This window comes from Atheta coriaria, unplaced genomic scaffold (assembly GCF_025399875.1).
Source record: "Atheta coriaria isolate IRGN ID8LTWV9N9 unplaced genomic scaffold, Caltech_Dcor_3.1 hic_scaffold_9_pilon, whole genome shotgun sequence".
Taxonomy (NCBI): Eukaryota; Metazoa; Arthropoda; class Insecta; order Coleoptera; family Staphylinidae; genus Dalotia; species Dalotia coriaria.
Window position 1 is genome coordinate 4,628,246 of NW_027045451.1, and position 67,878 is coordinate 4,696,123.

The 67,878-nt window shown below is 40.5% G+C and overlaps 1 protein-coding gene across 10 annotated transcripts; it reads right to left on the reverse strand.

Annotated features, from left to right (window-relative positions):
* Positions 1-11,751: 11,751 nt before the first annotated feature.
* LOC135798926 (homeobox protein prospero-like) lies at positions 11,752-50,771 on the reverse strand. 10 transcript variants are annotated; one of them, XM_065311919.1, is made up of 8 exons: positions 48,796-48,904; positions 41,825-41,874; positions 19,000-20,904; positions 18,487-18,888; positions 18,174-18,416; positions 17,221-17,375; positions 12,610-12,769; positions 11,752-12,306 (listed from the first exon to the last, which is right to left on the reverse strand). In XM_065311919.1, exons 3-8 carry the CDS (start codon positions 20,797-20,799, stop codon positions 12,127-12,129), a joined length of 2,940 nt encoding a protein of 979 aa, XP_065167991.1. In that variant the 5' UTR covers positions 20,800-20,904; positions 41,825-41,874; positions 48,796-48,904; the 3' UTR covers positions 11,752-12,126. The 10 variants fall into 10 exon arrangements, with proteins under 10 accessions (XP_065167991.1, XP_065167983.1, XP_065167990.1 ...); XM_065311911.1 differs by lacking the exon at positions 48,796-48,904 and adding an exon at positions 50,712-50,771 and having other exon boundaries at positions 18,487-20,904; XM_065311918.1 differs by having other exon boundaries at positions 12,625-12,769; positions 18,174-18,395; positions 18,487-20,904.
* Positions 50,772-67,878: the final 17,107 nt, after the last annotated feature.

Consider the following 67,878-nt stretch of genomic DNA (forward strand, 5'->3'; position numbering starts at 1 on the left):
TGAAATGATAAAGAATTTTAAATACTTACAATCTGATGCAAGAACGGTTCTTGCTACGATGTCGACTCTGCAGGAACACCTAAAACAAGCGAAAAGTAGTCCTTTGTAACACAAAAATGCAAATTATCGTGCTCTCAATTCTATAAGCCAATCACAAAAGCATGTTTTAAAAAAATAGTAAAGAAATTAAATACTCTACAATCTGATGCAAGAATGGTTCTCTTTATGATGTCGACTGCAAAGAAACACCTAAAATAAGCAAAAAGTAGTCCTTTTTGCAAATTGGCTAGAAATGTAATTTTGTCACTAATTCAAGAACTTTAAATCGCCAAGTTATGCTTAAAAAAATGATATAGAAATTAAATAATTTACAATCTGGAAGCAAGAACGGTTTTTCGGAAGGCGACGTCGACTTCTGCAAAAACCTAAAAATGTGCTTTAAAAAGTAACCCCTTTGCCAAACAGAAATTAAATTTTGCCAATTAATTCATGAGCTAATCACAAAAGTTTAAAAAATGAGATAAAAGAAACAAATACTTAAAAGGATAATATAGGATAATCGGATAAAATAATGCCAAGTATATCAAAACCACAACGATGTCGGCACTGGCGCCATCCAGAGGCGAAATTAATACCTACTCAAAGTTACTTCTAACAAATACAATTCAGCTCCATCTAGCCGTTGAGAATCCAAACGTCTCATTACTTACGCATTTCAGGAAAACTGTAACAGGAAGCTAAACGTAAACGCTTTCCAACCTGTACAAGTAGTTTCCAGTAGTATAGCGGCGAATTGTCCGCGATGCCGCTGGTGGAAATGTCAAAATTCCCGGTCTGTAATATGTCTCCTCTATTGATATTTGGAAATAACTCCAAAATTATGGTCAACCCATTGAGCAATACAAGATTTTGCTAAAAACAGCTTCCAAACCGTTCTTCAACTTTGTTATTCTTAGTACCTAAAAATAATAATATATGTCACTAAAATAAGTTGAAAATTCATTTAGATTTAATAACCTAATTGGTGCTAATATCACAACATACCTTCTTGTAAATCTTAAAGGATGTAAAGTCGCAGCCCTTGATGGAATTATCAACAGAGGAGAAAGTATTGGGCGCACATTGATCCATTAAAACTGCCAGTACAACTAAAAAACATATACAAATCTTAATTTCTACTATTTTCTATACAGGCCAACAATGATTAAATAATTTTGACTGATCAACAAATTGATATAAACTATTTAAATTGTGCTTTAACCTAACTCTACACGATAATACACCGCACAAATATGTGAAGATGTAAACAATACAGTAAGTATAATTTAATTCCCATTATATTCTTGATAATCAACAGTTAGTAAACAAGGTAATTAAATTTCTTTTAAGAACTAATATCATACTTATAAACGTCATAAAGTACCGTTTCTGCGCCACAAAACTAAAATAACGAATGACACAATAATTTACGACCAGCACCGAGTTACCACCAGTGATTCTCCTAGTGGGGAGAGATGGCAGCGCCCTCAACTTATTTTAAAAAAAGATACAAACAGTGCTGGAATCAGAAAAAATCCAGGAAAACAAAATTGTAATAATAAAGTTAAATGTACATATTATGTTTAGTATAAGGGTTAGTAAACGTACACACAATGGAGTAAGTTCCAAATAAATGTATATATTTATTATACTGCTCAATGAAAACACAGTCACAACATCTCGACCTGCCCATCGTGATGGCTTCGTGAATAGAACAGCCCGGGGGACAGTGGTCGAAAAAATTGCTGTACACCAAATAGTAAAATTGTCTAATATAACATGGATACGGCACACGCTAAACGAAAAACGTAAAAATATTGTATCAGATCGATTCGAAGCGGAACGAAAGAAGAGGTGCTCGTTTCTTGCACACTTACGAGTACTTTGTACGTATATTGTAGTATAGTATACGTCGCCACGCCATCATACATACGCGTACCAACAATATTTATTTTTTAGTATCATTTCTCCGATCTCTCACTCTGCTGCTCTCCTCTCCCCTTCCTTGCTTTCTTTGCTTTCATTTTTGTGTGTTATGTGTTTTAGTTTAATCTTTGCGCCCGCAACGCCGACGTGACACGCTCGCCCGCCATCTATATATTATATATAAATTTTCATATATATACAAATTCATTTAAAAATTCCTAAATTTTAATTTCCTTAAATTTATACTTTCATCAAACCTAAAAATCTCTACAATAGGTGGGCTTTTTCATTTTACCGTCGTCGTCGTCGTCGATTTTGTTTTTCTCCATTACCAAATTTTGATTTACACCAATATAAATATAAAAATACTCTTAAATTTTTACACATATAAACGTCTTCTCTGCGCGGAGCGAGCGTCCCCTGTCGGCCGGTAGCTTCTTCGCGTGCGCAAAGCAAAGCGAAAATTAAATTTTGAGCTATCTCTCATTCTCTCTCAAAAGTGTTGTGATTTCATTTCATCATTTTTGTTCATTTAAAATTATTTTCACCACGTGTTGTTTCTCTTAAATTTTATTCATTCACGTGCGTACGTGTTTTTTGTTTTGTACTAAATATACAATCTTATTCGATTCCCTATCGACGCCTAACCTTAATTAAATATTACTGGTTTTTGTTGTGTTATTACATCTTATCATTTTTTGCGTTTATATATACTCATATAAACAAAGCCTAATCATCAGTTTTTGATAGGCTGTGGCGGCAAAATGACAACCAGAGACTATTCTCGACAATTAACCACTGGATCGTCTCTCTGAAGATCATCATAAGACCAATTTTCTTTTTTGTTTTTAAATGTTATACATTTGTTTTACAACGACTCGAGCTTTGTGCGACTTGTTTACACAACTTCTTCGTAACTACCAAAAATGAGATGGCGCTCCCAAACGTAAAAGTCAACCATTTTTAAAGATACATATGCAATATATAGTTTCCTAAATATATCATTTTTACAATAATTTCCATCTTTTACAATATTATTACATAATATAAATAGTAGTCATTTGTTTTTATTATTATTCGATGCAACAATGTCATGCTTTTAACATTATCACAAGTTGCAAGGTTTTTTGCCATCATCTTTTAAATACGCCTCAATCACTCAAATTTTGTATAATTACATAGTATCGCATTACTTTTTAGTGTACATAGTATAATTATAATTTTTTAGTTTTAGGAATACAGTACAAAATTGATACAATTTTATAAGCCATAATTTCAAATTCATAAATATATAATTTCTTTAATTTGTTTCCATCCTCGTCCGCATCTCATTTTCAATAAATATATCGATAACACCTATAATTATTCACTTTTGTTTGTACAAAAAAATTCAAAAATATTGTGTGTATGAGGAGCGCCATATTGCAGAGCGTAGGTCGGTAATGTAGGGCCAAAAGACACCGACCATGCGCCGTTTTGTGCATTTCTTCGTTTATCGAACGATAAAATTTACATACTTGGAGCTTTTTGAAAGCTCGTCAAGCGTCGAGTCGTTGGTGAAATTTAGACCAAAATTCGTTTGTGTGTAACTTGTGCCAAATTGTGGGAAATTTTACAGTTTCGAATATCCATGCGAGCAGTATTGCAGCCGCATTTCCGGAAATTTAGACTTGCCAAAGAATTATTAACATTTGTATGTTCATTTAATATCTTTTCGTTTCTTCTTCATTTTGAAAGAATTTTTCTTCGATTATTTTCTATAATCATTTTTATATAGTTTCCTTTTTTGTTTTCGTAATAAATTTATATTAATATAGATATACATATATTTTTAGTGGTTAATTTAAAAACTTTTAAATTTACTTTTTAACGCTTTGTCTTGCGTCGCACGGGCGTAAGACGAAGCCTTCATCCCTTCACCTAAAAAACGTATTACACTAAAAAGTGTTGGAAAAATTGCTCTTGCGATCAACTTTTCAACTGAAAAACTTTTAGCTTTAGTTTTGCCTTGACTTGTTTTATTCATGCTGAATTTGAAAATAGTAAAAGCGCGTCCTTGGAATACCATTCTTTTTTGTTCGCGAGTTGCTTTCGATTGACTGAAAATTACAAAAAGTGAAACTTTTCAGCTGAAACTATTGATTTTATTAATCTGGTTTTGCTTTGCTGTCCTGTTGATGTGTTTGTCGAGAAATAGAAAGAGGAAGACCATTCGTATATGTTGAGTCGTCAGTTGTTGTGTATGCGTGAGTAGGTAAATAATGCGGGCGGAAAACCATGCGGGAAGAAAGAAGGAAATATAGAAAAAACGTAATACCTGGGCGTTTCGTCGTCTTGCATTACATATTTTATGGGCAGACTGATTCGATGCGTCGCTACCTCCGATTAAGAACCAAACGATTATATTGCACTTATAAACGGAACCTCATCATAATAGAAACAATGCGTAACGCGCTGGGCTGTCGGAGAGGAGAAGCAAAAACTGTCCTTAATTATATTATATCGACGGGCTGCTGTTTTGATTGATTGTTTGTCTTGGTTTACTGTATATCGGTAAATTTCGAATTTGCTCATGGTAGGCTGGTTGAAAATCGGTCATGTGACTCGCGTCCGAAAGAGTTGTGCGTTCATCCTGTGTTTAACCGGCTATTGTTTGATGTGTATTTACAATATAAATACAAGTTTGTGTATGTATAAGGTCGCTTACTATTGCAATTATGTTTATGTTCACGGCTCACGTTTGTTAAAATATATAAACGTCTCACCACACTAATTATAAAATACTTCGTAGTAAAACCGTATAATCAATAATTGTTAGTTCATTGTAGTTTAAAAAACGGGTAATCGGCGTTTGTGGTTGCATTACAAAATATCCATTTATGTTTATCTCTGATGAGTCGCGCGGCGCACGAGACCGCACGCGCGATTGGTTTGTTTATACTATTGTAGTCTGTATTGCTATTGCGGTATTTATGGTATAACACTTAAACTTAGTGGTAACTTATAGTTAGCTTTGCAATTGTCCCCTAGATTCACCTTATTCTTATGTCATTTATGTGTAAATTATACAAGTTGAAGTTTACGTATCACGAATGGCACGCTGGGCCATCTTGTCATGCTTCGCGTTTGCATCGCGTTTGCTTACTGCTATCGTATGTGTCGACCGGTTGCGCCGGCCGACAAATGTTGTAAGTAGTACAAGGACGACTTGCATTCGAATCAATCTGCTTTTCGCGGGGGGTAGGGGGGTAGGGGAGTCATAATAACAAATAACAAATGTAACAGCGTAAATGTTAAACGTAAACTGTGTTTCTTAAATAACATAGAGATGTTTAGATTTTACTTTACTGCTTCATTTTTCTGCATTTGCACGATGTGTCCGTTTCGCGTACAGTGGGTCGCGTACACTGCCAGTACGGCCGTACGTGATATTCGTATTGTTTTACAATTCTTCAATTCTTAACTGAAACCATTCAATCTGTTTATGCTTTATTATGCTACGACTAATTCAAAGTTACTATATACCACAAATAGTAGTGGCCTTCGCCGGCCGGTCGGCCGCCCGGTAGATGGCGGTGTGCCTCGTCGCGTGTATTCGGGTAGCGCTTGAGCGGCGCGCGCCCTCTGGATGCGAGCGACCGACCGCGAAAAAGTGGATGCACCGGTTCCGACCTGTCCTTAGCGTTATAACAATATAATATTTACGAAATAACCTTAATGCGTATTAATATTAAATGTAGTATTATTATTAGTATTAGTATTATTATATCGAGTGCCCCATTATTCGTCTAACTGAATCTTAACGTACAATCGATGGTTGGATTCATCTCGCTGGGCGAGCGTAACGCCAGGGCCGTTTTGGTTGGGCTAGCCAGTGTCTATTTAGGGCCCTTTTTTTTTCTTATTTTTCATTTAGAGATTCTTAAACGTTTTTAAAATTTGTAAAAAATTTCATCGCGTTATTCATCATCTTTTTTTCACATTTTATTCATATTTATTCGTAAAAACAACTTTGAAGGCACTTTTTTGACGGACGAATTGGCCCAGTGTGAAATTTTCTGAATGAATGTTTTTTGCCGGTTATTTTTGAAAATTTTCTGGATGCGAAAGAGAAAAAACGTCCCAAAGCTCGTCGCAGGCCTGCGTGGCGTATGCAACACACCACACAGCGCCCTGAATTTTCACATGATTTTGAGGAAAATTTTGCTGGTTTCGTTCGTTTCCTTCCGTTTTGTTTTACTTAAAAGTTTTGCTCAGTTTAAACTGCTGGAGATATTTTTTTGGTTTTTGCCTTCATATTCATTTGAACTATTGCTGCTGATTTTCGTATGGCTGAGAATGGTTATGACTATTTCAAAATTGAGAACGGCCCCGCGCGTGAATCCCATCGCAAACTAACGTTTTGTGGTTGCTTTAGTTTCTTTATATATTATATGCAATCAACGAAATTATTCATTTTGGAGACAGAGTCGTTTGGGTTGCATAGCGCGACGGCGCTAGAGTTGCTGCATCGTCGTCATCATACTGCATGCTTATTATTACGTTATACATATTGATATAAGGGAATTGTTTGGTTTATCTTAGTTTGTAGGATGCACTAAGTCATCGGCGGTCATATCATCGGCTGTGTGTGTGTGGTGCGTCTCGTGTGTGCGGCCAGATCGACCGATGCAATCAACATCACCGCGCATTTGAAGTGATTTTGTGTGTGTGTAATCGATGCGATTGCATCAATCGACTGCCTTTTCTTATTTTTTATCTGGCGTTTTGTAGTTTTGGTTGCCTACGTTAACATGTTATAGATTATGATTATTACTGTGAGTTACGTTGTTGAAAATCAGACTGCTTTCGAACTGAACTCGTATAAATCGTACGTGGTGTACGTTTGGTTGCGTATTATTCCTGTAACTTAATGGTGACGGTTAACACCGCGTGCATTGCGAACTAATTTATTGTTTGATTTTGAAACTGAAGATGAAACCAAAAACATCAAACTGAAACGGAGGCACCCGATTCGTTTTATTTTTATGCATTTTACCAATTATTATGATTTTTTTCTTTTTTGCTTTTGCTTTGGATTACCAACAATTGTACATGTATACTACAACTCACACAAAATGCTATGTTAGTACATATTTGGACTAGAGATTAGTTTGATACTTAATTTCTTTTACTGGAAAGTAGATAAAAATTGTCGGTGTTTTTTTACTTTTGCTTGTTTTGTGATTTAATAGAGTAATGATACTTTTGTTTCTATCAATTCTTGTTGAAAGGGTTTTCTTACGTTTGCTTTTTTCCTTTAATGTTTGTGAATTTCCATAAATGTTGCTTTTGTTGTTTTACTTGTGTGTTTAAATGTGGTGATCAAGAACGATATACACTAGCAAATAATTGCGCTATAACGGTAGGAGATTTTTTTCGTCATAAGAAAATAGAATAAGGCAGATTTTGGTTTATACACACTCATATCATTTTTTGCTTCGAATTTTTTTTATTTTCATCATCATTTTTTTCTTCATCATTTAAAATTTTAAGGCGCAGAGGTGCTTAAAATAAGCTTGTACTTTTTTCGTGATATTTTTTTGCTCATTTTTGTTTCATCGTTTTTCATCAAATCGTTTTTGAACCGGTGACCTAAACGTTTATTTTAGCTTTAATCCGAACAGTGTTTCAAAACGCATTTGCCATTTTTAGTGTTCTGAGTTGAATAAGTTCCTCACTTGCTTTTCGTGTCGACATGTTGAGAGTTGTTGATTGAATTGTTATTATTTTTTCAAACCTGCAAAATATCGCGACGACTTGTAGTTCGAAGTCGCCCTGTAGAAAACGACAACACGCCGCACGCTCAATGCCGGGCAAGAATGGCACATGTGCGGCACTGGTGAGCTGCGCATGCGCAAGCGCGGTGTGCGTGCGTCGTGTTATTTTACCGAATGTGTGTGCATATTTAAAACCAAACTTGTTGCAAAACGCAAAAGCACAACCGAAAATTGTGACGTTAGAACTGATATAACTTCGTTGAATAGTATACATACTTGTCATTATGTCATGAAAAAACGGCCAAAATGTTGTTTGTCTCTTACGATACGATATACAATGTGTTCGAGAAATATCACCGATTACGGTCGGTCTCGGGAATAGAAAGAAATGAAAAACTTACATTAAACATTGCATTATTAGTCTCGAAAATGGGTAAATACTAATTATATTAATGGGTGTGAATGTGTAAACATTGTGGGTGGCGATTATTCAAGAAACGGACCCAAAAACCATGTACTTATCCATGTGTGGTGCCTGCTGCAGTGGCGGCGTGTGTAGGGGGAGCTTGTATGTTAGTTTTGGGGGGGTCTACTGATTTACGCCTATACTGTTGCTTGAACCCTGCTTTCAATAAAACAGGGTCGGAATCTGCTCGGATTGACCTCAAAAATTACTTCTTACAGTCTCATCCAGAAAGCAATGTAATTCCTCCGCTATCCGCTAGGCGGCCATCTCCGACACGCCTAGGCGGACATTTTCTGAATTCATCTGTGGTCGCATACTTCTAGCAAATTGTCGCATTGTGATAAAATGCTATACATTTCGACAATTTGCCGCTGCGCTTGACAGGTTGTGCACCGTGCGTGCGCCATTAATATTTTGACTTTTTCGGTTCGTTTTTCTCTTATTAGAACTTAAACGCGACACGCCGGTGGTAGTCCTCTAATCGATCTGTGATCAATCAATCTGATGTGAATCAATTAATAATTGTATCCTGTTTAGTTTGCTGAGACGGTGCGGGCTTGTCCCGCGCCTATCTGTTTCTCGGGGTATATTTGGTTTATTTATTCTCTTGTTTGTCTATGTTACGATAATTATAAGTCGGTTTTTTGTATTTTCTGTGTTCTATTGTTATTAGCGCGGCGATAATTGTGATAAACTGTTTCGTTTACTCGGAAAAATTGTTTATCGATTGTGAATTGTCAAAACCAACCGTATATTTTTGAGGTCTTGTGTGTGTCTGTTGCACAGATTAATTATTATAATAATAATTAAGAAGTGATTAGGAATTGTTGCAGTATTTCATGTTAAGAAAACCTGTTTTAAGTTTTGATACATGAAACAAATGCAACAATCACTTGATACTGTTTTTATACTGTTTAGTTCTGTCATTGATTATTGTTATCTATTGTTTCAGTTGAGTCATAAGTTGATGATTATCCGTTATTGTAGTTCTGGTTTAATGTGACCGGTGCCTGCATGAATGCGTTATCTATTGCCGAGAGTTATATCCGTAAACTATTGAGATTATTCTGTAATTTGTGACACGTGGGCGTTGCTGCTGACTTCTCAGTTATTATTACTAAAAAACCTATTTTATAGCCAAGTTTAATCTGCAAGGAGTTATGCTGCTTCTGTATTAATCTGCTGCTAACTTTTTTTAAGTACTTCCATTTTTTGTAATCATAATATTGATGTGATTATAGCGTCAATTTACCTCAATATTCCAACTTAATAAGTTAATCAGGCGGTGCGCACACAGTGAAAATGACTATCAGTATTATTTCGTAAAATTAACATCCAATATGTGCAAAATGCTATATCAACTACATGCTGACGTATTTCACACGCAAGTACCTATTGCATTTTGAGAAAAGCTTAATTCATATTATTTACACCACCGTAATATGTATTTTACTTTGATTAACTGTATTTTTATTAAGTATATTTCTTTTAAAAGTGATTTGAAGTGTACGTACACCGCTGATAACATCGTGTGAAATTGGCAAACATGGCGTGCATTGCAAAACGGAAACGCAACGAAAAGATCTTCAGAAATCCAAACACATTAATTTTGATAACGCAACCGAAGTGCTCACGAAGCGACGTAACGCAAAATCGAATTTATTCGTAAATGAATGGCAGTCTTATAATTTCGGCAGTTAGTATGCAACTCGCAATGCGCACAGGTTTGTGGCATTCGTCTCGTAATTTTAATAGTGTTGTTTTTTGTTTTAGGAACAGGAAAATCACAATTTGCGCCCGGTCCGGTTGTGGACCGGTCGTGAAAAACTGCAAGAACGCTAGTTTTGCCAATCACACACGCGCATGAAACATTGAGGTTCATTTCACTATTACATTCGAAATTAAACCGTTCTGAAGTGTTTCTTTACAATAAGATTCGCGATGGTTGCATCCGATTTGCAGTAACATACTGGTACAACAAAGTAACATACCCAAACATAAACATAAAACATAACAAGGACAAGGACATAACGGCACATAATAAAAAAATAAAATAAAATCAATTATATTTTCATTCATGATTGTACGTGATGATGTTTTTTTCCATTTAAATTAAATAATTGACTAGTTGCCTCACACGGTGTACAAAGGTGGACTACAATGGCCGCTCCCTTTCCGAAAATAAAATAAAACAGTGCTCGTGAACGTAAGATTAACTTAAAATTAACTAAAAACATATATTATGCAGGCATCCCGATTAAACTAATTAGCAACTAGCCTTTTTCTTTTACTACAATAAAAATACAATATTAGAATGTGGAAATGTACAAAATAAACATAAATAACTTAACATAAAGGGCATGCCAACGTAATACAACGTATAATATAAAAACATCGATCGAATCTGATTCGAATCGTGTGGGCAAGTACGCATACGCAGCAGGACAACGCATGTCTCACTCAAAAAGAGTAAGACATGCGTGGTGCTATCCACGCAAGGTGACTTTACAGATCGAATGTCCCCAAAACGCAATCATTATCGATTCATGAAATGGAGACATTCGAGCGCAAATGGACTAGCTGTGTAATAATCAACTTTGGTTAATTAATCGTGGTACAAATAATACTTCAATATAAATTAGGCTATTAACTAAGTAATAATATATACACTTGTATGTACATGCATGTCCTGATTGACATGGCGGTGCTCTTTGCTGTCCCATCGCGAAAGTGTATCGAATCGGAAACACAAATATTTGATGTGGAGAGTTCCGTTAAAAATGAAACAAAGAATCCAACTAAAGAGAAAATAGACACAACGTAATCGTGCAGATTGTACTTTGACCGTATCTGATAGCTCGCTTACGTACAAAAACAAATGTTTGTATCTATTTTATCCCATCTTCACCTCGTTTTAGCTCCGTAATTATCAATTAATGCAATTATGAATAATAAATACTTGGTTAGCTTTTCCCGTTTTCTCGTCCGATATAAATTTTAAATATCCGGTTATTTAGTAATTATTTATAATAAGATATCAGGTAAAATGATTCAATGATTAACTATTTTATAATCGATCGCGCGTGCGTGCGCGCGACATGATTGATTATATTTATAATTATTCGTTTAGTTCACGCTTTTCTTGTTTTTTTTTTTTGTTTTGTTTTCACCTTAATTTTGTAATTCACTGTTCGTCGCGACGAACGCTTTAGCCTGAGGCGGAGATATTTAGTAATTAACAATAGTCTTTTTGTTATTTATTACTTGTTTCTTGCATCAATTGTTATGCTTCACTTCTGCTTAGTTTTGTGCAATTTTCGTACGCAATCAAACTGTCAACCTAACACAATTTTCAACAACACCGCTGAAATCGCCCGGAACAAACGCGCACAGCGTTGCCCATCGCGATTCAGAACGGCTTTCTCCAAATATCATTTTAGTACTCTCTTTCTTTTACTCATTTTCACTCTTTCTAATATATATTATATTAATATTATTATATATAAACAATAAAACGTTGACAGCTTCATTTTTTTGCTTCTTTTTCATTTTTAATTTAAATTTTTAATAAACTTACGCACCATGCGTCACCGATTCGTTGGATTTTTTCATTCTCAATAATATTATGTTAAGCGATGGCGGTCATGGCGGCATGTAGCTCTGGTTACAAGCCGCCGCCGCTTTGTTATGTGTGTGATCTTCAGTTATCATTTTGTTTTTGTTATTTCTAAATATGTTAATAATTAGTTGCGCGATGCGTTGTTAGCCAACGATGACGATACCTTATGTTTTTCGTGTTGTTGGTGGCTTCTTTTTCCCTGTTGCAGTTGATGTGTGTTCGTGTGTGTGTGTGTGGATTGGTAACGCGCGTTACCAAATGGCGATATCGTTACCGTTGGGCAGCGCCTCCGTGCAATGCATGCCGGCCGGCGCCGGTCACTCCAGCTGCTCCAGGAAGTTGGGCGATTTGAAGTACTCGGGCACTGGATCGTCCATTCGTGAGATGATCTTGTATATCGACTTCTTCCACGATTGTTCTGTATCCCTGCCTTCCTGGATCGCCTTAAAGAATTCGCGCAACGTTTGCTCCACAACAAAGCGGAAATTTGACGGCACCTTTAAACATTCAAATTATTAGTTTCATTTGTCAATAAATATTTATATAATTTTAAAACAAGACAAGACAAGACAGGACAGAAGAAATACACTAAGATGCAACGTGTTACAACATTCAAGGCATGATTATACATCCCCAATCTTATTGTACGTTGATTTTGTTAGATATAAACTGACATGCGGTGGTGTCTGGTGTTGTTTGGATGTGTTAATTAAACGAATGTACGGTTTGTTAGGCGAGAATAAGAGTGGGATTGTAATAATTGCCATGGTCCTTTCGCAATGGAAAAGGAAGCCACGAACCTGTGGGCCCCATACCTCGATGTGATTATTTCTGTTGTAGTGCAGATTGAGCACGCGGTACAATTCAGAGTCTCCACCGACGTGTAAGTCGTCGGCGTTCTTCGCGCCCTCCGACACTGCTTGCCTGGCGTACTTCTCCATTTGGATGTAGTAGAACTCCCTGCAGCAAAAAAACAAAAACCGAATAAATAACAACAATCATAGATGGAAGCGAACGCGTGCAAAAGGCAGCGTTGCGTAATTGCATTACCGTAGACGTAGCGCAACGGAAAGAACAACTGCTAATTTTGAGTGGCGCACTTCTGCCCGGAGTAACTTCGCGAACGAATCACGACGCTCGAGGTGAACAACGTGCAACGAACGCGTACGCGACAACGTATCGTAATTGCGTCTACATCGATAAACACCGTACAGCAGCAACACCGTACTAGTCGAGCACGTGGAGTACGCAAGTGGCAATTAACGAATCGAATTGCGAAGAAACACAACGCGCGCGAGAGAAAAAAAAATGGTGTAAGAGCGTACGCGGATTCGTGTCAACTTTAACTCGTTGAATCAGCCGTCAGCTGTTAATCGTCACGGGTCGTCGATGCGAGAAAACTCGACACTCAACGTGGCACATCACTAATTCACCAACTAACAAGATGCATTTCTGTATGTTGTGTATGTTGTTCGGTGCGAAATCAAACCACGACTCGACATGTGTCGCTCTGGATTAATTTGTTTTGCGGATAGTTTCGATTTCGATATCGGTAATGCAGCGCGCGTCGAAATCGAAAGTGAAGCTATTAAGCGCGTGCATTATTAATTGATATTTTATTACGCAATTATATAATTTAATTGTAATTGTCATAATTTGCGGCCGGTCGCTTGATCAGAGAGTTAAACACTGTATTTGCGTGCGCGTTTTCGATCGCCTATCAATATTGAGCCGGCAACACACAACACACGAAGCATCGCCGTTTGCGGTGTCACGTCATACCCCGGCCCGCTCGCACACGCCTGTATGCCCAAATACCAATTATAGGCCAATTGGCCGTACATAATTAATACCGTATTAGAACTGGTAAATTATTTACTTATCAACTGTTGCTCATGGCGATTTGTATCCACCGAAAAATTGGAACAACTTGTAAATCGAGCGAATTTCTTTTTAACCTGGTTTGAGTTCAAGCCCGCATACGCATTGTGCATGCACGTCGTGCCAGCGACGACTTACAAAATACAAAGAGAGAGTCGCAGAGTAAGTCGCAAAGGTAACGCACACACCGTACACGTATAATCTTGTACCACCTGCCGTTAAAATTAAAATTCACAAGTTTCTAGCCGGCATGTAGTTCAGTGCACCCTCGATTTGGTACGTAGAGCAAAAACGAATGTGAAAATCGGCAAAGAAATGCCCTTTCTTACTCTTGCTGTGTGGCAAGTAGTAACTTTTCCCGTCGGAAGCGATCAACAAGGCGGTTCCCAAGCATATTCACATCAGCAAGTCAACCCTTGAATTGAGCGCCAAGGTGAAACCAGGTACGCGCTGCAATAGATTAGGTTCTAGTGCGCGCGCGAGTTTGCAAATGGGCAAACCGTCATTGCTGCCGAAATAATGTAAATACGAAGGGTCACAAGAAGGGGAGCGTCTTGGCGCTTTCTTTGCGGCTTCCCGGTGCCGTATGCGATTGCAACGAACTTCTTGGAGACGTTACGCGCGCATGACAAAAGATTCACATCTGCTTTTTGATTTACCCTCCTCAAAAGTCCACAAGTCTCTCGCAGCGTGTTTTTATGAGCGTTTTTCATGTATCACGTCCCCTTCGTAGTTCCCCGAACGTCTTCAAGACGTTTGCCATGCATTGTGTTTTATTGTACGCGTAAGGAACGCGTGCTTTATTGTATCGTTTTACACGTGCCTCTAAAATGAATTGAATGCTTTTCCTTTTACTGCTTATAAGACGATAAAAAGAAAGCTGTACAAACGAAAAAAAAAATAAAAACGACCAAGACCCGAAAAAAGTATTATATTGAGTTATTGAGTTTGAGTTTAAACTTCTAACACAAATTTTAATAACTTTCTTAAATGACTAGTTGACGCAGCACGGGCGGAGACGATAATACGTATTTATGTGCGGGTTTGCAGCGATAAAGCCGACGAAAGGAAGTAACTGTCACGAGTCGAACAAGTCAAGAATTATCACATCTTTGCTAGCCACTTTCAACTTCCGCGATGCGATTACATATTTTGTGTTGGCATGTGCCGCGGAAAATTCAACATAAATCAAGCAAAGCACATAATTATGATGATTAGAATGTGTATGCGCAGTAAGTTTGAAATAAGAGATTTTGATTTACCAAGATAAGTTCTCATTACGAGCGAGGGTCTGTCTAGCGTGCGGTGTGTGTAAAGCATAGAACACACATACACAAATATGATGGTTGTGTTTGAACAATGCGTGAACCCTCCTCGCGTACTTGCTGTACTCGTTGACGGATGACGACGTGCGGCGATTACGGTAAGGAACGCGCGAAGCGCACAGGGGACAGATGTTCAATCGACTTGCATCGAAAAACCGTTACAACTAGTTTTCTAATACTTATTGCTCGATACGACCCTCACCGGGAGCCATACGGCACCCCTGGTGCTATAATTTTGTGGAATCATTTATTTCATTCCCATATATGGGGAAATATAAAAATTTTTGCAAAAAATAAATAAAAATAAAATTTTAAAATGTTGAAAACGCGTAAAAACGTTTATAACGTGCACGAACCAAATTTGTAAATTGTAATTCTAATTGTAATCGGAAATAAGCCGTTTTGAGTGCTTGTTTCGTTTCCCTCCATTCACCACACTGAATTTCGCTCCCTCTATGCATATCGCACACAGCTATACACAGATTATATCATTAATTAATTACATAGTAATGTCCGGTAATCACCACTGCGAACAATCCTAGATAAAATGACGAGCAACGCAGGCGCACGCGAATTATAATTACAAATATAAGATTAATTAAGTTGCATCTGATCTTGCAAAGCTTTTCACTCAGCGAAAGATGCGAAAGAATTAAAAGCGTAGAAAAGTGAAATGTCTGGTTAGTAATTTTCAAAGACTTCAGCGCCCGGAGCGGCAGATCTCTGAGGTCTAAGGTCGTGGCCGCCGCCAATGCTGCTCGTTCCGCCATCACAGCGGCGCACATACACGCCGCTGCTCAATTAAAAATAACTTAATTAAGGTCTTGAGACTAATTAGTAGAGTTGGCGTTTTTATTTTTCTTCCCTTCTGCCCGGCGTTCCCGCGTGTGTTTTTTTTTTCTTTTTTCTTTTTCATCTGCGAAAAGCGTGCGAGACCAACGACGCCGAGCGGCTCGTGCACTCCTTTTTCTTTTACGTCGAGCTCGCCCCGTGGGCTCGCGTTTTTCTTCTTCGTGTGTGCGCCCGCGCTATAACGCCGCCGCCCCCGTCTATCTAATTAACTTTGATGGTCGCACATTCGCGCACGTCGTCCACACATACAGAAAATCTGGTGTGTGGGATAGGGAAATTATGAAATTAGTCATTATGCAATTTGCTTCTCCGGTAAATTTTCATACGCGAAGCAAAAGAACGGCAAAAGCGACCTTTAAACGCGCATGCCTCTTTAAATTAAAAAAATTAATTAAGAATTTTTTTTGTTTGTTTTCATCCACATACCATCTTGTTAGTTTTCCCTGCTTGAAATGAGAACTCTCATATTTATTTGACAGATTTAAATTTAACGCAACCAATTTGAGCCCCGGAAAAAAAGTATAATGAATAGTTAGTAATTTGTTTGATTTGGTCTGTGTTGAATTACCCCGATGTGTGCATTTTGCGGGCGTAACAAATTCAATCATCTGGACACGACGCGCCTCGCGGATTGTCGAGCGGAGAAGCAACGCTGTTTGTTTGCACAAAACGTTGTCGCACAACAAAACACACGACAAACATGCGAATTTAAATTCCCTCATTTCCCAAGTTCATCGAAGCACTGCAACACTGATGTGTGCATTACACACAGTGTGGTCAATGACGAAAACCTGCACAACTTTTTTGCGCTTCAGATTAGAGCTCAGCTCGTGTTGCAGTCGATCACGATGTGTGTGCATGTGCGTGTGTTTGTATTCCGGCATCGTTTTCCAACTTTTACTTGCCGGGATGAGAAGCGGATTGCTGCGTAGGTGCACAGGAGGCGCGCGCGCGCGCCGAGGAAGGCAATAAAAAAGACTTTTCCGGCAGTTTTCATTTGAAAAAAAAAAAACGAGCGTACGAGGTAACTATTCGCAAATGAAACCGTGCACACACGCACATGCACTCAAATGCCCGCCGTGGAAAACTGCTTTGTTGTGCCGAGGTAGTTTGCATTTTGCTGCCAACAAGCAGCGCGGTCACATATGCTTCGCATGCACAACAAGCCTTCCGGCGAAAATGGTACATACAGCTTTTTCAGTGTGCGCACGCGGCGGAGAAACAAAATTATTTTCCGCGTGTTTTCTCCCGACGATGTGCAAATGAGATAATCGTAAAATAGCAATTGTTCTTTCCGTTTCTGCGAGTTGTATGCAATTAAAAAATATATAAAAAAAACATAATAGCACTCACCTAAAATTGGAGAACCACTTGACCAGCTGGGCAGTGTTGTTTTTGTTAAACTTAATGTCCGGGAAGTACATCTTGAGCACCGCCGAGCTGGGGTAGCGCACCCAGAAGAACATCAGCTTGGCTTTTCGCAGATGCATCGGCGTCAGAGTCGACGAGTTCACAGGAATTAAGGAAATATCAGCACAAATATGTCAGTTATAATCGTAGAAGAAAAAAAAACGTCAGCTGTACATGAATAATAATGCAACACCAAGATTATTAGCAAACGTTAGCGAAGGAGGGCAATTTTCTTTTTCCTATAATTGATCAAATTAGCAATGCGAATCAACTGATCTGGATTGTAATATGAAAGTTTAAAATTCGCAAAGTTATCGTGTAATCTTCAATACGTCACGTGCGCTATTCTCACAAGGTGTTCCGCAGAAAGGCTAAGAAGAACGAGTTAAATATGTATGCTGGGTTGGTCGAACGTGTCCAGAAAGTTACGAACCTAATGATAGGTATTCGTTACTTTGTTACTTTATTTTCCTATCCTTCATGACTCAATCTACCCGCGTCTAGTGCGCATAAAAAACGATATATCTGCAGATTCATTAATAATGCACGCGACTTCTTTCTGTACACTTTCGCGTTATTAATTATTCACGTAGATGTTGGTGGGAAAATTGAACTGGCTGGCGTGGAAATCGAAACGTCTTATCGCGGTATATTTTCCGTCTGTAATCTAGGACAGCGCGGCGTAGAAATTGATTTAAATCGGATTTAAGCGCGCGCATCTAAGGTTTCGACGATGACTTAAAGGTTAGACACAGAATTTGACCTCAAGCGATCTGATGAAAACCCGCAAGTTCTCTTTTATATCGGATTAATGAAATAAAAGTAGAGTGAACGACTTGACGGTTTGCTAAGATTGGTGTTGATGCGTGAATGTTATTTTTGTATAAAAAGGATATTGTAGGCTGCATTCCGTCGTACGAGATGTCCCCGGAGTTGCAGTCGGAGTTTCGGTCGGCGTCCATGCTCATACCACCGTTGGGGCCGCGTATGTGGCCGTAGTCGGGCGATCCGCCGTGCTGGGCGGCGGCGAGGAGAGCCGGATGAAGTAACGTCGGAGGATGATGCAGCGGCGGCGAATCACGCTCTATCTTATGCATGCGTGGCGGCGAGGACGACGCCTGTTGCAAATAACCATGTAACTGTTCACACAAGGTTCACAAAAACGATTTGTACAGAATTAAGATCAAACAAACAAAGAGCGCGACGTACCTGCATGGCCATGTGGTGTCCATGGCTCGGTCCGTGGAAGAACGGGCTGTATGGTGAGAAAACCTGAGATTCGTGCAGACCCGGATTGGGGATGGCCACTGAGGTGGGCAGCGAAACGGGCAGCATGGGAGGCGGTTGATGGTAGGGTGGTGGCGGCCTCGGAGACGGGCACGAATTCGGCTCCATCGACGCCGGAGACATACCCATGCCGTCCTGGCCGAGAATGCGGCTGACCGTGCGCGGCGTAATGCGCGTATCGGTTACCTTATGCCGCTTCTTCTTGGGCGCCACGACCAGACTGAGGGCCTCGTTCTGCTCGGGGCTGTTCTCCTGCTTGGCAACGCAGAAAGGATGGTTCATCGCGTACAGCGCTGCTTGGCTAATGCCCGGCGGCTTGGGCGGCTGAAACATCGGAGGCCTTATATGCAAATCGCTCGTTTGTTTGGAGTGCATGTTATTCATGTGATGATGATGCGCAGGCATCATCGGATGGCATGGGCCATTTCCATTTACCATTTGTGTGTTGCTGCCACTGATGCTCCCGGTATGGGGGTTACCTCCGCCGCCCACACCGATTGAAGGATTTGCGGATGATGGTGGAGGTGCGCTGGGCCGTTCGGCTACCTTGGTCCGGGGAGATTTGCGGTCGAGCAGCTGAGACGCCATGAGCAGATCCTTGTTGAGCTGCTCCGCCGAGGCGGCCGCGTCGTTCTTGCACCGTCTCTGATGCAGGAAGCGGGTCACAATCGAATCGATGAGATTCGACAAGGAAGCGGTAATCTCGGATTTGAGAGCATCAGCGAGGCCCTCGAGGTCGGTTCCAGTGGGTGTCGTCATGTTGCGCATCATTGATAGCCGATCAGCAAAGTTCTCGGGTTTCTGCGAATGGTGATGCGGATGATGCGGCTGTTGATGATGGTGGCTGTGGTGGTGGTTGTTGGTCGGATGAGGAACTTGTTGGCTGGCATGAGACTGCGACTCGGCCATTGAAGCGGCGGCTGCCGCCTCCTTGACCATACGTGCCTCTTGCTCCAGCATCAGTTTGTGACTAACGCCCAAATACATGGCGGCGGCATTGCTAAGGTGTGGGTTTTCATGCAGCAGACCGTTGTGAAACGGCCGGCCACCCGGAGGACTAATCTTCAATTTGCTCACCTGCTGCGCCAACGTTGGCGGCTGCGTCGTGGTTGGCGTCGTTACTGACGGCACTGGCGACGCGGGCGCCGATCTTTTGCTCTGCTCACTATCGCTAGGTAACTCCTCGATCTCCTGGCTCTCTTCTGATCCCTGGTCCATGCGGGTACACAGCTGCACGTACTTCTGCTGCATCTCGGCGAGCTGTTCCTGCATTGTGCGCAGCTGCGACTTAAGAGCGTTCTTCTCAACGCGCTTCTGCCGGATGGGCTCTTCCATCATCAACTCTTCTTCGTCATCGATGTATCGGTCAGCATTGCTATCGTGTTGCTGTGGCTGGTAGAGTTTGCGCTTTTTGCAACCGTTTACCTGCTGCGGCGCTGGGCTGGAGCGCATACCTGAGACAATATTTTCCACGCGCGCCTTCTTCGCATCCTCTGGCTTAGCGGGGCTGGACGGCTCCACTTTCGGCGACGGCAACGATTCCGTCTCCATGCCGTTGAGCGCCTCCTCCATCAGCTCCGCCTGCTGGCGCTCGCCCACGACACCCGCCTCCACTAGGCATTCCTTCATCGCAACCACAGCCGCAGCATCCGCGGCATCCTGGCTGCGGTCGGTGTCTGCCTTGTTCGGTTCGTTGTTATTGTTATTCATGATGTTGTGATCCTGTGCGCCGTTGCGCAGGTCGTGCTCCAGCGCGAGGAATTCGTGCTTGCGCCCCTGAAGGATATCGCGCAGCATGTGGTGAGCGAGTTGTTCGCCCGAAGGCGGGCTCCCGCCGCCGTCCGTTAGACCGCCACCAACACCACCGCCACCACACCGTATCACCGCGTCGAACTTCACCGAATCCTCGCTCTCTGTGTTGTTGCCATCCACCACTGGGCCCACTTGTGACACCGGCGTTGTCGAAGCCGGCGCCTTTTGTCTGCCGAGCAGTTCGTTTAACATTTTCGCCGGCGCGAAACCCGGTCCGAAAAGACCGAACTGTTGATGTTGCGTGAAGATCGCGCCGTACAAACTATTACCGTTGCCGAGGAAGGTCGGCCGCGAACTGAAGTTCGGTATCGACGAGTAGCTATTGCGTGGCTCGCCGGCGTCCACGCGCTGTCTGGTTCTTTTGCTTTTCTTCAGGAGTTTATCTGTGTACAAACCGAACTCTGTCTCCTCCTCCGATGACATTATAAGTTAAAGCGTTATTGGTCGTACCGGTTCCCCCTCTACGCAGCCCCAGGCAGATGAATTTTGCGGTGGCCCCCACTTAAGAATAGTCGCCCATGTCAATACCTGAAGCAAACGGAAAAACGTATTCTTTACATCCGGTCGGGTCGGTCTCCTCTCCTACTCACACGGCACACACATGCAACAACAGCAACAGCACCGGGCCGAAACCCAGCGCCCTAAAGGAAAGCGTGCGCAAGCAAGAGGGGAAGAAGCACGAGAGAGCTAAGAACACCTGCGGCTCCACATTGCAAACGGGCACAACTGTTGATCTGCGGCGGCCGGTCGGAGTACTCGCGTCGCACGAGTGCGCTTACATATGCGGCCCACACAAACGCGCACTCAAAACACACACTCACGCATACACAGCCAAAAGGAAGCAACTACTTTGCGTCCACACACACACCAAACCGCACGCAGAAATATTAGCATAAAACTTGGCGCATATTAACGCACTGTGGCGGTGAGTAATATGTCGCTATCCAGAGAGATACGGACGTAGGCATTCTTATTGTAATGATGCCTAACCAGCTACAGTTCTAATTAAATACGCAAAGGGCGAGAAGAAAACGGACGCTTTTTTTTTGCGCGCTTGCAAATCCAATCTCTTTCAGATTGCGCTCGCAACTCCACGAAGCGCCCCCGTTTGTTTGCATCTTCAAAAAGGAAACTGCTTCTTTTAACTTTTAAATTCACAAACGCGAAAAAAACTTGAAGACGGACGCCGCATTTTCATCATTCCTCGGGATAAATGTACAAAGTGAAATTGGCCGACTAATTAACTCATCATTAGTTGAATTTCCACTCATTTTTTTCTTAACCTCGAGGCACCAAAAGAAAAACACAACAACAAAGAATACAAAAGTCTTATTAAGCGGCGTTAATATTCCAATTAGATATGCGTATCTTCTTATCTGTTCCGAAAACATTTATTGAACGCAGCCATATGGCCGCACCACTTGAGCGATGTGTGCGCGCATAGGAAGTGTAATTCTCACCAATAAATTACCATCTGTCGGTAATGCCCGCGCACTGTCTTATCGACGAAATGAAATTAGACTCTTATCGCGGGGCGTGTACTTCGTTCGATTCGCATTGCGTATACACACGCAAACTCACTTATCACGCATATCAATATTGCCGACACTTTCCGAAAACAAGCTTCATACACCTACAAGTTTTATATTACGTCGGATTTGATTATTCTACAAATATGCTGAGTGTTTTACTTTACTAACTCCTACAGTAAACATATAAGAACTTAGAATGTGTTTCTGAGTTTCCAGAGAAGACCCTTAACAATAGAAGCTTGAAAAATTAGATTTGCATTCGTGCGAGTCCCTCCTTTAAGAAACATATCGTGGGAATCGTACACATCTTAGGGTTGCCGGTATTATCCTCAACTTCTTCTGCAAATCATCCGAAAATAACGTCTTTCAGGTAAAAACATCAACATCTCCCCTTTTATATAAGTATTTTTCAGTATTTCCGAAATCATTTTATGAGAATTTTGCGAAAATAAAAAAATTCTCACACCGGATGCACTCCTTTACATTTTATTTATCATAAAGCACGAAGCGCATGACAGACGACGCCTGAAACGCCGTGAACAATATGTTAATCTTATTCATTAAGAGTATCGCACCGGCGAATGCATGTGTGGGAAACAATAAAGTTCCTTTTCAGGCGACGACGTCGCCGCTCGCGGTGGTGTTCGGCTCGCATGACCGCGCCGGAACGGAAGTAACTACCGGCCGACACACAACACACACGATCTACTTTTTGATGAGGCGCTGACCATTGCCGGAAACGCATCTCTCTATCTTAGTAGGCAGCAAACACACCTGAACAATATGGAATGCGTTTTTTTTTTCATTTTCATGTTTCGTGTGTCGTATCGGTACGAATCGGAAACAAAAGCGAAATAACTAAGGAAACATAAGCATATGTCGCGTGTAACCATATGGTTTTAATAATAGCACACATTTCGGTTAGACAATGCATATCTAATTAACTTTACTTTAATTCTAAACACAACTGTTAAATTTTTAAGTAAGAAAATTTTATTTTGCTTACAATTTAATAAATATAATGATATTGAACGTAGTGTTACTCTTCAAGTACTTGATGTGTTGACAAATGTGACATGTTAAAGTCTCATCGTAAATAGCGTACGCGTTATGATCTAATTAGTCGTTTAAGTGATGACTTAGCGTCACATTGCTTACATCGTCCCTAACTGAACACATCCTGTCTGGTCGGCGTTGTATCGCCAGCCAGCGATATGTTATTTAAAGACGTCAGTGTTGACTTTTTGTAGTAGATTCATTACAGGCATATTTTTTCGACGACAATTACACGCATTTTTGGCTGATTGTAATTAGTCGCTCGGATAGCTTAATTTCGGTGGGCAAATTGGTGAATTTGGCAAAATTTTACTAATTGCTCATTAGTTGCGGGCCCAAAATTAGAAAACAAAAAATTATGATTCTTGTGATTATGAAGCCGGCTGATCCAATGTGATGAATTGATGACGTGACACAAAAGCCCGACGATAAATACGATTTAATCACCTATCTGTTAACCGGACTGTGCGCCGCATGTGAGGAGGAAGTTTGTGCATTTAGCAGTGAGGGGGACGACTAAATGTCGCGATGGTGCACTTTGCGTTCGCGCTACGATTTGGCCTCTTTAAAGAGACGAATGTTGTGCGAAGCAATTAGGCGACCCGCGACACAATACGCGGGCGGCGCGCGCGCCGCCGAACGTGATTAACTTGTCCGGTATCTTATCTAAGTCGCAAGCGCGCGCTCTTTTTATAATCGTGCTTCCTCATTACGACCCGCTTCCTTTCCTTTAGTGCGTGATTTTCTCATGCCTTGTGCTTCCTAACGGAAGGAGACTCGTATAACATTCACAGATTCAGGCGCAGACGAAGTTACAAACAAGACGTGCGGTGCGATTTCCTCATTGGGGAGCAACTAAACTCAACTTTATATGCATGTGTGTGAGTGTGGTTGCATAAAAGCCTATTTTGCACATTGCGTATTTCGCATTTCTTCCTTTCCTGGGGTTTTTCGTATACTTTTCAAGGGCGCGCACGATACACGCAAGTCGCAGGTTTCCTAATGACGGAGTGGCTTCCTCGGCGTGGCAAGCACGTAGGCGTCTCGCCCCTATCTTAGAAGGGTGCAAAAGACAAAAGACCAGACTGCTCGAGAGGTACTCTGCCGCCTGCAGGAGATGCAGCGACTGCGTGGAATCAAACGAGGGTTTCTCGCGACGTTATTAATACCTAAACACGCTCATGATTCGACCGCAAATAGACATAATTTATTCAAACATTGCTATTGCCAATATCACGACAAGCAAACGTATAAACCAACCCAGCCGATTTTACAAGTGATAACACTTCAGCATTACGTTTCGCCGACTAGCGATTTATCAAACAAAATTAAAATCTAAAGTGCGCCCAAAGTGCAATAAAGGTGCAAATGAAGTTGCGGTAAATTTCGTAGATAAACGCTAACGCCTTGCACCGATATGCTCCCGCGATACGGATATTGATTTAATAAATAAGGCGGCTTACATTCGCGTTTTGTTTTGTTGCCTCCGCACCCAAGAACTTTTTTTATTGCACCATTTAAATCGATCCGATCCGAGCGATTGCGATGCTAAAAACGAATTGTCGACAATTTATAACGCATTTGTAGCGTGTACATTGTGTGTTTGTCTTTATATCGGATAATATAAAGTAAATTTACTTATTGTCATGCATCGATGTGTCTATAATGACTTTTAAATTAAGCAAACAGCAAAAAAAAATTTTTTCTTAAATTTGCTTTGCAAGTAAGTACAAGTAAAACAGTTCACATGCTAATTCGAGGGCCCGTATGAGAATTTGTGCTCGGTTGATTTATGCCGGTCGCTTCATTAATCGCACGCTGTTTTGTTCTTCTTAATACGCAGCGCTCACCTTCATGCATTCACTCCGAGACCACTTCAGATTGGTTTGTTACAGGCGCGCTGGTGATACACTTATTGTATACGAGAAGACGGCGGATGCGGAAGGAAACCCACGGTTCTCAAGCGCCAAGGGGTAAAGACACAATGGACGCATATCTCACGCAGATCGGACCTTGAGTATAGCAACGCATTCACGCACGGGGCACGAGAGTTGATGCATCCTGAATTCTGATCTTCGAGAGCAGAGCTCCGAGCTAGGTGTATGGTGCTAATCGAAACCGCGGTAACAATACAATACAGGGAAAATCACAATTAGCCAACCGAACAACATCTGAGCCACATTATCAAACACAAAGGAAAAAATTCATTGAACGTTGAGACTATGGACTTGAAAATTGTAAAAACATACACCTGAGATTTAAATACTAAGTCTTGAGGAAATGACAAACAAGAAAAACATGTCTTCCTGTCAAATTTTAAATAATTAGTAACGCTGTGTAACATTTAAAAAAAATTACACGTGTCGCGACACGCGTCCAAACACGCATTGACCATCAATTAGTTATTAATTTCATGGCAAAGCATCGCGCCCAAAAAAACACACTGAAAAAAAAAGCCACTGCGTCGTCGCACGGTGCTTAGCCACACACGCGTGCGCGCTGAAAAAGTAACGTAAGCTGCGCGTGAACGACGGAACATCGCTTAGCAAGGAAGCGAACGAAACCGGAATAAGGTGTGATTGCCCGGAGATGGGGCACGTTGATTGTGGTCACCTTCCGGTTCCGTTCTTCATGTGATTTTTTCCACCTCAACTTCTTCCTCTTGTTTTTATTTTATTTTACTGCTCTACGTGCATAACACGGATTCTAAACGCGTTGTGATTGCATATAAAACGCTCTCAACTTTTCCGAATAAATAACTTTTTATGTGTGCGCTTTAAAAAGTTTTTTTTTTTTACGAATTTACTTATGTTTGATTGCATGCTGGAAAGCTGTGTGTGTGTGTGTTTATGATGGGATGCGTTGAAAAGTTTATAAGGGCCAGCAAATTGTCTTAGCTACGAAAAGGACAAAAAAGAAATGTCACGAGTGTTGTGCTTTAACACCCGCCCGCAAACGAAATTTCTTTTTTTATTGAGCACCGTCGTACAAGAGGTGTTTTATTATGACATCGCGCACACGTGTGTGTAATACCACTTTCTTTTACCTACGTAAAATAAGTATATATTATATGTCGAGCGAATGACTTTTAAAAAGAAAGCGCTTTAAAGCGATTGCTATTTGCTGTTGTCCTCCAACCGTCATCATCATTTTTATCTCTTCGCCGTCGTTTCAAACCGCGAGGATGCGAATATGATGAAGTCATGTCATCCCAAGGACATAACCGTGTTTTATAGTTAATTTTCATGCGCCGAGCTTTTTCCTCCCCCGCTAGCACCTACGGAATGAATTTCAAGTTAACATTTCAGTGTTTTTATTACCACACAATCAAGTTGGATTTGCGAGGTGGTACTTGCTGTACTTTTATAGATAGCTGCTTGTAGTTTTTTGTGTGGGGTTCAATTACATGGCGTCGTTTTAGGGCTCGATTTCGTCGCCGCCGCCCTCACGATTCCATTGAAGGCTCAAATACTTGCACACGAAATATATTATAAGTGTAGTTATGGCGTTCAGCGGTTAAGTACTGTAATTTGTAACAGTTTCACTTTAACTTTTCGTTAACTTTGGACGCATAAATAATTCAAGTGAGATGTGCCTACTTTTTTGTCAGGGGTGGTATTTTTCCGGGTTAATTATTATCGCTGACCGTTCAAAGTGGTGCTATTAAGTGATCACTAACTAAAAGCATTTTGTTTATTCATTTTATTTATCTACTTACATGAATATTCGAACGGAACCAAAAAATATTTTTTCTTTTTTTAGTCTCAAGATATAAGAATATAAGAATACGAATTCCCCCATGCTGTTATTCATTCTTTTCCCCGTTTCCGTTTTTTATGCTTTACTTCTTCGCCTAAAAGGTTGCTGACGAATCCACCCACAACCCTTTTGCGCTCGCAAGCGTCCTGTCAGACTTCTGGCATCCATTGCCACCTATGCGCTTCTTTCTTTCTACGTCTCTGAAGTCGTCTGAAAAAATGTTGGGAGCGCAAAGATGCACGCAATATGCATAGGACGTTTTCCCCTATCGGGCTGAGTGCTCCTATCGCCTGCATTAGTCCCTCGTAAAAAGTGTGTAGTCGTGTTTTTAATCGATGCCCGGAAGAAAGAAATCTCGACGGTATGCGACAAGGTGTATCGAGTGTCAAGGAATAATGAAGAAATATGCAAAGGAGCGGGTTGTGTATAAAGCCAAAAAGAAACTTCGTGAAGCATGCAGTCGAGCGAAATGTGTTCGACGTCGCATTGTAAACAATAATAATACTGACGAGCAAACTATGAGAATAGAAGAGACGTTTCTTCCGCGCTGCATGTGCATCTAAGTAGTAATCAGGATAAACGCGAATATTTCCCGTGTTTCTCATTTCAATCATGTTGATTTATATTTGCGCGGGCAGTGACTCATGACCACGATCTCGCACATCGATGCATATCCAATCTAGCAGGTTGGTTTCGCTCTTGTCTCAGCGGCGATAGGGAAAAACGCGAACTGCATTCCGAGCGAAGCTGTGAGATCAATACGAAGCGGGAGAGTCGAACGAAAGGCCGCACACGGAGGCGGCGTGGTGTGAGGCAGGTTAGGGAGCGCCTGCATCACCTCCTTCTACCTCCTTCGGTCTCAGCCAACTCTTTTTCCTCTAGCGCGCTAACTTTTTACATCACTTCACTTCGAAATCATCCCGCCTCTCGCTCTCTCACCGCGTCTCTCGTGTCTTGTCTTGGGAGATGCAAGCCAACTGCATCGCTTCATGCACCAGATTCATATAATTACAATTGTGCTATGCGCACAATATCCGCCATCTCGCTCGGCAACACTCGAAACCCTTTCGGCAAAGAAACCCGCGGTCGCTTTCTCTTCCCTTTCTTCGTGTAGGTATGCTCTCTCCTTGAACAAGCGGCGCGATGCGCGCCGGGGATGCAAATGAATATCGCATTAGCGCGAAATTCCTTCGAATGGAATAAAACTCGGAATGAATCAGAAAGAACCCCAGCTTACGATCGCGCGCGCGTTCGTCATTAAGACATTATTAAGAAATGTAACCGCCGCGTTTTATTTCCACCGTCACGCCTTTCAAGCGCGCTTTATGCGCCCGAACCACTAAATTATAAAGCGTCAAGGCGCGAGAGAAGATCATTAAAGATTAAAGACGTCCAGAACACACTCGAGTTTACTCCGAGTCTAATATTTGAGTGTGTCAGCATGAGATAAATTTAATAACGTGTATGCGCGCGCTCCGCGTGGAAAGCGAATCACATTTTCCCACAACAATCATACGCGCGCGTCGTATAATGAATTTCAGCAATTAGACGAAGCACGACGACGTTAGTCACTTCCTAATAATACGTGCGCCGTTTTATTAAAGTATCACTAGACAAGTGTAAGCAATTTATGTTTTGATGCATGTAAAAATATATATTTCTAAGTATTTAGGCCAGTTTTGAGTATATATGAACACATATGTGTGCGTAGTTGTGTTTGATTTCGGATGTGTGGCAAGTTTGTTTGTTCGCTTGCATATCCGCCGCTTAAGCATGCGAAATGGGCTGCCTATTAGTGTGCATTCAGCGTCATTGTGCGCGTGTCGTCTAAGCCCTCCGCGGAGCGCGACGTTGTGTTCACCTCGCAGTACAGCAATATTTGCTCACACGACCGCAGATTATGCGCCTGCGAGAGTCCCAGCTCTTTCCAAGGGTGTATCGATTGTCGGTTATTAACAATCTGCACCGTTTACCGCTTTGCTGTTTTCGCTGCCAATCAAGACTCTAGTAGTGTTGTGATGCAACTAAAAATTGGATAATTCTAAAATAAGAAATATATTGAATCCAGAAGGGGAGTACCTATATATGATCAGCGCGTAGAAACTTGTTCATTGCTACATCAAACGTGAAAGAGATGTTTTTTTAGTTTTGCCAACTTTTTGCCCGGCAACCCTTTTGCGGACTCTCCCGCACGCAGTAGGCATGTTTAATTTATACAGGGAGTGTTTTAAATCGAGATGTTTGTAAATATTCAAAATACAAGTACAATCGTTAAAATTTATCAAGTGATGTTGATGTGCAACACCCTGATTGGTTCGTTTTACACACAGCTTTCTATGCGCGCTTTCCTCTTTTTGCAAATATCCACTGCGAGGAAACTGACCCTTGGCTTGCGCTCGGCTGCATGTTAGCGCGGCGCTGTGTGTGCTGTATTTTGTATTTTAAAAAGTAAAACTACGAATGCTCTTTTTAGCTCTCCTGCCTGCTGGCCATACATCCTATTCCTAATTAGCATAGGGCGAGCGTATGCACACATCTCTCGTGTTCGCGGCTAAGCGCGGGGCGCGCGTAAAGCGAATTGAAAATTGAAAAATCACGCTCGCTGTTTTCTCTCCGGGTCTCTCCGCTTCGTTCTCTTCGCCGGACGGCAATGCTTTTTCCGCTTTTTGCACAACGCCACACGGCGCAAACATTTTATTTCGCAAAACAAAACACCCCTTTGTTACCAGTAATTCAATCGTAGTACCTATAGCTAAAATTGAAAACATTCAACATTCAATCTGAAATTCTATTTTGGTCTTGGTTTTGTTTTTCTTGCAAGGAGAACTTACTGCAGGCGGTGGAAGCGGAAAGGAGTGGAAGCAATTGTTTTGCTAGTCGGTACGGCGCGCTAGTTGTGATTGTGATTGCCAGAGAGTAATTAGCGAGACGCGTTTTAATGAACACCGCGGTAAAACTTTGCACTCGGCGCGTTCACTTTTCGATTGGCACGGAAGTTTAAAAGTTTGTTAACATAAGGCAAAGTTGAAAGTATGTATGTTCAGGCTACGCCTAGATCGTAACTCACCCCAAACCTTGCCTTATCGTGCAACTGTTATCCTGTTAATTACTTTCGTTTTGCTCAGCGTGCAAATGCATTACGAAGAAAACGCAACGCAATCGAAGAAAGTTTCGTTTTGGTCAAACTTCCAACCATAACCAGACATGTCATAGACATATGGTAGATACCTACGTCTAGTATTCACTATCCACGTGGCACGAACTCTAAACTAGTTTTAATTAACTGTGTCTTCGGGAAGCGAAAATAAAAATAAAACTTGCAAATCATTCAGAATTTTCGCACGGGTTAATCACTTCGATGACATATCATTTATCAGTTTTTTTCTGCTCATCTTAAGACGCCAACTGTTTACCTCCTGTTTAGGATTAGATTGTGACGAAAAAAGTAATTAAGATGAAGCGCATAGATGCTGCAACGATAAAAGAGTGCATAGGCACGAGTCGAGTACTCTCCTCTCATTCAATTAGCCTAGGGTGTGGCCATGCCGCCCCACGGCAGCGAGCCTTTATATAAAACATCGATCGAACGAGCGGTCATCGCTTCAAAAGTGCGCCGTTTGATTCCCTCATTGCCGCTTGCTTTAAAATCTCGCTCTCGCGAGCCCGTACGCAACGCATGCGCTTCCTCGCGGGGCGCCGCCGCCGCCGCCGCCGTCGACGATATCGTACAAGAGCATAATGCTTGATAAAATCACACAAAATTTTAAACACTAAACAGAAACAATTTTCACGTTCATTTTTGATCATGATTGATACTGAATAAAATTTTTTTCTTTCTATTTTATGCCCCCTCGTAGTTTTGCGGAAATCCTTTTGTTTGTTTTTAATTTCGATTCGTTAAATGAAGCTGGGGTTTGATCTTTGCGACCACGATTTTTTATGCTATAGTCACCGAGTGCCTGCATCGATCCGTTAATTGAGAGTGAGTAATTATTAACAAACATTCTACGCCCGTCAAAACGTTACAAACACAACACATCAAATCTATATTGTAGGTACGAGTAGAAATTATTTTCAAGAGTATAGGTATGAACAGTGGGTGTGCAGTTTACAGCAAGGCGTAAACGTAAATTATTAGTGTTGTCAATGTACACTGTGCATCAATTTGTACAATTTATCGCTTCTTACACAAAACAAGTCCATCTGCACGCCTCGTCAAGGACAGTTAACACCGTTTACACTTTGTCGTGATTGTGCACAACGCCTAAACGGCTTTTAACACGCCTCAATGTGATATTCGACGATAAGCGAGTTAAGTTAGTTGTCCAACAATTCAACAACAACTTCTTACGTTTACTCTACTTTGTGACTCGTGTAATACGTTGTATTCGTAAATCACCCGTGGTGCTTTTTTTAGGTGTTCGGCATGGTCAAGCATATTGTCTGGTGGGCATTGTGGTCAAAAAGTCGTCGAGTTCGTTACTTTGCTTCGAAAGTATCAATTAAATCAGTAACAGGGGCTTGTGGCACACCGGAAGTTATTTTGATCTTTTGTTAATTTTCTCCTGGTTTGAATTGCATAAGAATTTCTAAGCGATTTTCTAGAAGTACGTGCTGTTTCTTAGCCACTTTAGAAAGCAACGGAAATGGATCAGAAGTTGTGCAGAAACCAAGACAAACTAAATTTTTAGGACAGGTGATGCGTAGGCGCTGAATTGTAGGAACATTATGAGTTATAAAGTGCTTCAAACACCAGGTGGCAAACGTGTAACATCTTCCCGCAAGCGATTTCAATTTGTGTTCAATCGGATATAAACTAGCGAGCAAATTACAAGAACGTGCGCCTCCTTAGCATCATGATATTTATCAAAAAATATTTTTTTTTATATTTTACTACCGAAAATAAAAATTAAAAATTTAATTTCTCGTTAAATTCATTATTCTCCTATTTAATTGTAAAATTTTATAACTCCTTCCCTTGAGGTAAATTTTTTAAGGTTAAGTTTGTGGTACGTGCCATAAATCCAAATACAAACAGCACATGCCCCCGATTATTATTCTTCTACATTTACGACAAACGAACTTTTACTTTGCATGAAATTATTTTGCTTCCAATTTAATATATTATTGTTGCTTCAATTGTGTATCATGCAGATGTTTCTTCACACTCAAAGGAAGCTGACGCTGAAGCACCGCCAAGGTGTTTCCGCAGATGTTACATATTTATGCCAAAAGGATATTTCTTTCACCCTTTACGCTCAAAATCCGCGAACCCTTCCGTAGGTTTCTACATTTCAAAATATATGCATCCAGTATTTGCAAAATCATTGGGGTCGTCGATGGCCCTAATCCTTTTCCAGGTTTACTGGTGAGCTACCTGCGTTTTTCTATTGTTATCTTACCGAACAGGTCGTTTTCAGAAGCATATCTTAAAGCACACCTTGAAGGCATTCATCTTATCTTACATGTATGCACATGTTGTTTTCAAACTTGGACCGGCGTAGGAGGTAAAGAAAGATATGAAAATCGCATCGATCAATAACATGATCAATGCTCAAGAAGTTTACAAGTACAAGAAATAAGTGGCCTCTTCAATATTTCGAAAAAATATATTTTTTTGAAAACGCAGATGTTTTGAATCTGATAAGTAATGAATTTATGAAAACCAATAGATAAATATGATTAACAAACGATTAACAAATTTACACGCGAATAAAACAGTACACATTTGAAGATTATCAATTACAATGCAAAGCGTCGAATGAAAATTCGCGAAATTAAATTCTTGTTTTGATTATTTAGTTAAATAGTTGAATTTACAAACTGCCGCGATTAATATGCATGTTTAAATACATGTTATGAAAATGATATACATGCATACTAGTACGTGTAAAATTATGAATGAACGAATGAATTATTTTTGGTACATTTGAGTGGTTGCGGTTTTACGCTTTGGTATTATAATATGCCGATTGTGTCATTGTATGTGGCGCGCGTGTGCTACACATGATGCACCACATCAATTTATTAATTTTCCAATCAACAGGTTGTTAATAAACCCCCGCACCTCCACGCCAACCGACCTCATTGACTGCACGCTCCATTCGATGTGATCCGCGGCTGCATAATTAAAATTTTTCAATTTTAAATTGACCACACATATGCCACACACAAAAAACTTTCGTTTTTTTATATAATTTTCCTAATGACCTACTGTTTAGTTGCAGTGGAACACCCGAAAATATTACGCACAGGGTGCATTTCTAGGCGGAGTGATGATGAAACACCCCTTGGCGTGTGCCGGTAAAGTTCCGAAATTATAGAGGTTTAAAAATGAGAAGAGAGTGTTCAAAAAAGTTTGGTGATCATACCTTGATGGCTGGTTGTAGGGAGAAGTGTAAAATGTACCCTCCGGTATAATCGTAAAACCAAGGCACCCTTCTTTGTGCTATATCTGAGGGTGCCTAGTTTCTAGGGTATATTTCTTTGTTTTCAGCCCGAGGTTTTCGGAGACGAAGTCAGCTGGTTGCAAGTTGCAACTTTAGCGCACGAGCACGAGGATGCAAGCGAGTTGCAGCTGTCTCTCCTCGCCCGTCGTCCGTCGCCCGGTGATTTACCATTATAACCATTATTTGGTGTGTTTTTACAGCGTACGACTTTCAAGTCAGGCGCGCCAAGTAAACATCGGGAACGTGCCTCTTTCATACACTGCGCGTTTGCACACACACGCCAAACGCACAAAGTGAACACAAATAATTTGATAAAATCGATAAATGGATTTATCTACACGTAGCGTGTCTGGCGTATTGGCACACGCGTCCGTACCTACAAAGTGAACTAATTCTAAACTATTTTTTTAAATAAAATATTTATTTCTAAAAGTCAAATAAATACGAATGCAATGAAAAATGTAACACTGGTGGATTTTATTGTGGAAACTCCGAAAGCAATTAAAGTTTTGCGATTGGCAACAATGTCGAAAGTTTCGTGTCCATTTGATCGTGACCATTCCCAGTCTGCTCTGCAATTAATTATAGTCCAAGAACGCAAACTTCCAAAGAGATAAATTACCTTTTTGCTCTACGACATGAAGTATTCCCACCTCTCACCGTCGGTCTTGAGATGCCGAACGAAGAAAATTAATCAAACCCTATGCCTTTCATAGCCAATGAGCGAATGTAATTCGTAATTACTTCGACTAATTTCCGAATTAATTTAAACTTCTCGTGATTCCAGATAAGCGTCTTTAAATGACGCAAACACATTGAGAGGTCGTAAACGAAAAGACGAAGAAGTAAATAAGGGGAAGTCGGAAAATCGTCCCGGGACTATACTCGGTAAACGTCGAGCGTCTTGAAAGTGGTCTAAGATGTGAGCGTAGTCCTTAGGGGAGCGAAATAAGTGGCAACCTGTTGAGCGTCTAGAGGCGCCGAGCTCCGAGACGAGGAAATCTTATAAGGAAGTCGTTTGTAAGGAGCGCGCACGGAAGGAACTCTTTAAGTAAATCGCAAGGCGTGACCCACCGCAGTCGACCCTTTCTTACAAGGATATGCTAGCAACAAGTAGTCTGATTTTAATCTAAGGAACGTGATTTCTCAACCGCAAGAAAATTTCCCCTCGTTTTTTCGTTGTGGATGTAAATTCCGATTTGAAGTGATTAATTTTAATGTGCACTTTGGTCACTCATAAAGTAAAAAGCAGTGAATTGAAAAAATGTTTGCGCATTTGTGATGATGGGGGGCGGCAAAGTGCACAACGCGGGCACGGAGAATAATTATGATGATTTGCTCCTCGCTCGTCGGCCAGCAGCAAACCGGGTAAATATGTAAATTAGTAAATATACGTAATATACGTAGGCATACGCAAGTTGAGAGCGGCAGCTCACCGGAGGTGTGAGAGCAAACGCCGGCGCTGGTGCGGTGTTGGCTGTAAAAATATTCTGAATAATTCACCAGGTGACTGAAAGGGTCCGGTAATTTGGTGACAGATGCCAGCGCGGAAAAACATGGAAAACGCCGCCGCCGCCGCCGACGAACGCCGGGACGCGTCCGACGCGTTCATAAATTATATATGGCTCACACGGCCGGCTCCAAACCGCCCCCCGCGCTGCCCCCACCTCACACGCTCGGTTTTTGTGTGCCGGTGCACCAATCTACACACGCACACACCGATGCAGATAGTGCGTATGCGCGCGTGGGGCGGCTAGGTATAGGATGATGACGACGAACGGCCGTGCAAATCCAAAAAACAGAACACAAAAAAAAGACCAGGCCCGACAGGACTGAGGCATGCCATGCAGGCAGGACGAATGCAAAAATCTATTTCAATTTTTAATGCACACACACATACACCCACACAACCATATGGGTTATGCGTACACGAAGTAGCCGTGAGAGAGTATGAGCGTGCGGGACGGGTGGCTGCTGCCGGCAGGATGCGGCCCGATGGGGGGCGGTGGAAAAAGCCTCCCCCCACCCGACAAAATCAATAACTGAATTATAAAAGCGCTCGCATTGCATTTGACCAACGGTCCGCGACCGTATTCTCTTTTCGCGCACGCTGCACAACGCACACACACATGCGGAGGCGGCACAATCGGCACATCCCGATAAATATCAAACCGATAAAATCGAATTAATCATATCTAAGACTTTACAGATGAACACTTCAAACTTACAGACGCCTAAACTTAGGCAACTTAGTTTGCAAAGGCTTAAATCGTCAAAGTAGTCAAGATATATTAATAACAAGAAGCAAGTCACACCTGTAGACAACTTAATGTTGTGCCACGCGCGCGCGAAAAGGGTGCACATAATTGTAATTGCGCGCGCGCCAGCCAAGTAAGCTCCCCTTAGTGTTGCTGTGGGCCGGGACCCTTGAAAGAGGAAGCGAAGGAAGTGTAGCGTTGCCGAGTGAGGACCCGCGCGGCGGAAGCGCGACGCCTAGCGGAAGCGACTAAGTAGCGCGAACACAATGAGCGGTTCCGGTGGCGTGTCTGCACATAGTATCCATAGCGCACGCCACGGCGAATGTGAACTAATAAACATCGCAAGCAAAACTATTACCGTCGTTAGAAATGTTTCCCATGCACGATTCCAAGTTTTGATCATATCAAAGAAACTAAAATATTACCAAAACTTGATATCGAAACATTTTTCCATTCCCAAACGAATAAAAAAAAATTACTCAAAAACTTAATTGGTGGAAATATGACGCAGGTAGAAAAGTCAATATAGATAAACGAGTTTAAGAGCGATATTTTCCCGGTAGAGGTGATTGTGTGAAGGCGCGTGACAAGCGTGACTTGGTTTAATCCGTCGATAGTCGGGCAAAGATAGGAGCAACTACGTCAGCCTGAAATATTAATATCTGTCGCAATAAGTGCGCTACAAGTGAATAGCATTAATATTTTAGGAAGCGCTCACGCGCCAACGGCTTTAAAATAAATGTTTTCCTTAGCCGCGTGTCGCCGACGACGAAACAAGCGAATGGCGTGGCGTTCGGGAAAATATTAATATTATTATAATGGATAAACTAATAATCCTTCAAACGGTACGTGTGTGCGATCTCGTGTGCTGTCGTGAGTTTTCTACCTAATTACGAACATAGATAATAATAGCCTTTAGCGAAAAAAACATGGAAATGTTTTTTTCCGCGTTGCTGGTAATCTAGGTTAATCGGGGAATTCCCCCGACTTACACAACGGTAAGAATGAATGCAAGGTGGTATTACCGGACGTCCTACAACCTTGAGACGCCGTGTTACGTTATAATGACGTCACGAATACACATTACAGGTAGCTACGACTTTAAGTGAACCTTTAAGTTGATATACGACGTATATACACTACGTCATCACCGTGCGCAGATGGCAGATGGCCACAAGTTGTTCGATTGTATTACCATCACAATGAAGTATTAAGATTATGTCGAAGCAGCGAAAGGCCCGGTGTCTACTTGCAAGTTGCAAGAGGGGAAGCCGCTTTCTTTGTTTTGTACCTCTATGCACTTCGTATATGCAGTGTAAAGAGGGAGATTGAATACCAAAACAGGGAGTTTGGAAAAAAACGGGACCGAGGACCAGTGGCACGAGCGTGCCGACGCCACGCGTCTAGATTGTGTTTGTGCACTGCTGCCACTCGTCCATTGATACGTAAAATACATATTACTCGCATTTCGCAAATCATACCCACTAAACTTGTAACCAGCGGTGTGACGCTCTCCCTAAATTCGAGAGATGGTACCGAGACACATGTCGATTTGTAAACAAACGCAAAAAACGATTTTTTTAAATAATTTAGTGAGAAAAATTGTTATTAAATTGTGTAGGACCTTATTTTTAATAGTAGCACCTTTCTGGTGTTGAGCAAGTCCTCTTGTTAAGTTTAGACGTCTTTTTGAATGAAATCGACCTTTAAAAACCTTTTTAAATGTCTCAAGGTGCATTCCCCTCCGGTTGGGAACTCAACACCTGGCACTACGAAGGCTCAAGCAAAAGGTACTAACGATATCAAGTCTGTTACGTCATCTTCGAGACGTATAACTTACTACGTTTACTACTAAGCGACGTCACATATGCGTCCCTCGATCTTAACTGCGCACATGTTTCTGTATTACAGAAAGGGGGACTTTTCATGACTTCTGGGTCATACAAAGCGGGAATGTTTGATTTTGGCTTTTCGAGGCTTGCTTTAATTTCCAGACCTAGGGCAATAAATTTCGCCTCATGCCAATAGCGTATACCGAATGCGATTTTCATGTGCCTCCGAAATTGATGACCGACTGGCATACGAGACACAGGGGCAGTTTTACGCGAATGCGCTAATTATTTAGCAAGAACTGAACGTGTCGAATGCGGCCGGAGCCCGACGCAATTCTGAATTATTGAAAATTCTCGCGCACCACCGGGGTGCTCTCCAAACGACAAACCTCGGTGGTGGCGGCGCCGAGGTTTCGATTAAACGATTAATTTAAATGCAAAAAGGCAATTTTCGAGTTGACAAAATATTTACATGCCATTCTCGTCGCGCTTCAGCATTTTACCATCCTCCAACCAGTCGCATGCAAGTCATACAAGGTGTCAGAAACCAATAAAAAAGTTTTTAATTTAATCACATCATTATAGTCATAGAGATTAACTTGAGTTGATATTTAGTCATAGTCACACGACTAAACTTGATGATATTTTTACCATGAAATCATAGTGGAAGTAAATCGTCGCGGATATAAACGCGGAAAGGATATCCGCTACGCTTTGGCGTACGAAACGTATCATCAAGTGAGCCGAGGTGATGCGGTCCAAAGAATTCGCGGCATTCCGCAGGATGCACGGTATAAAGTCATCGGACTTGAAACCAGCTCTCCATCACCGCCATTGAATAGAAAACCTGCGTGTGTGTATGTGTCCTCGTTTTTCCTCGCTGGACGCCAGTGCGCACCGGTCAAACCTAAGTTAATTATCGCTTAAATTATGCAACAATACTTGTCGTCAGAACGCATGCGAGATAAACATCCGCTCTCGACCGCATATCCCCAGATCGAATGCAGGTATTGTTTGACCGCTCTGAAGTAAATTGGATTAAAGTACGCTCGACCAAAAAGAAAACTATTTGACCGTAAAACGAAATCGAATATTATGTTTTTGCAGATGCAAAAAGTATCATATGTCAAGTTGTCGATTGCACATTTTCTTGCCTATGAGCAGATCAATCTTAATTCTCGGTTTGTTTGTTTGTTCTCGTATTGTAAAGAAGTTTAATTTGTGGGCAATGCGTAGTTTTGATAAAAGGTTTGCCTTGAATGCTCTTTTTTATGTTTTGTTTGCTTTTACCTGAAGATATTGCATCAGGGTTCACGCCACCCACAGATAATAACAAACCACAACGACTTCTTAAGTGCCTTTAAAATGACATCAATAGGCGCTACTGAAAGTAGACGACACACACAACACAAGATGTTCAGTGATCGATAAAGATCGATCAGTTTTTGAACGATGTAGACTTATTTAAGGCACTTATTTAAGGCAAATTTTCGCAAAAAATATCGAACATATGTTGTTGTATCATTTGTTGCGTGAGTGCATTCCGAAACAAGGTGACTCCAGATGTAAGGTATATGTAAATGTAATAAATAAAAATTGCTGTCATAAATTGTTCCGTATGGTTCTAAGCGTTACACTAGAGGTGAGCCAAATTAACGTAGAGGTAGAGGATAACTAACACACACACATATGTGCAGTGGTAGATTAGACTCCCTTCTTTCGTCAAGCGACGTCGTCATCGTCCTGCCCTTCTTGTTTGCGCACCGTGGCGCGCACATCAGAGAACCGCCAGGTGGTAATTTCTTTCTTTCAAGGGGTGCGCGCCGTGCCGCAAAGTCGGCAGATGTGTTTTACCCCCTTTACTTTGTGCTGGCGTGCTCACGACGCGATAAACGAACAATACTCGAGCAGCATTATTCTAGGCAGTCTCATATCGCCCGATTTTGCCAACATTTGCCATCTTATTGTTGTTCACCTAATTTCCGTGTGCTTATTACCTATATGACACACAAAAAAATATGCAAACAGAATTGAATGAAATATGAAATTCCACTAATGTCGCATTGGTGAGCAACAACAAATAATACAAAAAAAAAACACTGTCTACATGTTGAAAACTTCCGATCCAGTTGATTATTATAACGGCGCACGCTAATGATAATTTCTTACTTGTCACCGAGAGCAACAAGTAATTCACACACAGCAACGACGCTATCGAAATATAATTGCGCGAGAGGAGCTCGCTCGAAAACAGGATGCTGTCAAGGCTAGGAGCAGCATGTGCCACGAATGTGGACTTGAGTATTATAATTCCACTTAATGATCACCTGTTAAATCATCGATTGCAAAATAATGTCGATCGTGCTCTTTATACTACAATTTAAACAGATCAGGATTTATTATTCAAAAAATTAATTACTTTTTGTTTCTTGGACGTATCTATTATTATGCCATCTTATTCAAAAAATACTTAATTTTAATTTGGAGAAACGAGAAATGCTCATGAAGCACTTAAGCGCCCTCTAGATTATACAACTATTACTGTGAATAAAATACATATTGACTTTCATCCCTTATTGTACACCCTTCCAGCAATATTTTCACGACAAAAGTAGCCTATTATCTTTTCCAAAGTCTAAACTATCTCCAGTAAATTTTATCAAAATTGGTTGAGTGGTATTTGCTTGAAAGCAGCACAAACATACAAAAACATTTGCATACATAATATTAGTTAGGAAATAAGCATGTAATTGGATTGTTAATGGTCAGATACGAAAACATTTCGTAAGTGGGCATATATTCAATGTACAATTTCGAAATCCATCTCTAGCAACAAGCTGAAATTATAATCAACTCCATCCGGATGTCGTGATCGTCGGCTTTTATTCGCTTTTATTGTGCCAGAATAAAAAAAAAAATAACAGCGCACAGCGAGGCAACGAGCCAAAGTGCACAAAGTGTAAACAAAAGAAGGTGAGCCGCGTCCGAAACACTCCTCCGCACTTCCGGCGCGCGGCGTTCTTATTGGCCGGCTCGCGACGCGAAATAAGATCCGCGAATCGCTCTCGCCGACTGGCTTCAAGAGAGAATTTAAACAAACGCGTCTGGTCGGCATCAATGGCGCTAATTAATTTGAGTTTTCCACGCTCACTGTTTGAATAATATCCTCTTTTATTCTTTCCGTTTGAAGCGTCCCGTCGAATCCCGTCCTGACTAAATATTTGATGAGTTTCTTTTTTTTATTATTAGCAATTTTAATTTCGTATTCTATCAGATGTTTTAATTACCTAATTAGTTTCTTTTTTTGTGTGTTTTGTGTGGCGTATTATTCTAACAATAAATAAATTACTCTCACGAGATGAGATCCAGATCGATTGTGTGAGATGTGGCTTTGGCTTACATTCGGCTTCCTGTTATTTTTAGTGCTTTTTTTATTGTAAGTACCGGTACACAGCGCACACAAATGTAGTCATTACTCATTAGATTTGCCAAAGTATTACAAACCGACATTATTATGTTTTCTACTTTCTATGCGCTGTGTGTTCATCGTTCGTTTGTACTTGCAAGCAGTGCTCGCGCGCAGTTGGCGTAAGCAAAAAAAGAGGAGACACGCTACGCTGGAGACATTATTATCAGGACATAATGTCCTGTAAGTAGCATTCCGGCGACCGACAGGCGGCCTATGACCGACGCGACTCGTTCTCGTACTTTACAAGTCTATTGTTATTTTATTCAACAAACGTAATTTTCATAACGATCTTTTTGACACGTCAAAGCAATTTTATCATAATATAATTCTATGCTTTTTGATTGGTGGAAGATGGAAGTAAAAAGAAAACTGTAATTTCCTCAAGGAGTGGCCAAGTTCTCAGCGCGTAGCCACTTGTTACGTTCGGCGTCTTAACTCGCGCACGTTTTATTTTAGTCGCACGAAAACTCCGCCTCGTCACGGAACAGGTGCGCCTCCAATAAGAAACGCGTTCCCTTTGATGCGAACAGGTGTATTACACCAATAAGACATGACTCTTCTCTTTTAAAATACCTCCAATAAAAGTTTAAGTTAAAGCAATTTAATTGAACTCAAAATTGTCAATTGTTTGTGCATGCGTAGAAGTGTATATAGGCGATAAACCAAATACGCACGCAATGCAGGTAATCTTATAACGAGCGCATTAATTCGCTAATTTGCCAGACGATTCGATATTGTCATCGACCCATCTCGCGCCGTTCGGCATTCGATGTTTGCACTTTCCGTTTCGACCGGCGCGGGGGGCACACGCGGAAACGTTTGCGAGCGCGCACAGATCGAAAGCGGTTAGGGTTCGTTAAGTGCTTTAAATCAATTAGCGTGTTGCCGTTTTCGAAGCGCGTCGAATGAGGATATCGGCAATATCGCGATCGTGTGTATATAAACACGCACCCGCCTACCCAAACATTGCTCCAGATACGCGTGAGCGCCATCTGTATGAAAATAGTCACACTAGTACTAACCTTAACAAACACTCACCAAAATCAGTCACAGCTACTCTTAATTTATTGAGTACAGAAATGAAATCACTTACCGTTTGGAAGGGAGGGAAGTTGGGAGCAAGTTATAGTCCATTTACGTAGTCTGCAAGCAAAACAAAACATAATCGTTAATAAAATATCATCACACAAGTGAATTACAATATTTGTAACCTAATCTTGCGCTGTCAAGACGCCTACTGGCGTTCCAATCGCTTTTTTCCGTTTCACACGAAGTGTCACGTGTTTGCGTCGGAAATAAAAATAGAAACAGAAGTGATATGATGTGATAATGTATAAAATTACTTAAGAACCATGTCGTTTGCTTTATCGAAATCGAAACATTGCTGTAATGACATAAAACACATCCAGAAATAGAATATGGGGGCATGTGCGGCGTGGAGATATAAAGTTGCACCAGAAACAGACTAATAGGTTGACAGAAACGCACCAAGAATATTAAATAAGTGTTTGGTATGCTTTTAAGTTACAGGATCGTATTATAAAATATTTTAAATACGGAAAAAATCAAAATAAAATGTGATAATTTGATTTTTAAGAGAAGAAACTCCAGTTGACGTCTCCTTTGGGCTTTAATATTTCAAAACTGCTTCGAGTTTTGTTACGAAACATTGGCATGCAATTTTTTCAACCTTCCTTTAAAGATTTCTCCAATAACCCGCATTTTACGTTAAATAATAACAAATAATTATCGTTTAGTAAGTGCCACAAGCAATAATAATAAATAGTTTTCTACGCATAGGAAAAAAAAAATTCAAGTTGGAAAACGCGCGATATTTTGTAGTGAAATTAAGGTCGTCATTTAATGCTATTTTATTGGATTATTTGATTGCGTGGTTCATGGTTGAATCAGTGCGCGAGTGACTTGTTGACTTTTGACGATGATGTGCCGCCAGCGCCGCCCATCCAGAGCCTAGCGCAAAATAAAAAAAAAACGCGAAAACCGTTTGCACACTCTCTCTCCCCGTTGAGTTACAGTTACAATTAATTTTTTCAAGTGCCCTGCCAGAGAGCGCTGATGCCAGCGAGAGTTGATGCGCGTTCGTCACTCACTCTGCTTGATGGACAAATGAGTATGACATTTAATTGCTTTTTGATTTATTTTTATATTTCGCTGCAGCCAGAAAAATGGGCTATAAATGCTTTCGGACTTTGAGTTTAAAGTTTTTGATTCAAATATTTTTCCACGTTTTTTATTCACATTTTATACGGTGTAAGAGGAATGAAATATTTATAATAATTGTTAGCGACAGCTGCATATCGATTTATTCGGACGTGAAAGTAACAAATTTCGACGCATGGAAGAAGCGAAAAATTGTGTGCGTGAGTTGAACGTTCGGACGCATGACGTTTGGCGATTTCCGGTACGCGGAAATGGTCACCGGTAATTGCAACTAACGCCACGTGCGCGCACTGTACCTAGCCACACACACACATCAACATTATGAATTTATTATAGGTAATAAATGACGTTATTTACATAATCTTTCCAATATATGAGAAACACGTGACAATGCATCACATGTGTACGGAAGCAACAACTTTCGCTAACCGTGCAAACGCGGGGGCGGCAACAGCGGCGTGCAGTGACGTTTAATGAACAGTCGTTTGCGGCCGACCGCAATTAACCATAATGTGTAAACTAGTGACCAAATTATGTACGTTGCCACCCTGCCACCCGACCACCCACACACCGCCTCCACACTCTCACTCTCACCGCGTCTATCTCTCTCCGTCATGCTTGCGCGCTCGTGTACAATATTGTGTGTCATTGATGCACGCCGCCGCCGCCGCCACTACCGCTGCCGATTGATATCGCATGTGTTTAGGTTTAGCAAAATACATTAGTGCATAATCTATTAACAGTGCGTAGTGTGACGGGTTTGTCGATGTATACAGTGCAATGCCGTCCCCCGCCTCCATATTGGCTTTCGAAATCATTGCACGCTGTATATATGTGCATGGAGTGAATGTAGCGCGATATGCCTAGGAAGGGGGCGGCAGTTACAGCTAGCGGGCAGCGGTTGGCACGCACACAATGCAAATATTCACTCACACATCCACTCGGCTATTATACGCTAATTGACTGACAGTATTACCGCCCGATATCCGTGTAATTATCAAAGAATTGTTGTAATTGTCCAGCGATATGCGCTTTCAACGTAGGCAACCAACAACACGCCTCTGGACTGACCAGAAAGAACAACTAAATAAAACAAAAATTGATATGATTGAGTAGGTGGCTTTTTGAAAATATACATATAAATTAGTTTCAAATACTAACCGAATTAAATCGACAAGTAATTAATTCAATTTCGAAACCGATTTAAAATAAATTATTTTATCATTATTTTCGGCGCGATGCACGCTGGCGTGTCGTCGGGTGGCTGGTGGCGGTGGCGGTGGTTTTGTAACGCAACACAAATCATAATGAAATTATACAAACATCCCAGTGTTTTGTATAAATTGTATAAATTTATACATTTCGAAAATGAATTCGTACAAAATGCGTTAATATATGATTATATGAATAAATACCGCGGCGGTGGTTCGGTCGGTTATATGATTATTATATATAAATCGAGTGTTTGTTTATTGCCGGACTCAATCGGCATGCCCGCCCCCCTGCATATGTGCGAGCGCGACCGCTAAAAATTTAATCGCCGAGTGGCGTCGACCGAACAACCGCGCCAATAACCAGGTTAATTATTAAACACAATATCAGTTTCAATTACATTAATATTCACACATATTTGACACTGACCTACCCTCACGCCATTCATTCATTCATGCCGCACGTACGGCACACAATTACCGCGCTCCAAGTGCGTAGATGTGAATGTTTGCGCTATTTATTCGCATCGCGCAATTTAATTTACAAATTTCATTTTCGTTTTCATTGATATCTCAATTGGGTAGCGGCGGCGGGGGTGATTGGCGTGTTGCCTTCATGGTGAGCGTGTTTAACTTCGTAATAATATAAATATACACCCGATATTTTCTACATTTCTGCAAATTATCGCGGACTGTTACGCGCTGGCGACAATTATGCAATTAAATTATTAATTGCGCTACGTTGCGCTGTATTTATTATGTTTGTTATTTACATTCAATCTTTTTACGAATGTTTTGATTAATTTGCATGACTTATAGTATCAGTATTGGGAAAAAAAATCTTTCAAAATTATGTTGTGCACGATTGAACGCGCGATTGTAAAATCCACTCGTAAATAATTCGAAAGGATTTAATTCTTTTGCGTGCGTAAACGCATTGTTTTCCAATATTTCATTTTTTTGCATTTTTCCATCGTATTTTACATATGTGCAACTTGCGCATCTTTTCGATGTGCTTCATTTCTGTTTGAGCCTGTCGTTTGGTGGCTTATGGGGGTGCACATGCATTTTACGTAATATTTGTGCACATTTTTTTTTCTAGTTGGTTTAGTGGTGAGGCTGCAGCTCTGCGCATGTTTTTAAACATTTTTACGCTTTGCGCCGCGCGTCGGCACAGTTAGTTTATGTTATCGCAAAGTTCGCCGAAACAAACAGTAAATCTCTCTCTTCTCGCAGCGCGTCCGCCGCCAACTGCCCTCGTGGAAACTGATGCCGCCGCGAGCCAGGACGCGCAACAAAACAAACGCGTGGGTCCGCGAGTGTAAAAAAAACGTTCCGCCTGCCACCGCCAAATGCTGCCTTGACTACAGTCTGCGCTGACTGGAGCGTGTGCATTGCGTGCGCCGCCACCGCCAACACATCAAAACCATGGGGCGGGACGCTCACACCACGAGTGGAGAATGAGTAACGTCCAGAATCCCCAAAAATAATTTTTTCGAAAATTTATTGAACTTTTATCCTAGGCTACTCTTCAAACATTACAAACACCGAGTTTTAAACTTGTTTGCAAGAGTATAACATAGGCAACTTATTATACAACGAGGGTACCAGGAGCTTTCGAGGTACGGTAAGCTTTTAGTACCCTCCGATAGATGCGTTCCCCCTTTTTAAGCCACACATGAGTCACATTAGTCTGTTTACTGTATGAAAATATACGTCGTGATCAAACCGGTTTTGGGTAACATTTCGAAAACGCAAAATAAACTCCCAAACTGAAAGGAGGGCAAAACGATGCGAAAACAGAAAAACATAAAACCGGTAAATATTACGCGCGGCGTTTATTTTCTAACCGTTTGTGTGTTGTGTGTGCGCGCTGGATGGGAAATTTCGAAATTAAATTTTTGTTACATTTTTTCGGGACAGCAGAGCGCGGGCGAACAGCAAACGCGCGCAAAAAAAAAAACTCTGAGCGCGCGCGGTGCGTCGGTCGTTATTACAGCGCGGCGCTGGTATTAAAAAAATACTACGCATCGACGTACTGGGAGCACTAACTATACACAGGCAGGAAATATGAGAATACGCCGGTGCGTTGGAGGCGAGCGAAAAGCGAATTTGCAAATTGCGAAAATGAAATAAAACGAAACGCACCAGCATGATGAAAGTGCAAAACACGCATCGCGGCCGCGGAGGGCGCACCAATGCGTACGAAATAATGTACGAATTGTTGGCGACGGCGACGGCCGAAAACAACGAACAAACCAGGGGGGCAGACATGTTTTGCCGCGTGCAACGCCGCCGCGCCGGAGTGCATTATTGAAACATTTTGAACGTTCCGAAACTCGAGAGAATCGAGAGCGGCACGAGAGGGACACGCGATGTGCGTGTGTCTGCCGCTGCAGCCGCCGCCGCCGCATGTAGAGATTGGCGAATTTCGTTTCGGGCAGCCGCGCACAGCGAGTTCGTTGCACGGTGCACAATACCATAAATTCCCTTTGAGAGCATAAATTATACGTAGCCGAAAACGATGCTGGTCGAAACTAGCAAAACTGGTAAAACTAACGCGCCGAATATTCTGATGCAAAACCCAACTATGTAGTAGTAATAACACACGAATAAAATACCAATTTTACAACATCGTATATTTTTGTTTACTCGAATGTAAGAAACCGTTAGCGCGCGAAACCCTTCTTTCATTTTATTCACACAAACACATGAATTACGTTGCTTTGTATAGGCTTTGTGAAAGAGAACAAGTCCGACTTGTTTTTACAAAAGAATAAAACAAGTTTTAAAATAATCTGCAGGGTTTAGTTCGGTGAGTTTCATGCAATTCCGATGCGTGAGCTTCAGTTGAAGTTGGTGGTTGGCAAAAGTGCGGTCGCGTAAAATTTTCAATCACCGTTGGCACAATATTAACTAAGATTAATAAGCAATAAATTACCTTCGGACACTCGCATAAACAAAAATAAAAAATATCCATGAGCAGCAGAGTGATTTTTTGTTTAAAGGAGGATAATAATAGTTGGTGATGAAGAAGATAGTTTTTCCACTCCAGTATTATTCGTCCATGTAGCAAACTGTGTTTAAAACTCGTGTTCAGTTCAAACTGTGATTATAGTTAATTTTCACTAAGTGTTCTCGTACATTTAAGTTTAATTTATTAACTGGTTAAATGGTTGGTTATTAAATATAGCGGTTATATTTGAAAAACAAAAGTTCACTGAATGTTTTCTTGTTGGTTTAGTTTTATTTTTTGTATCGCAGCACTGCGTTCAGACGAAGTTCCAAGTCGAAGCGCGCGGCGAAAAGTCAAAGTCCAACTCTCGCGCGCGCTCGCAAGGATGAACAAGTCCGGCGGAGTTGAAGTCCCAAGTCGACTGACGACGACGCTCGTGCGTAGCACTCTCCTGCGAGGGGTGGTCGCCGGCGCGTCGTGAAGGCGTCCTAGGACCGTCGTCGCGACGTCTCGGCACTGAACTGTGTGGTGCGCGCGGCGTGCGCGCTCTTCGCTTTCGCGCTGGCGCTGGCGGGTGTGAGGGTGTGCGCGCACCGCTGGCCGCCACGAAGGATGCCGGAGGAGTGTGAAGGCGTCTCGAGGTAAGACGGCGCCGTGCCTCGCGCGTCGCGCCCGCCACCCGTGCACGCGCACGCTGCCGGCAGAGAAGGAGCGAGTGCGAGCGAGCGAGCGCGTGTGTGAGCGGAGGACGCGTGCCGCCGCCGACGACTGACTGGGAAGACGTTCGTCGTACGCGCGCCTAACGTCGGCGCGGCGCCGGCGTCGCGTCGCTCCGCGGCAAGTGCACGACGGCCGCCGGCCTCCCCACCACCCACGCCACGCCTCCGCCGCCTGCCGGCGCGCCGCAAGTGGGGGGAGGATAATTAAGTTGATTTTTAAGTCGTCTCGAAGATTTTTTAAGATTTGCCACCAGCGCTGCGCTGCGGAGCTGACCGCCCGTGCCCCACCACTTTGCTCCCACCACTTCCTTTGCCCGGCGCCTTCGCACGCTCACTCGCGAGACGCTCGAGCACTTGCCCGCACAACTTATATTTCCAAAAAGCAAATTTATCAAATTTTCATTTTTTGACTTTAAAATCTCACAAACCTCAATAAAAAATATTTAAAAGCAAAATTTTAATTTTTTCAAATCTCGACTTTTATTTTTATTTCTCAAAACTTAAATTCTCGAAAATTTGAAATACATACTGTTTTTTGGATTTATCCTCTTATATCTTCTGATGTAAATCATTTACCGCCGGTTTAACGTGAAGAGTGGCTTGACAATTTAAAAAGAATCTATTTTCACCAGATTATGTTTATGTTTTATTTAAAATGTTGTCAGATGCGCACACTTGAACTTCAGAGAGCCGAACTATGAAAACGTGTTTCAGGCGCTTGCGAGCCGGCGTCTAAGTCCCACACTTGTCCTTTAATTTTACGCTCGCACGGAGAAACTTCAATTTCACTTCAACCAGTTTTATTTTCGCATCACTTTTGTTTTATTTGAAAACGGCGAACATAATTTATTTATTTTTTGTTGGGAAGCAAAAAATAAAATCTTATTTAATTGTGTTTTGGTTGTAAATAAAAAGAGAGATTTTTCGGGTGGTTATTTAAAAAAATAAAAATAAATAAAAAAGGATTTTGTCTTGGATGAAGCAGTGTTTGGCTTACCTTATGTTAAGAGTTTAAATTTTCTTAGATATTTTATGAAAGGCGCACACACATAATGCGGTAGGAATCAACACACTTAGGGGACATGGTCATGAATGCCCGTCTTGTGGCACACTAGCGGCGTCCGACGGTGTGCGGAGTGGGGGCGCAGGACGCATGAGCAGCCGTCGCGACGCAGCCAAGGCGTCCGACACGTGGCGCCCCGGCATCCTCGAGTGGCAACACGCTGAACTACAACTAGGACTCGCTCGCTTTTCGCGCTACGTTTCGTTCTACGCTCAGATCATTCTTTCCACTATTTCTCTCAACTCCAGCAAGATAATCAAGTATAAAACATAAAATTTACTTTTTTCTTTAATATATCATCTAAAATACGTAAATAATTAATTTTATACGTTTTAACAAAAAAAAATTTTTCGTGTTTTGTGATCGTAAAAGCTATCAAATTGCATTCATTTGCAATAAAACCGTTTTAGTGAGCATTGAGCATTTAGACCCATCGGCAATTAGACGTTCAATTCTATTAAATCGATGTTTAGGTCCGGGGGATAGTAATTTAATGTAATTGCAGGTCCGCAGCGTGGAAGTCAATTCGAGCATCTGGTTTCTGGTGCGCTCAAGAAGTTGCGCCCCTAGAATCGCAGATATAAATCTCCTTCGGACGGCAATGACACCGTCGACATCGCCACTGACTCGCAATTCCTTTGTCTTCGAAGGCAATTTTAACAAAGACGCAACGATTTCGGTCAGTGTCTGGTCATCTGCATCTCATCTCACTATTTCACTCGTACGTAATTCCCGGAATTGCTTATTTGGCAAATGTTCGTGAATCGACATCAATTTATTCGGGTTTAATGAATGAATTTCCTTCCCATTGGACGATCATTAGTAAAAGAGGCAATTAAATACAAGAAAAAATAAAGTGCCTTGTAAATTAACTTGTTACGGTCCTGATATAACTTGCGATTTCCATATGATCATCGCAGAGACGCGCCGGCATCGATTTCTATCAATAGCCATCGTTTTGGCCCACACTCGGCGAAACACAACAGGTGTCCTCCACTCGTACGCTCACAAACGCACGGCAGAGTAAGCGCCAAACACACGATGCCCGTCGACGGGGGGCGGCGGCGGTGGCGCGGGGCGCCCAATATAAAAATAAAAAATGCGCGCCGGGAAAAAATAGGGCCGCCGCGCGCGCGTTCGAATAAAAAAAAGTACTTAGCGCGCGCGGCGCATTTTTTCCGGGTCGCGCCGTGCGCTTTCGATTCCGATCCACGCCGGCCACCACTGCCGCCGCCGACGCCGCTCACCGGCTGGCGAAGCAGGCCCGCTGCTACTGCTGCTTTTTTTATATTCTCACGCGCGCGTTTTGTTTTATTTTTTATTTTCATTTTCATTCAATGCTAACGCTCACAAGCACGGGCAATACTCGGGCGTTCATAGGAATGACACCTATTAATACATTTTACTGTTTCGTACTGTTTCACACCGCTTGTTTATGTGTTGTCTGTGCGTGTGTTTTGCAAGTGTACATTCATTGATTTGGCGTTGCATTGCAATCGCAACTTGTTGTATGTGTCCAGAATACAAATAGGCGTGCAATAATTGATCCCTTTGACAGTAATGATGTGAGAATCTTTAATTTTGCGCATATTTTTAATTTATCATCATAAGTATTAAATTCAGAAACATATAACGCGGAATATTTATTGGGAATACTTCTTAATTAAGAATAATTCATTAAATACTAAAATATTTTGTTCAATTGCATTTTTTTACTACGATATATTAAAAAAACGCATAAACAAATAGTTGTAGCATTTAATTTAAAAATTTACATCTATACCAGAAAAAATTTTGATTTAAACTTCAATATATCAAAAATAATTAATAAAAAACAATTTTTTACTAACCTTGAAATTATTGCAATGCTGTTTCTTAAAGAATTACTTAATTTAACTATTAAATCACCCGAAATAATATCACACGAGGTAAAATGTCCACGTTGCACTTATAAAATTGTTGTAAATGTTTATCACAAAACCAGTCTTAATCTCAAGACGTTCGTCGCACGACTAAAACTATCAGAAAGATATTCTTTAACACATTGACTTTGCGCCTGCATCCCCACTGCACGCCGCGCCGTTCTACCGACTGCACAATTTTGAATCTAACGAACAACGTAAGGAAGTGAATTTAATTGCGGGCACGCGTCTCCCTCGCTATCGTAAGATAAAGGGCACAGGCACACGTTGGGCGCTTAAAGTGCTATGTGTTTTTAGGTAGGTGCACGAGTACGACACGCGACCGTTACGATGCATTGTCATCCTCCAGTGAGCATCGGACAGTATGCATCGGTGCGTTCAATACCGGTGGGTATAAAAACGTCTTAAGACGTTTCTTAAGTTATATGTTCAAGACAAGGGGTAATGTATGGCATGGTATGCAATATAACGACTTTTTTGAGGAAAATAAAGTGGTGTTGCATATGGTGAATGAATGATAATATTTTAGGCGCGAAATTAGAAAAAAAATTGTTTTTTGGCATAAATAAAAATTCTTGGTAGTGCAAAATGTGATTGTAGTATCAAATAAAAATAATACCTGTAAGTTTATTGATAAATTGATATAAATTTTTCAGTTTTAAATTTTTTGTATTTTTTTTTCCAGTTTTTTTCTAATTTTTAAAGTTTTCTGGATTATTTTAAAGTTATGGTAAGAACAATAAACTTTAGCGCTAATGAACTGGTTAATAAAAATTAAATTATAGTTCTAGTGCCATATGTCCAGCGCGTGCCCTAGGACAATCAAGAAGCAGCATGAGGTGCTACTACCAAATTCGTCAGACACTAGTCTCCTAAGTCGGCTAAACACTCACCCTTGAAGACCACAATATCAACATTGCAAGAAAACGAGAGCGTCGACGCGTGACTGGCCGGAAATGAAAGAAAGGGAAATGTATCTTAGCAAAACGAAAAAAAGTCTACGTAAGTAAATATTAAAAGTGTTCAAAATAAAATAGCCAAATGAGAAATATGTAATATAATTTATGAAAAACTTTAAAAAACTAAAAATTGCTCGCAAGACGCTAAAAATTAATATATTATTGATGAAATAAATATTGCTTCCAAATAAATTTCAATATTCTAGCAAATCGCCTAGCCAATTCTATAATACAATATTCTTAAGCAAAAAGAAGTCAATCAATGATCCATATCAACAATAAGAAAAAAGAGTCATAAAAAAACACTCAATCAAATATTGAATTTCTACGACAATAACTTACCTACATTACAAGCAATTATATAATTTTTTGTGGATGTCTATATGTCTAACCCTTTTTCAACTTTTTGTGGTTTACTACCTAGATACCTAGCGAGTTATTATCAAAGTTCTACATTTTGTTGACGCTGCTTCGCAGGTATTGTCCGCTCGGTTTGTATAGTAAACGGAATAATTAGTAAGAAAAAGTCGATTACGCGTTCGGCGTACAAAGAGGAAGGCAATGTCCCGAACGCATCATTTATTAATAAAGCAAATCTCCCCAAACGACCGAAAAGCCACGGCACGAAACCCAAACGCATATTTACCACTTTTACTCGGTGAGCTATTAGATAGTTACACGTTATTAGAAATAAAAACCTCAAACACATTAAGAAGCACCTATGCAAATGAAGGAAAAAATATGAGGGTGACATTATGTATTATCTACCCGCCCGAGGTTGACACGACTTTTTTAGGACTACACACGAAATGTTTGAATATTAAAGTACTACGAGTAGGTGTACAAAACACCCGAGTTGGAAGAAAGTAATAAGGTGGCGGTTGTGTGTGTGTGAGTGCACACACGTTTCTTACTTATTCATTGATCTTGATAAGCAGTAACGCACACACGCTAGATGGGGCGCCCCCAGAGCGCCGGCGACGCTATTAGACAGCGCCCAATAAAGTGATGTGTTGTGTGTCTTTTAGTTGCCATTGTCGCCGTGTGTGATATTAGTGCAAAGAGGTAGATCGACTGATAAACAGATAAAAGCTTCTAACTTCTAATGTAGGTGCGATTCCTATCAGTTCCTCGTATATTGGTGCACGACATTAAGAATCTTTTGTGTGTGTTTGTGTTTTTTTGCGTGTTCGAAAGAAAAACATTATTTATTAAAAATTTTTATGTTTACGTAATTATTATACCTATTCCTTTAGAAATTAGAAAATAAATTGCAAAAAAAAAATTTAATTTTTTGAAGCAAAATTTCTTCCGTTATGCTTGGTAAAGACCTAACCTAACCTAATCTTAGTTAACCTAACTTAACCTAAAAATTTACTTACATTTACTTTGTTGTTCATCGATACTCCTCACCCAGCGAATCTAAAACAAAAAAGAAAAAACTTTAAAGAATTATGTTAAAAGACAAAATTCAATTACACGCTTTCCAGAAGACATGATAATCCTAACCTTTGCCCAAGTTAATCAAGAAAACTTAAGTGGAAAACCTCAAGTGTAAATAGAATCGAACAGCGTCACATCTTTAAGCCGCTATTACCGAGCAGCACCACGCTTTCAGCACCGTCGACGAAAGATTCCAATCTATCGGCGGACAAGAACGCATTTGCATAATCCTTATATTCGCTCTTAATTAAAGCTCACAATGATCCTTGAGATCTTAAGCAACGGGCTTGCTTTGCGCGCGGCTAAGCGATTCGCCGGGATGATTCTCTCGACGGAAAACCGTAAGTGGCATACATGCACACGCTACGAGCTAGTTAAAAGGTTTTCTCGTCCTTTACTCTTTGTGAGTATAAAACATTCTTTCATGGCTTTAGGTGAATTAGAATACTCCACATAAAGTAGATGCTTCAGTTTATATTAAGTAGATATAGAAAAAAAATAAGTAATTAATTAATGTTATCATATTATGCGCATGCACATAAAAAATATTCAAATTTTATTAAAAAAAATGTAAATTGATAATAATGCGCTCTAGGGCCATCTCAAATTCAATTATTTAGTTATTATTACAATTAAATCTTTATAAAAATTTCAACCCTTATTTAACACCCTTAAAACCATAATTCTAATAATTTTAATAATTATTCTTCTATTCGAGACAAAGACAAATCCAAAAAATCATAGATAATCAAAATCTGTCCAACCGTTCTTGAGTTATAAACGTTGTAACTAACACAACTTGTTTTCTTTTATAAATATAGCTATAGCTATACCTATATAGATTTTTAAAAGTATGACATTCGGATTTTTTCTTCCGTTCATTGTTCTAGCATGCCACACTAATAGTAACCTAGCAAAAGGGGCGGCTGGGTGGACATACCACGTCCTAGCATGATATATCCGTGTCATTACTCGCGTATCTGTCTCAACATCTCGCACGACATCCTCACGCACGCTGCAAAGGCGCAGAATGAGTCGTGCTGTCCTCGCTGGTTATCAAGTACGTGATTGCTCACACTGGCGCTCATTTTCACGTGCGTCTTCAGCAGCGGATTGTGAAATAAAACCCTGGAACACGGGCATGTCGTGCAACGAAATGACAATGGACAATGTTTGTATTCATGCACACAACAATAAAATGCTAAAGATATAAACATGAAAAATATTTTATTTATAGACGTTTACGAGTAGTATGATCGTGCTCAACTACGACAAGGGTTAATATCAACCGAATAGAAGCAAAAGAATATTCTAGTTCTGATAAGAATAATAAAAATATAATTTCTACATTGTTTTATTGTTGTTAAAAAAATCAATTAGAAAGAGTAGCGAAAGTAATTTACGTATGTGGATCATATACCTACGAGTATTCCTTATATTAGTTAAAGGATGAACGGCGTCTAATTTACATCTTAGCGACATAAAACGCGATAAGCATCTCACGACCGAAAAGGGCGCGGGCAACTCATTTGAGCTGGAGTCACTCGCTGGACGCTTCGCCAGCAAAGATAAACACATTGTTCGTGTGTGCGTGTGTCGTGCGGTTGTGGGGGTGGCATGCGTGTATAAGTGAATTACTTGGGAGCCGACGGCGTCGGTGCGCGAAGGTGCGGTTCCCGCGAGATGACCTCCTAGGAGCGGCCCGTCAGACGGCAGTCTTGCACCCTCGGGAGGGGGCGGCGGAGCGCTCGTGCGTCGCCAAGTATGCGAAACGCATGCACAAGGCGGCTGTCAACAGCGGCGTTTTTTTTTTTTTTCGTTGTAATGTAAAAGTTACACGCTCATTCCAATAAAGGCGTGTTGCTTAGTTACTACTCGGGGACCTGTTAAATTATCTCGTCGCGTTTGTCGTTGAATTTGTTACAACAGAAAACTGGGTGGTTTCATCAAACAGGGAATATTTGATGAATTTATTGAAAATTCTTGTGCACAGGTGGGAATCGTATGGGATATTTTTTCAGACATACTGTATTTTCATTAAATGCTATTCTTCTTAGAGGAAGAAAATACAAACGATGAATGAGCACTTTTACTTCGCATGCACGTGTAATTAATTAACGTCCATTATGCGTGCAAAGTGCCAAGACGTCGGAATTCATTCTATTCATATTTATTCATAATTAATCGACGCAAATGCTAACAGATATCAGTGACTTTTTAGTTATTTAAAGAAACTAAAATTTGATATTAAAAAATAACAATTATAGAAGCTTATTGATGTTTTTGTTAAAAATAAAAAACTATAAAAATACTTATAAAGTAATATATGATATATTACTGAAGCTAAAGCATAGTGCGTCTGGTTAAGGTTAATTAATTACCAAATAATACGCGCCCAGCTCTTTATTTCCACTCTTTATCGCGATCCGAGCGGATTCAGGGCGGCTCGCGGCGCGCTTCCAATTTGTTTGATTAAATAAATAAGCGTGTGCTTTACAAACATTTTCTGCATAAATTGTTTCGCCCCGAGTATCAATTTCTACGAATAAAGTTTAATCGCATGGTTGATAGTAAATATAATCAATTCGTTTTATTTTTTATTGAGAGAACCACAGCTACGGCTAAACCTATATAGCAAAAAATATTAAACTTACTTAAATATATTTTACTTTTGAAAAAAAAATTAATTTAATATTAACGGTACGATTAGTAACAGTTTGTCGAGTGTAGTGTATCTACCCACCGACTGTCATTTTTGCCGTTTTTAAATTTCGATCCTATTTCGCACACAACAATGACAAACCTGATGGTATAACGGAAATTGAAACTTTAATCAATTATACACCAAAGAAAAAAAAAAGCTGAAAAACGAAACGGTTACTAATTTGACTCATCTAGTGAAACGAAAGGAAACGTTTAACTGTTTTCGGTGAGACGCGAAGACGTTTCAAGATGTTCCGGGGTTAAGGCTAGCAAAAAAAAATTAATGAACACGTCAGAGGTAATAAACTCTAACCACTTAAGATTATGACAAGTGCAGCCATCAACGCATCAAACCGATACTACGTTTTTGTTTGATTGCTACGTTTCGGAAACGTGATGTGGAGATGCGAGCAACACATCAACCATATGTTCGTTGTTTTATGTACCTTTGGAGAAAGGGCATGAAGGGCGGTTGGAAGATGTCTTTTGGGTTTTAATTAACTGAAACTAATACTAGTATTTTTTACTAAAATAAAAAATGGTAATTGGAACTAAAAAAACTGTTTTTAATAAAATTTGGGTTAAAAAAACAGTAAAATTGAGTCAAAATGTGTTAAAAACCAATCAGAAAAATTAGTCAACACTGACGTCACTTCCCTGGTGACATGACAGGCAGCGCCACGCATTTTGGCGCAAAATTTAAAAAATACGAACTAAAATGCAATTTTTTTACTGATTAAATCTAAAATTTCGTCATAAATATCATATTTACAATTAATACCAAACATTTCAACACATTTTAACAAATAAATCATAACCACTTTATAAATAAAATTATTGCAATGTTTTTAATAAATCCGAAGCAATTATTATAACCAATATCTATCACACCAAGTGTTATTGATTTTGCTATTAATATAAAATGAGTATAATATTGACTGACATTTATGAGCTGTTATCTGCTAATGTAGAAAGAAACATCCCTCTTCAAGCGCGTGTATGACTTTTTTCCATTGCCGTATTATATTATATCACCGGTGCGAGTGTCTACAGAAAGCAAATATTTTGCGTCGATGCACCATATGGTCCAAATCACATCGTTATCAGTCAAGATAAACACCTACAAGCCCACTTTTCCTACGCGTGGAACTTGTAGATCGCAATCGCTCGTTTTTCCCCTTTTTCGGCCTGCGCGCACACAAACACGCCGGCGATAAACGCACGAATTAATCGCTGAACGTACGATTTTTTCCTTTTTAGCGCCTCGTTTCGCTTCGCACTTCGCTTGTTTGAGCACACATTAAGGTGTGCGCACAGTGCGCACATGAGCCCTTATGTGCGCCTCATTAATATTTGTTTGCCTGTGTATGGTTGGCAGCGTGGGTGTGTGTGCTTGAACGCACTATGCAAGGCAACAAAACCGCGCGCGCTTTCGATTTATTGCCAAATCATGAAGTCGCCGGCGTGCGTTTTCGACGCGTGAGTAACGAACGTCCATGGCATGTAACGATATCGAAGGATGGATGTACCCACACACGCATGTACGCGTCGCCGTGTGCGTACGGAGATACATGCGTTGCCAGTTACGAGTGATTAATAACCGCATGCGAGAGTTAAGACTGATATATTAGTTCGATATGAAGTATGCGCGCGCGTTTGGTGCTGGTGTAGGTAGGTGCTGGGTATATGTTCGGCGCGATGTTTGTGCCTTCGTTTCGCTGTTTCGTTATTACACGACGCGCACAGGGCCATACGTTATGTGCGTATGTGGGGATGCGTTTCGATATTCGCACGCGGCGTGCGCCATGTGAAATGATGTGCGATGATAAAACGCAAACAGCGTACATTAGCACAATACACGCCGGTGATATTATACGCATTGGGGGCAAGTGGTAAAAGGTGCACGAAGGAGGTTCCTTCAATTTGCCAATTAAGATAGGCGATGAGGAAACGTGTGAGTTTCACATGTGTCATGCTAAGATCACGCAAATTGTGATACATTAATGCAAAAACATTAAAATATAAAAATAAAAATAATTTTTTGTTAAAAAAAAATTTTTTTTCTTAAAAATTAAAAAAAAAAACAAATTAAAATTTATATCCTTTTGGTTTATTGTTGAGAGCTATTAACAGACAAAAGCAATTTCTTGTAAGTGCATCGTGATCTTTAAGTGTTTCGCGTCCGCTATCGCCAGCCATAAAGCGAGATTCAATTCAAATAAAAGATTAACGACAAACCACTAACGCGTACGGATTTTATTTCGTGCCAATATTATGTTGTTGCTAGAAGGGTGGGTGCAATATTTGATGTATGTTGTGTTGTGAAATATCAGCGGTTGAAACGTGCGAATTGAAAGGCCTAAACAAAGCACGGTTCTAACGTGCGTTAACGCGAACGCGCGATCGTCTGAAATTGTCGGGCGGGTATGAAAAATTCGCTGGGTATACTACGCAGCCGAATCGCTTTGAATGGCAATCGAAGCTGTCAGCACAACGTACGAGCAGGAGCAGGAGCAGGAGCAGTGTTTGCGGGGGCACAATCACTTTTCACCCCTTATTTATTAACCGAAATCAATGTTGAGGTAAATCGGGAAGCGCCGATACGGTCAAAACGAGAAAAAGTACGTTGACATTTATGGTATGTCTAATTCACCCACCACCAGCAATTCCTGCTGTGTATTTGGATGTAACCCAGCTTGCAAACAGAGTAATTATTATATAATTTATTATCAGCTCCACAAAGTGAAGAAATTTATTTTATGCGTATTTCTGTGATTCCAGAAGTGTTTTGTAGAAATTTAGGTGAAATCTGTCGAATATTGTTGTACGAGAGACGTGTACGTGTATAATGCGTTGACAGAAAAGCCTGACGGATCGCGGAGGTCACGCCACACCAGCCCCGTTGGTGGGTAGAGAGTCCAACGTGGCAGCTTTTGTCCAAATCCTCAACCATAGCATCATCCTCATCCTCCTCGATATTTCGGGATTTTTTTCAATTTTTCGTTTGGTTTTGTTCCATTCGAGCGTGTCGCCCGAGCCCAGCAATACCCAATAACACACATCATGCCACCGTCGAAAATGTGCGTTTTATGCGTGTGCTTTCGCGTGTTTCCTGTCATTACGCATTTGTTCTTTGTTTGTGCGCTCGCGCTTTGTGCCAGCTTCAAAAAAAATTGAATTACGCAGAACATACCAAAGCGCAAAGACGAGTTATTTATAGATTATAATCGAAAAAAACGCGGAGAAAATTTGATTAGCAAGTGAAGCTGAGTGACAGGAGCGATCCTGGTTGGAGGGATAGCCTTGGTTTTGTTTGGTGAGTGCTTAAGAATTGTGCGCACGGCGGGATGCAAAGTGCTACAAGAAAACTCCATAAGACCATTACCAGTCAACCTTGAGAAGGAACTAAATGTTGAGCTATTATGGTCGTAAGTGCTGAAATCGATATCAGGACCAACACAATAAGAAAATTTGAAAGAAAGTAAAAAAAATAAAAGTTACAGGAAAAAATAAACTACTAGCTTTTGCCCGCGTCTTCGTTCCGGTAGTGTTTAATAAAAATGTAATTCGTTTTTAATCTCTTGTTCTAGATATAGTATGTGTCAATTTTATCAATAAGATTCGTAATTTTATTTTAAAGAAATTAATTATATAAAGAATTGCTAATAATGCACTTCAGCGCGCCATCTCGGATTCAACTATTTAACTATAACTATGATGGAATCTCAATGCCAACTTTAATCCTATAGAAAAAGGCCGTCTTTAGTGTTTTCGAATTTTTCTCGCCGTAAAAACCATCCTTGGACTTAAACAAACATTTAAAAAAAAGAATTGGCCAAATTGGTCTAGGCGTTGCTGAGTTATGCGCTTACTAACAGATTTTGCTATTCATTTTTATATTATAGATACGTCTATAAGTTGGTCATCTCTCCCCTCTCATAGGGGACTATAAACTACTCTAATCCACAAACTCATCCGTTCAGAATGAACAAATTTTTAAAAGTAAATTTTTCCTTTTTTTCCTTTTTCCTTTTTTTCCTTTTTCCTTCCCTAATATCGAAATTTCCTTCATGTTCCCCACGCATAAGTTGTACTTGTTCGTGTATTAAACATAAACTGGAAACTAATGCCCAGCGAGTTAAGAATTTAGCGTGCGACTGACCGAAACTCCGTTCACTTGGTTCGCTCATGGCGATTTGCCTTTCCGCCTTGCCAAGTCACCCTCACTTGCAACTCGCTACCCCTTCGCTCTACGCACCTATACAACTACTATGAGGGAGCAGCCCAGTCTCCGAGAGCTAATGTAGCATACTTTGGACTTATAGTTTATACTTCGTTCCACGCTCGGACTTGACTGTGGTGTACAAAATGCTGATTAGAAAACGAGCGCCGAACAGAGAGCCAAACTTACTCCCTTGTTATCGGAACTAATAAACGCCGGCAGCGTTTGGTGAGGATTGAGTTAACAACTTGCCCACGCGGATTCCCTTTCATACAGGTAGACGAGATGACCACAACCTTCTTGATTGTTGACCAAGTAGCTATCAGAAAAATAAAAAAGTGGAATTTTTGACTGATTGAGTGTAATTATGCGATGCGGTGAATCTATGCGTTGTATAAGATAATCCATGGATTTGTGCGCGTCTGGCAATTAAAGCCCCCCATGCACTGGACGCATGGACAAACGCGGAGTGACGTCTCGTTGCGATTCAACGGACTCGTCTCCGAATCGATGGGTTAGTGTTAATGAATGCAACGGGTATTTGCATCCGCTAAACCTAATCGAAACCTATTGCAATATAATGTCTCACAAATTGATTTGTATCAAATCTGAACATAAAATTCAGTCATTTATAATTTTTTTCTAATTTAGAGCTTAATACTCATTAAAATAAACTAAAGTTTAGACGTTAATCCTTGGTCATCGTCTGGTATCGAGGGTTGAAGATAAGACCACGTTAAGACAATTATTGCGCTCATAACTGTAATTGCTTATTACGAGTTGGACTCCTTGATGCAAAGTGAGTCGTTCACTCACGAGCAATGTGAAACAAGTGAGCAACTTTGTAGGGTTCAAGATTATGATAAGGATTTAAACGGTTCTAGGGTGTCTCCAAACTCAAGAGGGTAAGTAACCTACGCTTATCTTAATAAACAACTCTGTCGTTATTCCTAGACGGTTGTCGACTAAATTTACTACTAGAAACTAAATTTTAAAATAAAATAAAATTTCCGTGCAAAATTCAAAAACAGAATGAAAATGAGAAAAGTTATTTGAGGATTGTACAGTAATAACTCAGCAAGTTGAGTCATTATTAGCAAAAGTCTTTAAAGTCTTTAATATTGTTTAATATTCAAGTTTGATATTTTTTCCGCATGAGTTTTGTGCGATTGCATGGCGCGCCGAAGTTCATTACGAAGCATATTCTTTCGTAATACCCTTTGCTTTTTAAGCATCTTAAAAGTTCGTCTCGATGCGCAAGAGAGCCGAGTGAGCAAACGAAAGAAATGCGGAAAGGATTAAAAACTAAATAAAGCGCTCTTGCTGCGACTGCGAGAAGTGGCCGGTAGAAAGGGTTAATGTTTGACTTAATCTTTGAACAAAACGACACACAAGGGAAAAACGACTTTTGAACGAGAAATTGCGAGGAACTTGTTTCATTAAAAGTACTTTACGCACATTGTTCGACTCGCATATAGATTCTAATTTCACAAAACGCAATTTAATTAATTTTCTATTTTACACTGCAAAACTTAGAATTTTTTCCTCTTCATATAAAAAATACATTTTTAGACGTTTTAAAGATGCTAAGAATATGAAACGTAATGTTCATTTGTTAACGCTTAATAAAAGTTAGGACAGTCCCCGTTGGTGTTCCGAAAGTTCGTATTCTTTGTCGGATTAAAACGTCCGGTGCTTTTAAAATTAATGCGCGTACTCTTTTGCGGACTCCTCGCCGGTCGACGCGACTTTGGGGAAATTAACAAAAGACGCGAACACAACGAGCATACAATACGCATCCCTCACGCCAGTAAATGTAAACGCGCGAACGGCTGTCTGTATGTGTGAATACAAAGTTCGAGGGTGAGCCATAAAGAAGTTGAGGTCATTTTCGTACGATTATTCTTCACATTCAAAAGTCTAAAAATACACCAATCTTTATAAAATTTAAATAACTTATTGTAAATATATTTAGAATATATTTTAAGAACATAAATATAATATGTACCAAAAAATATGCCTAGTGACCCCATTTCGATCGACTAATAATTCATGCAAGTGTTTGCCCTATGCGTAGAACTCATCCCTTTCTGCTAAAATTCGTTCGATTGCTATCGTGCACGCGTGCAACTTTAGGGTTGCTTACTGCACACGCAAATGAATGTGCTTTCGGTTCATCGACGAGAGGGGCTTGCAACGCAGTTATCTTCTTAGGAGGGATGAAAAATCGATTGACCATTGCTAGTTCCAGCTCCAAACTTATTTTAACTCAAAAAAACAACTAAATATTTAGCTAATAATCATAAAAATAATCCGCCAAAAAGATTAGACAATAAGCTTAGTATGATTAAGCACATAAGATAGATAATAATATTTACCATAACCGCGTGTTTGCGTTATATCTATTGTCAATAAATGTTTGCAGCCCTCGACGATGTCATTACACCTACACGTGTGATGATAATATTATTTCATCCTATCTAATGTACATAAATAAAGTGGCAATATGTCGAAAGACGAGACGAGGGCACCTCCAAGTTTACTACTGACGCGTATAACAAATGGTGAGGCGTTTGATGATGTGCAGATTACGATGCGATGCGATGTATTCGAAAACATCGCGTAAGCACACACTCGAAACAATTCTCATAAAATCTCGGTGGAAAACTCACCGCGAGCGCAAAGATGAAAAAGGTGAAAGATTTTTATAGCGGTTATATGTAGAGCATAACCTCAGCGAGTGCCACTGCCATCGGAGACGCGCATAATCGTAAAATTTTTATTTTTATGCTTTAAGAATACGTACGCTGACGATCGAGGTTATATAACTGGCTATAAGCGTAAATAAGAATTGCAACTTGATGAGGAATCGAAAAATAAAGCAAAAGTTACTTTTTCTTGCAAAATAAAACAATATTTTGTGAAATATTAGCCAAAAACACATAAATTCAACAGTGACGTTAAAAAATATGCTTGTTGGTTGTAAAAAAGTGTCACCACCTTCGTTTTTAATATTATAGTAATTAATAAAGTGTATATTTGGACGATTTAATGTTCTAAAAGAATTTTTTCGCGGAAACAAACGAAAGTGTGAGTAGTGTTGTAGCATAATGCCATCTATGTTCGATTAGTAAAACCTAAACAAAACGTGGGGGTGCGCGCCGTGCGCTCTCACCAAACGCCAAACTAGTTTCGTCAAAGTGTGTGCGTCCTGTGTTAACTACCAAAGCACCCCATTCTCAACAAGGTCCTGCTTCAACTAATGCACGCGCGCAATGAAAGTTTCGATTGTGGCGACGCGGTCCGCGTGCGTCGGCAAACGCCCGAACCATCCGCGGCATTCTATTGTGTTGCACATTCCGCAATTTTCACAATGACTACAACACAAAACACAAAAAAACAACTAAAATCTATACACAAAAAAGCGCGCACAATAAAAACAAAATTTTAATATTAATATTTATAACAAGACAGATTGCCATAAATATATCGATATTTCCGCCCAAATATTTTATCAATAGTTCGGATATATTTCTGGATCTGACTGAGGGCAAATTAAAAATATTACCGGTAGCAACGGAAACATATTAAACATGCACCCAATCTATGCAGCGTCCAATTCGAGTTGCCGAATTGCCGAACGTGAAAAACAAATGAACGCTGGCAGTACGCATACACGCGGGTTGCCTATGTGTGTGCGTCTATGTCTATCCGGTGTGGAGCTGTAGAGAGAAAGAGGAATATGGCTTCAACAAATAGATTGCAAGTTAGATTAAACGCAGGATTCTGCTCGATAAAGCCGCTCTGCGTGCGCGTATCCACTGTATGTGTGTGTGTGTGTGTTAGTGTGTGTGGCGGTCGCGGGTGAAGGGCGAGGGACGCGCGCCGCCGACGAGAGCACGTTCCGCGTGTTCGTTCGTTTTGCCTTGCGACCCCTCTTTTGCACACCGCGGTCCTAACCGCCATTCATATTAGTGTGCGTGTTCGGCCTCTACGCGCGACCCCAGCGATGGCAGAGCACCCTTAGGAGCGCTAATATTCTCTCTTTGCGCCCCGCCGCCCCGAGCGCGGGAGCCGGGGCCGTTTGTCGAACGAGCGCAAAATGAGAAGCCGAGATGAGTTCGATTAAAACAATGGATGTAGGATGTTGCCCGACCAATGGGTGGGTCCGGCTCAAGTGAGCTGCGAATAGTTTCTCTCTTTTCAGGAGGCGGCCGCGAGACCAAAACCGTGCCATCGAAACATTTCGGTACATTTAATCGACATAATAGACCAACTTATACATTCGTGCGGAGCAGCATCCATAGAAAATGTTCAAATTCAAAAGTGAAGCGGAATTGCGCCGTTATCCTTGATAATTTATTTTTATACGATATAATTACTTTTAATAAGACTTAAATAATACCTACCTGTTTGTTAAAAAAAATATTTTTCTTAAAAACAAAGAAAATAAACAAAAAAAATCGAATTTTTTCGTGTTTTACGACTTCCTAGAGTAATTTCCTCTAAAAATGTTTGAAAACTAACCTAAAAGTTTTTTGTCAGCGCTCGACAAATGCCCAAATTTATTTAGTGTACACCGAAAGTTTTTATCCGTGATATTTTATATGTGGATGCAAGAAAATAGCATTAAGCGGCGATTCGTCGACGGTAACGTCCATTTGGCGTATTTGCACTGAAACCGAAGCTGCGTCTGTTGAAGCCTTTGTTTCGGCGTTTTCATAGACAAGCTTTACTGGCCATACATAAAGTTCATACACATTCACAATTTCATTATCATAGCATATTATAAATTAAAAATTTCCCTGCTGTTATTACACATTACACGTATTACATATTGCATTTTCAGCTGGATTTTTTCGCGTTTTATTTTTATACCATTACCTAGCATGAAGCGCTCAAAAAATCCGACAAAGTTTTTCATCATATCTTTATGCGTGTAATTTTTTCGGCAGTTTTACTACCTGTTTATGTGTGGGTGGGTATATTAAATATAAATACACTTGCACCAATACAAGGATTGTTTTTAGTAGTTTTTTGTTTCGGGTGTTTTTTAATGCAAGTTTTTAGTTCTTGCTGTTATTATACGTGCACTCCGAGTAACATCGGCTCTATTTTTCGTAATTATTTTAACTGCAACGGGCGTATGACCTGCTAAAATGCACATTATGTATTATGTATGGTTTTTATGTAATGTGAAACATACATTCGAAGAGGAACTACCGAAAAAATTTCATATTTTTAACGGAAATTTATTTTTATTTCTTTTATTGCCGAAAAATTACGAAAATATTTTTAAGAAATTAAAAATAAACTTTTATATTACAAAGTAATTTATTAAATATTTATTTAACCATTTACCTAATTAAAAAATTAATTTTTTTGATTATTTTTGCATAAAAAACAAAATAAAACCTCAAAAAAACTTGCAAGAAATTTTAATTTGCTAGATACAAAATAAAATATGTAATAAATTTTGATAATCACACGCTACAAATTCACCAACCGCGCTAAAAAATATTTATTTTAATTTGCGAATTTCCGCCATCAGTATCGTCGTGCTACTAGATTATTAATCAGCGGAAGCACATGTTAAGGTAATTAAAAGCATTTCGTGTCATTTTCGTAATGTTTTTACGCGCCTTCCATTGTTTTTCATGAATTTTTATGTCCTGTACCTACTCGTATGCAGTAACAGTACCCAGCTATCCATAGTCTATATTAGAATGTGCTGACGCTTCGTTTGGGGCAGATGCTCCGAAAATCGGACACCCGGCGATGCTAGTGCTGCGCAGTGATTGTATGCATGCGCTGATTATAATTATGGTTAATTTATAAAACGAATGAGCGAAAAGAGAGTCGTATTCGCGTTCGTGTCGCAAAGCAGCATGGTCGTTATTACATAATTATTAGCAACGCGAGTTCAACGCGTGTAGAACACAAAAAAAATTAGTGATAACAAAATTTTTGCATTATTTATGTGTTATCCTTGAAAGAATAAAAATAATATTTGCAAATATTCAAATTACAAGTAAAAGGCAGCGTTAATTGCTCAGATGAATAAAAATAAATAAAAGTAATAAACAAGCGCTTTTTATCGCATACACAATTCCTCACTTCATTAAGAGATTAAATGTACTGTGTAATTAATAAAAAGCGTGGCGTGTTTGGCCTGAACAAATATGAAATCTGAGCGTTTTACACTCGTACTTTCAGATTCTCAGCTCTCTCACAAAAGCTTCGGCGACCACGCCGACTACATTTCCACATTAACTCTTTCGGCATTAACTGTGTGCTCACTGTATTCTTTGAACAAACAAGCGAGTTAAAAGAGTCGAAGCGCAAACGCCGAGATTTAATGTATTAATGCACAGTGATGACAAACTCTTGAAGATCCACACGAAAAAAAAAAGAAACGTTATGCCATCCGTAGGCATATTAAATATCATGTCCGAGAGATCAGAATAAATGCATGCAATCGCAGTCAGCCATTTGCATTCGAAAACCCCGCTAACCCCTTATTCTTAGTCGCGCATTGGCGGCAACCCCAAAGGGTGGCCGCTGCGTAGGTAATGTGTGTGTAATTCCGTTAGGAAGGTTCGGGTGTGCGGGGGGGGGGGGGTGGCACATTGGCGACCGGGGTGGTTCAATTGTACCGCTCATTAATCACGAGCGGCGATCCTGGCGAAGTACTTCTGCACGTCAAACGCAGTCGGAGAGAGCGCGAAGAGCGCGCGCGCCCCCGTCGCTGAAGAGTCTGGTCTCGCCGGCTCTTTGAGGGTTTCATCTAGCTAATTGCCACGAAACGACGTTTTTAATTAATGAACGCGATGCCTCCTTCCGTGGCGCTGCCCACCACCAGGACAGATCATGTTCCATGCGTTTAGGCGCAAAATTTACTACAATAACGAGCAAAAATAGAGAATTTTTAAATCTCACACAGAATGTTTTCTTATTCTATTTGAATTTGAATATCAAATGTTAATGTAGGCTGAATACAATATAAATAAATCTAGGGTTTCGGTGAGAATCACTTCTTAGTCAAACAGGTTTTTTCTTTTCTTTTTATACGGCGCACGTTCTTTAATACCAAATAGTTAAAAAAAAGGGGTGAACACCGTGGGATCCCGAGGTCTAGGGATCAAGACGAACTCGACCTGTCCGCTGAAGGGTCGAGGGTCACAGGTTGATCTCTTTTCGAAACTTGTTTCGTCCAGCTTGTGACCACGAGACGAAACTCATGAGTATTGATGAGCATCTTTTTCGTTGCTCACGGAGTGCGAACAAGAGAAAGCTCCAAGTTTTGATATAAAACATTTACGAGGGAACCTGGACAACTGTTCCAACGAATTTAAACCGTCGAATTTAAAAATTCTATTTGCAATTCAAACACGAGAAAAAATTTTAACGGTTTTTTTTAGTTAAAATTTTTTGATCGCAAAATTAACCTAAAATTTATTTTTATTAAATTATTACTTAATATTTTGTGGTATAAAAGGGTCCCATGTGAAGATACCTATGCCACACGCCAAACACACGCCTCAACACCCCATCATTTTTATTCTAAAAGGGGTCCCACTTAGGAATACCCAAGTCACGCGTCGCCACCTTACATAAAAATATACCCTCTGCTCAGATTACAATCCAAAGGTCCCATCAAGGAATCCCGAACTGGTTGGTGTTGATACGAGCACGCGTGCGCTACCTGTTCTTAAAACGTGTGGCAGGTAGACACGGAGGCTGAACCCCAACACATTAGCGATGAACG

Coding starts and splice junctions, on each gene's coding strand:
- LOC135798926 (XM_065311911.1), bottom strand. CDS start 20,799: ATGTCATCGGAGGAGGAGACAGAGTTCGGTTTGTACACAGATAAACTC. Junction 18,417..18,486: donor GACACCACATGGCCATGCAG/GTACGTCGCGCT, acceptor TTGTGTGAACAG/TTACATGGTTATTTGCAACA. Junction 17,376..18,173: donor ACGACGGAATGCAGCCTACA/ATATCCTTTTTA, acceptor ATTCCTGTGAAC/TCGTCGACTCTGACGCCGAT.